The sequence below is a fragment of the Trachypithecus francoisi genome, unplaced genomic scaffold, assembly GCF_009764315.1.
Source record: "Trachypithecus francoisi isolate TF-2019V2 unplaced genomic scaffold, Tfra_2.0 Lachesis_group1, whole genome shotgun sequence".
Taxonomy (NCBI): domain Eukaryota; kingdom Metazoa; phylum Chordata; class Mammalia; order Primates; family Cercopithecidae; genus Trachypithecus; species Trachypithecus francoisi.
In genome coordinates, this window is record NW_022681454.1 from 33,344,975 (window position 1) to 33,417,063 (window position 72,089).

The 72,089-nt window shown below is 34.3% G+C and overlaps 1 long non-coding RNA gene across 1 annotated transcript; it reads right to left on the reverse strand.

The window, feature by feature from the left end:
- Positions 1-41,091: 41,091 nt before the first annotated feature.
- Positions 41,092-46,997, reverse strand: LOC117086324. Its single transcript, XR_004438285.1, has 2 exons — positions 46,773-46,997; positions 41,092-42,212 (listed from the first exon to the last, which is right to left on the reverse strand). It is a non-coding gene; the product is annotated as an uncharacterized LOC117086324 (long non-coding RNA).
- Between the last annotated feature and the right edge of the window lie 25,092 nt (positions 46,998-72,089).

Here is a 72,089-nt window from a genome sequence, read left to right on the forward strand (position 1 = left end):
AGCTCAGATGAATCAGATGTACCAGTGATAGGGTACAGGGCTAAAAATTAGCAGAACTTATTATTTTATATTATTAAGTCTATTCTCAACTCTGCTCTTTGCTGCACTTTTTCTACCAATTTGTAGATGGAGAGAGAAGATAAGTGACTCCAAACTTTTTTAATTTATATTTTAAGTGTTTGGGAAGCAGACACAGAAGCTTCTGTTGCCATAGGAACAGTGTAAATAATGATAATAACAACTGAAGGCAGAAACTTGAGGAATTTTATGGTTACACAATCCTCCCTGAGGCATGAAAATTGGATCTGAAGAAAAGAAACATAAGGCGGATTCACACTTCAGCTATGACAGGAAGTAGCCTCTCCATTTACATAGGGCGTTCCCTGAGTAAATTACTTTGTAACTTTACTTCATCCTCTTCATTTGCATAGGGCATACACCAAGTAACCAAAGGAAACCTCTACAGTGTATTAAAACTCCCCAAAATTCTGTTCAGGGCCCTTGAGCCCCTACCCTTGGGCCCACTCCCACACTGTGGAGTGTATTTTCATTTTCAATAACTTTCTGCTTTTGTTGCTTCATTCTTTCCTTGCTTTGTGTATTTTGTCTGATTCCTTGTTCAAGATGCCAAGAACCTGGTCACCCTCCACTGGTAACATTCCCAATATGGTGTGAGTCAAGCAAAATCTCAGATAAATTCAGAGAGAGACTTTCACAAAACTTTACAAGCCAAATTTATTCTCCAAATTGTAACTCCACTCCAATGTAGCTACACTAAGATGAAACTAAAGGAAATAGTTCTTGGAATAACATTTAAAAATCATCTCATTATCAATGATTTATCTTTGATCCTGCTGACTCTTCACTTGTGTTACATTGGAATTTTATATTCTTTAGCATCTAATTGAAAGAAGGTGTCCACTGGGCTTCCTGGGTTGAGTAGGGGCTCAGAAAGCTGTGAAACTCACTCATTTCCTGCATCAGGACTTACTTTGGTCCTGGATGAATAATATTGAAGATATATATTTAAAATATTCCTAACATCAGAATTTGTGCATGTGTTTCCTTCCCCAAGAAAGCTATAAACAGTGAAAATTTTGCGGTGAGCTTCCCTGTGTCCTCTCTCCCTCTTTGGCTTCCCACGCCCCTGAAACTAAAAGCAATGTTAATTGCCTGTTTGTCTGTGAACAGTGGACCTTACCTATGCTTCCAACTCCAATTCCTTGTAAACATACTTTGTAAAATCCTGTGAGATTCCGTCTCCTTTGCCACCTCAAGGCCATAAAGTAGATAAAACCTAAATTGCAATTCCGGTTTTCCTCAAGATATGAAACATGTTAATTGTCTTTGTTTCTGGCTCTGGTAACATCTCCCCACATCACGTATTTCCCGCCTTGAAGAGTTTAAAAGGTGACTGAAGAATCTAATACTAGCTACCCACTCTGGACCCCTTCCATGCTATGGAATCTTTGTACTGTCACTCTGCTTAATAAAACCTATGGTTTGTTTTTCATCTTGGTCCCTGTCTCTATCACTCACTGTGGGCAGCTGCCACGCCAATTCTTTGGCATGACTAAGGCGAGAGTCTTTGGCATTACATGATGAGAAGCAAATTCACTGTGCATTTTCTAAAAATTTCAGTCCAGTGAAACAGGACACACTTATCCACAAGATACACGAAGCAAATCTACTAAGTGCAAACATCCAGCAAAGGACAATGGATGCCTAGGACTCATTGTGAACTGGTCCTCCAATGGTCAGAAAACTGTCTAGGGTGGATGGTGTCTCAAATGTGTGTGCCCCACTTGTGCTGCCCATGAGAGACTCCAAAAGGCAGTCTGTTCAGGTTTACATGCCTCAGGAAAAAATGTGATTCACTGGGTAAAGCTTTTAAGGACATACTGCTTCCATGGGAGACAGGAACAAAGCCCAGTTGTTTTGGGCTCTTCTTCCCTATCTCAGGATAGGGAGATAGGGGGATAGGGTGAACTGTCCTGGGCAGTTCTTCCCTGTCTCAGGATATTTCACTGTCAGCACATTCTACAATTACTCCCAGAACACTCTCCAAGAAGGAGAGGGGAGAGAAACATAGTGGGCTAAGGCTATCCAGAGATCAACCAACATCTGGATTTACAGAAATCGTGGCACATAGATCCTTTCCTCATGTTCAACCTCCGTAAGGCAGCAGGAGGCTGAGGCATGACAAGAAAAGTCAAACAGAGAAACGTGAAAAGCTATCTTTGTTCATCGGGCAAGGAAATACTGAAGGAAGAGCCAATGTTGTTTATTACAGAAGGAGAAGGAGCTGAAATATTGCTGAATTTTGGAATACCTGTAATTGGAGTCTATATGCCTACCTGATGAGCCATGGGTATACTGTATATTATACCAAGTGCCCTAAAACTTATAATAATAAAAATAACAACTTTTGACCATAATGATATTTTATATTAGGCCCTTGTAGCATTGTATAATAGAACAAACACTGAGATAAAATGGGAGAACAGGTTCTATTACCAAACAAATCTTTTATTATTATTATTATTTATTTATTTATTTTTAAATATATACTTTAAGTTCCAGGATACATGTGCAGAAAGTGGAAGTTTTTCGCATAGGTGTACACATGCTATGGTGGTTTGCTGCACCCAATAGCCCATCACCTACATTAGGTGTTTCTCCGAATGCTATCCTTCTCCTCGCCCCCCCAACGCCCAACAGGCTCCAGAGTGTGATGTTCCCCTCCTTGTGTCCATGTGTTCTCATTGTTCAACTCCCACTTATAAGTGAGAACCTGTGGTTTTTGATTTTCTATTTCTGTGTTAGTTTGCTAAGAATGATGGTTTCCAGCTTCATCCATGTCCCTGCAAAGGACATGAACTCATCCTTTTTCATGACTGCATAGTATTCCATGGTGTATATGTGCCACATTTTCTTTATCCAATCTATCATTTATCAGCATTTGGATTGGTTCCAAGTCTTTGCTGTTGTGAATAGTGCTGCAATAGGCATATATGTACATGTGTCTTTATAGTAGAATGATTTATAATCCTTTGAGTATATAATTAGTAATAGGATTTCTGGGTCAAGTGGTATTTCTGGTTCTAGATCCTTGAGGAATCACCATACTGTCTTCCACAATAGTTGAACTAATTTGCATTTCCACCAACAGTGTAAAAGTGTTCCTATTTCTCCCCATCCTCTCCAGCATCTGTTGTTTCCTGACTTTTTAATGATCACCATTCTAACTGGTGTGAGATGGTATTTCATTGTGATTTCAATTTGCATTTCTCTCATGACCAGTGATGGTGAACTTTTTTTCATATATTTGTTGGCCACATAAGTGTCTTCTTTTGAGAAGTGTCTGTTCATATCTTTCAGCCACTTTTTGATGAGGTTATTTGCTTTTTCCTGTAAATGTTTTTAAGTTCCTTGTAGATTCTGGATATTAGCCATTTGTCAGATGGATAGATTGCAAAAATTTTCTCCCATTCTATAGGTTGATTGTTCACTCTGATGATAGTTACTTTTGTTGTGCAGAAGCTCTCTCATTTAATTAGATCTCATTTGTCAATTTTGGCGTTTGGTGTCATTGCTTTTGGTATAGCCAAGATAATCCTAAGCAAAAAGAACAAAGCTGGAGGTATCATGCTACCTGGCTTCAAACTATACTACAAGGCTACAGTAACTAAAACTGCATGGTACTAGTACCAAAACAGATATATAGACCAATTGAACAGAGCAGAGGCCTCAGATATAATGCCACACATCTACAACCATCTGATCTTTTATATTAGGCCCTTTTATATTAGGCCCTCTTTTATATTGGCAAAAGCAAGTAATGGGGAAAGGATTCCCTATTTAATAAATGGCGTTGGGCAAACTGGCTAGCCACATACAGAAACTGAAACTGGAACCCTTCCTTACATCTTATACAAAAATTAACTCAAGATTAATTAAAGACCTCAATGTAAGACCTAAAACCATAAAAAACCTAGAAGTACACCTAGGAAATACCATTCAGGACATAGGCACGGGCAAAGACTTCATGACTAAAACAGAAGCCTAATCTTAAACAGGCGTATGACCTGGGAAAGTCAGTTAATCTTTATAGGCTATATCCATTCAATAAAATGAAGTCAGGAGAAAAACTGGGCAAATTCTGAGACTTATAGGTTAAATCATATAGCTCATTTTCCTTCCCCCTCACAGTTAGCACTCTATTTCACACTTTCTTTTCTCTACTTGCATACTGGGAAATTGTCAGAGGTTCATCACTGCATTTTCTCTATATTCATTTCCTCCTCATCCTGTGCAATTTGACTTATGCACTCCACTGAAACTGTATTCTTGATAGTGTTACCTGAATGTTTCCCCAGTATCCTCACATGCTCTTTATACTGGGTTTCATAGGTATTTGAAAATTTTAATGATTAATTTTATGACATTGTGTCCTTCCATTTATACATTTGTACCATTATATTGTAAGTGGTTTTGACTGCACCTTCTATTACTTTCCTTTATTACTCCTACATCTCCTAAAAAATGTGTGTGGGATATATTTGTGTGTTAGTAATTATTTGCTGAAATGCCAGTGTTGTTGGACTTTGTGGGTCTTATTCTTTGGACCATTGGGTTTGAGTGGTACATTCAAAATCCTAATAATAATATCAATATTATTTAGTTCATATAATAAATATGTTCTTTTCACTCTAAATATGTTCTGTAGTTTATTCAAAGTTACTAATATTCTGGATATTTGGAAAAAATATAAATTGGTTATTGTGACATCACTAACTGTGATATCAGGATACTGCATATTTTGGCTTTTACTTGAGACTCAAATATTCTGTTTTATTTAATACACAAGGAATCAAAAAAATACTTAGCTGTATCAGTATCAGCAAATAAAAAAGAGACAATTGCCAAAGTACAAAAGAACAGCATAGACTTTTAATGTATTTACATGGTCAGAAATATATATCAATTAATTATCATAAATTAGTGGAATATTATAATTTTAAAGGGTGATAACTGTCCAAGTAATGTCGACTCTTTCATCTTTCACTCAACACATTCCTATGCACATTTAGGAGGACAACAGGATGAGAGTTCGAATTAAGTATATTCACACTGAATTTACATTAAGTAGAAAGAATAATGGAGTTAAATTTAGAAACATAATCATGTTAAATATACATGCCAACCTGTTGGGCAACATGGACAGCAAGAAAAGAAATAGAAAGGCTGACTCACTCTCGTTTTTAGCGTGAACCTTGGATCTTCATTCTCTACACTGAAGGGTTAGTCACAATTGAGTCCTTTGAGAAGAATATGTCAAGAATAAAGTACTTCAGACAGTATTTCTTGGGGGAAAGGTCATTGAAGGTAAAAAAAAAAAAAATAGAAAAAGAAAAAAAAAAGGGGGAGAGGGAGCCAGTAAAAGCCTCCCAAATTCAGGAATAAAGGAATAGCAAAGTGAATTTGGAAGGAGGAGCCTCAGAGTGCACTGCAGCTCTGAGAAAGTCTCACCCAGGCTGATGGGAGATTCAGAGTCAAATTGCTCAGTAGGGGAGTCCACATTTGTAAAGAATAGCCACACTTAGTGCCCCTATTGTGCTCAGTCATTGGCAGCTGCTTGGGCATGTCTGGGCATGAACACTACAACGGATCTGAAGTTGCAGTAGTTGAAGACAACTTTTTTTTTTTCACTTCAGATTTTATTTTAAAACCTACACCTGTAGAAGAGTTGAAAGAATCAGAAAACAAACAATATTAAATTGTACATCAATTATTAGCATCTTTTGACATTTTCTTTATCTCTTCTTGTATATTTTACTCTGAACAACAACAAAGAATCAAAATCTAAGTATCACATGTGTCTGTGTGAAGAGACCACCAAATAGGTTTTGTGTGAGCAATAACGCTGTTTATTTCACCTGGGTACAGGTGGGCTGAGTCCAAAAAAAGAGTCAGCAAAGGGAGATAGGAGTGGGGCCGTTTTATAAGATTTGGGGGGGTAGTGGAAAATGACAGTCAAAGTAGGTTTTTCTCTTGTGGGCAGGGGCAGGGGTCACAAGGTGCTCAGTAAGGAAGTTTCTGAGCCAGGAGAAGGAATTTCTTTTATTATTATTATACTTTAAGTTCTAGGGTACATGTGCACAACGTGCAGGATTTTTACATATGTATACATGTGCCATGTTGGTGGGCTGCACCCATTAACTCGTCATTTACATTAGGTATATCTCCTAATGCTATCCCTCCTCCCTCTCTCCTCCCCACAATAGGACCCAGTGTGTGATGTTCCCTTTCCTGTGTCCAATTGATCTCATTGTTCAATTCCCACCTATAAGTGAGAACATGCTGTATTTGGTTTTCTGTTCTTGCAATAGTTTGCTGAGAATGATGGTTTCCAGCAGCATCCATGTCCCTACAAAGCACACAAACTCATCCTTTTTTATGATTGCATTGTGTTCCATGGTGTATATGTGCCACATTTTCTTAATCCAGTCTGTCACTGATGGACATTTAGGTTGATTCCAAGTCTTTGCTATTGTGCATAGTCCCACAATAAACATGTTTGTGCATGTATCTTTAGAGCAGCATGACTTATAATCCTTTGGATATATACCCAGTAATGGGATGGCTGGGTCAAATGGTATTTCTAGTTCTAGATCCTTGAGGAATCGCCATACTGTTTTCCACAATGGTTGAACTAGTTTACAGTCCCACTAACAGTGTAAAAGTGTTCCTATTTCTCCACATCCTCTCCAACACCTGTTGTTTCCTGATTTTTTAATGATTGCCCTTCTAACTGGTGTGAGATCGTATCTCATTGTGGTTTTGATTTACATTTCTCTGATGGTGAGTGATGATGAGCAGTTTTTCATGTGTCTATTGGCTGTATGAATGTCTTCTTCTGGGAAGTGACTGCTCATATCCTTTGCCCACTTTTTGATGGGATTATTTGTTTTTTTCTTGTAAATTTGATTGAGTTCTTTGTAGGTTCTGGATATTAGTCCTTTGTCAGATGAGTAGATTGCAAAAATTTTCTTCCATTCTGTAGGTTGCCTGTTCATTCTAATGGTAGTTTCCTTTGCTGTGCAGAAGCTCTTTAGTTTAATTAGATCCTGTTTGTCAATTTTGGCTTTCGTTGCCGTTGCTTTGGTGTTTTAGACATGAAGTCCTTGCCCATGCCTATGTCCTCAATGGTATTACCTAGGTTTTCTTCTAGGGTTTTTATAGTTTTAGGTCTAACATTTAAGTCTCTAATCCATCTTGAATTAATTTTCATATAAGGAGTAAGGAAAGGATCCAGTTTCAGCTTTCTACTTATGGCTAGCCAATTTTCCCAGCACCATTTATTAAATAGGAAATCCTTTCCCCATTTCTTGTTTTTGTCAGGTTTGTCAACGATCAGATGGCTGTAGATGTGTGGTATTATTTCTGAGGGCTCTGTTCTGTTCCATTGGCCTATATTTCTGTTTTGGTACCAGTACTAGGAATGGGCAAAAACTGGAAGCATTCCCTTTGAAAACTGGCACAAGACCGGGATGCCCTCTCTCACCACTCCTATTCAACATAGCGTTGGAAGTTCTGGCTAGGGCAATCAGGCAAGAGAAAGAAATAAAGGGTATTCAGTTAGGAAAAGAAGAAATCAAATTGTTCCTGTTTGCAGATGACATGATTGTATATTTAGAAAACCCCATTGTCTCAGCCCAAAATCTCCTTAAGCTGATAAGCAACTTCAGCAAAGTCTCAGGATACAAAATCAATGTGCAAATATCACAAGCATTCTTATACACCATAATCAGAAAAACAGAGAGCCAAATCATGAATGAACTCCCATTCACAATAGCTTCAAAGAGAATAAAATACCTAGGAATCCAACTTACAAGAGATGTAAAGGACCTCTTCAAGGAGAGCTACAAACTGCTGCTCAGTGAAATAAAAGAGGACACAAACAAATGGAAAAACATACCATGCTCATGGATAGGAAGAATCAATAACATGAAAATGACCATACTGCCCAAGGTAATTTATAGATTCAATGCCATCCCCATTAGGCTACCAATGACTTTCTTCACAGAATTGGAAAAAACTGCTTTAAAGTTCATATGAAACCAAAAAAGACTCCGCATTGCCAAGACAATCCTAAGCCAAAAGCACAAAGTTGGAGGCATCACACTACTTGACTTCGAACTATACTCCAAGGAGAGGGAATTTCACAAGGTTAATCGCTCAGTCAAGGTGGGGCAGGAACAAATCACAATGGTGGAATATCATCAGTTGAGACAGGAACTCGACCATTTTCACTTCTTTTGTGATTCTTCACTTGCTTCAGACTATCTGGATGTATACGATGTATACGTGCAGGCTTGGACTCAGAGACCTGGCATTCCTGTCTTCTTCCACTCTAAGAGTTATCAAAAGCTTCTGTGATGGTCCAGGAGGCTTCCGAGGCAACCAGGCAGCATCAGTCTTCAGCCGTTAAGCTGAGAAGATCTGGGAAGGAGTCAGTCAGAGCCTTAGGCAGGAGTTCCATGGGCTCTGGGAGTGATTGTCAGGAGAGTTGGATAGTCTGATTTCCAGCAGGGTCCTGCACAGATGGGACACAGCTTAGGAGAATCCTTGGCTGCTGGCATTCCTTGGCCCAGTGGCCAGATTTCGGCACTTGAAGCAAGATCCTGAGGGAGGAGGTCCTGTAGGAATGATTGACTGCTGCAGCTTAGGCATTTTTAAGTTCTTGTGTGCTGGAGATGTGGCTGGGGTTTCTCTCACAGTGGAGGCAAGGAATTGCAACTCAGAAATACGTTGCTACTTGGCTGCCTCTACTCTATTATTGTACACCCTGAAGGCAAGGTTAATTAAGTCCTGTTGTGGGGTTTGAGTGCCAGAATCTAATTTTTGGAGCTTTATTTAATGTCGGGAGTGGATTGGGTAATGAAATACATACTGAGAATAAGACAGCCTTCTGACCCCTCAGGGTCTAGGGCTGTAAAATGCCTCAGGGTTGCTGCCAAATGAGCCATAAACTGAGCTGGGTTTTTTTATTTGATGAAAAAGAGCCTAAACGCTAACTGACTTGGGAGAGGTCAGATAAAGAAAAAGGGGCATTAACATGGACTCTGCCTTTAGCTCCAGTCACCTCTTTAAGAGGAAATTGTTGGGCAGGTGGGGGAGGGCTAGTCGTGGAACAAAACTATAAGTCAGACCACGTGTAAGGAGGGGAGGTGATGGAAGTGTTATAGGGTAGGGGAGCGGAGGCTGAGTAAGAATTGGAGCCTGAGTCAGCCTGGCGGGGAGCAACCTGAGGAGCAGTCTGGGGAGGAGCGGAGAGGCCAGATGGATCGGTAGAAAAGGAAGATTGATAAGACTTAGCCAGGCTTGGGGTTGGGACTGACAGAACAGGTGGGAGGGAAAGAAGAAAGATTTGGGACAAATTGTATAGGGAACGGAGACTAGGGAGGTACCGATGTGTAAAAAAATGCCTGGACGTCAGGCACCTCAGACCATTTGTCCATTTTTTGAAAAGAATTAGCTAGATCTTGTAGGATGGAAAAATCAAAAGTGCCATTTTCTGGCTATTTAGAACAAGTGTCGAGTTTATATTGGGGTTAAGTGGCATTGCAGAAGAAAATAAGGCTTTGAGGTTTTAGATCAGGTGTGAGTTGAAGAGGTTTTAAATTCTTGAGAACACAGGCTAAGGGAGTAGAAGGAGGAATGGAGGGTAGAAGATTGCCTATAGTGAAGGAAGCAAGCCCAGAGAAAAGAGAGGGTAGAGATATGAAGAGAAGAGGTAGGGGGTGCTTGCACCCCAGGAAAGTGGTGCTTGCCACTAAGGGTGAAGGAACAAAACAGGCATCCCTGCAGGGATCAGACACCTCTGAAAAGTGGGTAAATAATCAAGTAGGTGTCCCCACAGTGATTAAACACCAAGGGAAGACTGTCTTCTGGGGACCGTGACCAGCGCCGGAGTTTTGGATTCACGGATAAAACGCGTCTCCTCTGTCTCTACCAGAAAAGGAAAGGAACCGAAATTAAGAGAAGGGAGAAACTGAAGGATGGCACCAAGATTGAAAGGAGAAAGAGGTTGAGGGATAGTGGGAAAGGTTGGATAAGAGAGTAAAAATAGGCTGCTTACCCGATTTAAAATTTGTGAGATGTTCCTTGGGCTGGTTGGTCTGAGGACCGGAGGTCATAGGTGGATCTTTCTCAAGGAACAAAGAGCAGGAGGACAGCGGATTGATCTCCCAAGGGAGGCCCCCTGATCGGAGTCATGGCACAAAATGTCACACGTGTCCATGTGAAAAGACCACCAAACAGGCTTTGCGTGAGCAACAAGGCTGTTTATTTCACCCAGGTGCAGGTGGACTGAGTCCGGAAAACGAGTCAGTGTAGGGGGATGGGGGTGGGGCTGTTTTACAGGATTTGGGTGAGTAGTGGAAAATTACAGTCAAAGGGGATTTTTCTCTTGCCAGCAGGGTCAGGGGTCACAAGGTGCTCAGTGGGGGAGCTTCTGAGCCGGGAGAAGGAAATTCACAAGTTTAATCGCTCAGTTAAGGTGGGGAAGGAACAAATCACAATGGTGGAATGTCATCAGTTAAGGGAGGAACTGACCATTTTGACTTCTTTTGTGATTCTTCACTTGCTTCAGGCCATCTGGATGTATACCTGCAGGTCGCAGGGGATATGATAGCTTAGCTTGGACTCAGAGGCCTGACACTAAGGATGCACTGGCGACCTTTAAAAGGGAGCAGCAGGTTCTCTCAAAGGGTATTCTGCATGGCGCAACCCCATGACAGCCATGCCAAAAAGTCACAGATAGAATATGTGGCAAACTAGTTCAGATCTGCTCTGCATCATGCCATCTCTATAAATTCGTAAAAGAAAATAATTCTGGAGGGATGTGATGCAAATGATACTAGCTACAAATAGCTGTTGTTACATCACAGTCTGGTTGTATCATTAACAGGGAAATTGTTATATGGACAGGGATAAAGCAGAGAATTCCTGCGAGATCTGCCTGTCATGTGACCAGATCTGGAAAGCACTGTACCCGTCAGACAAATAAACTGCTTGAGTCCTTAGAAAAGCAAGGGACTTTTTTCATTCCTACTTGGGGAGCAATTGAACATCAGAATCAAGAAGAAGGCCAAGTAGAAGAAAGACCTCAGCTATGCACAGGATTTAGAATAGAACCCAGGTTCTTACTGTTGGCCTATATTTGCTTTCACTTTTGCCTATTTTTCTAAGCTTATTATGTTTTTCGTTTCTCAAAGATTGGAAACTCTTCTACCCTAGAGACTTTGCATTAATGTATCCTCTGGTTAGAAGTTTTTTCCAAGGCTTTTTACCATGGCTGGCTCCTTCCCCTCTTACAGGTCTCAGAGACCTGCCTTGAATATCTTCTGTAAAGGGATACCTCTGTTCTCTGCTCTCTTCTCCATTATAGCAACACTTGAGAATCCTTCAGAATGATTTGTATTATATAGTTATACACATACATGTTTTTATACAAGACTTTAAATGCATTAGGGTGGCAACAATATAGTTTTCTATGCATATATACACAAAATCATAGCATAACAATACATATCTGTTGAGAAAGTATTCAATGAACTAATGAAAAGTTATGTATATCTTAATATTTTATATACATCACAAAATACAAAACACTACCCTCTAGAAAGGTGGTAAAATTTGATACTCCTAGAACCAGTTTATGAGAGTCCTTATTTTCTTCTTGTTCCTTAACAATACATTTTATGGCTTAAAAAACTTGTTCATATAAACAAAAATAGAATTCGTTATGGTTTTGATTTGTGTTCTATTGAATTTCAGTCAGGTTAAGTATGATTTCATGTATGTGGAAAATTTGTATTTTTTCTATTGTAAATTATCTGTTCACTATTTAAAAATATATTCAAAATGTGTAATTTAGTTAAAATATATATTATGTCTATAAATAAAATTGTATGATGTCATAGGAAAGGATGATGGGGATCATTCAATGACATGAAACATCCACTGTGTATAGGACTTTGTTATTATGCAGGAAGGAAGATATAAAAGCAACCTATCACCAATGCAACCCTTCTCTAAAAATGTTTTTCTGAAATTTTTAAAATACTTGAATGCATGTGATAGTTTTTTTAAATTTCAATAGTATATGATGGACAACGCTAAGTAGTACTAAATAATTAAACTCAAATGATTTTCTGTGTTGTGGAAAGCAAAATGAAACAAAGAAAAATTATTATGTTATAAAGCAATGATACCAGTAAATGATAACGATTAGTTTGCTTAACGAAATTATGTGAAAAGTGCTTAGAATTTTGGAGGCATTGTTTTCTTTTCTTCAACTTTTAATTGAGCAGCTTTCTTCAGTGATTCTCCTGGTTTCTTCCTCCGGTTACTTGCTAAACGACTTCCTGGAATTTTAATTCACCCATTTTTCTCAAAATTTGTCAATCTTTCTCATTGTTAATTTCAAAATTTGTTAAACCCTTGATATGTTGAGACAAAAAACGGCCATTTAGTAGATTCTGTCTTAAAAGTTTGTATTACTTTGAAACATGCTGTCTTCTTTACAAAGCCACCATCAATATGTCACCTACAGCAGGAGATTTCAAAGTGTGCTCTGTGGACCCCTGTACTTCCTGGAGTTGTTTTCATTATAATGGCCCCAAGTTAATAATTTCTTCACGTGCATACTAAGATTTTTTTTTTTTTTTTGCTTTTTATTTATTTGTTGATTTTGTATTGTGCAGCAATTTACACAATGGAGCAAAAGCAATGCTGTGTAAAACTACTGACATCTTAGCATAAATCATGGCGTAGGTCTAAAACTGTACTGGTAGTCAATGTGTTCTTTACCACCTCACACTCACAAAAACAAAATATCAGTTTTATTTAAGAATATTCTTGATGAATTATTTAAAAGTGTCATTTTATAAAATCTCAATCCTTGTGTACGTATCAATGTTCTGGGTGATGAAATGCGAAGTGTGCACACAGCACTTCAGCTGCACACTGAAGTATGATGGCTGTTCCAAAGAAAACCAATTAGACAATTATTCAAGTTATGAGGTGAACTAGCTGCTTCTTTCATGGAATAGAATTCTTGAAATAATTATTTTTTTTTTTTTTTTTTTTTTTTTGAGGCGGAGTCTCGCTCTGTCGCCCGGACTGGAGTGCAGTGGCCCGATCTCAGCTCACTGCAAGCTCCGCCTCCCGGTTTACGCCATTCTCCTGCCTCAGCCTCCCGAGTAGCTGGGACTACAGGCGCCCGCCACCTCGCCCGGCTAGTTTTTGTATTTTTAGTAGAGACGGGGTTTCACCGTGTTAGCCAGGATGGTCTCGATCTCCTGACCTTGTGATCCGCCCGTCTCGGCCTCCCAAAGTGCTGGGATTACAGGCTTGAGCCACCGCGCCCGGCCCTTGAAATAATTATTAACAAACTATAGCTACACAGGCCTGCATATTGAACGGCCATTTGATTAAAAGTTGAATGAAATGAGTCTGTCATTTCAAGTAAACAACTGAGAATATATTGCCAATCATATATTTCCAACTTTGTATCAGCCAGTATGAGCTTGACATCTTTCTGTACATAAAGCTTTTTCTGATGACAACAGTGGCAGTACTGTTACTAGAAAGGTGTCTGATCCAGACCCGAAGAAAGAGTTCTTGATCTGGTGCAAGAAAGAATTCCGGGCAAGTCCATAACATGAAAGCAAGTTTATTAGAGAAGTAAAGAAACAAAAGAATGGCTACTCCATAAGCAGAGCAGTGGTATAGGCTGCATGACCGAGTGTACTTACGATTATTTCTTGATTATATGCTAAATATATAATCAGAAAGAATTTTAAGGCGAGTAACATGTTTCATCTTCCAGCTCAAGAACCACCGTTCTTATCTACAGTTGTGATCTCAAGGTGACTGCAAACTCAATAACTTTGTCTTCACTATGGCTTGGTATTTTTGTAATTCACATTGCTTCCCTGGATGCAAGGACACTATATTTAACTATAAACAATTTAAAGAAGTGGAATTTCATTATAAAGTATATGCCCTTTCTTGTGTAAATATACAGAAGCAACTCAATAAATTTTATTTAAAACTCAGAGGCTAAAAAGGCAATTCTGAAGGTGTGTACCAAAATGAAGTTCTCTGTATCTAGGACACAGATTTGAAACTGTTATGCTCATAATTTGGTTGAAGTGGTAAAGTAGCATCAACTTAAGAGATGTCAGTTTCAAGATGACAGAGGGTGACTTAGAGGGAAGTGAACAGTAGTTTGGGGAAGAATAGAGACACATTCCTGACCAGAATAACTAAGTTTGAATTTGTGAAATAAGTTACTATTTTCTTGGGAATCTCATAAATATCTTAACAAGAAAAACTGTTCTAAGACTTTCATAATCAATTATTCATTGAGCATCTTCCGTGTGCCAGATGTTGCATAAACTCTCAGTGATACAGCAATGAATAGGACAAAGGCCCTGTCCTTATGTATTTTGTATTGTCATATGTAAATTCCATGGTTAAATCAGATGAGGTTTTTAAAAATCATAAAAGTTACATTTATTAAAAATGTAACTGATCAAAGACTGACAACACAAAGAAAATGGAAAGAAATGGGAAAAGGGAGATTAGAATATAGGGTCAAATTCAGTCCCACAATCAGCATACTGTTTTAAGTATTGACTATAGCATACTAAAGACTCATTGCTATGCTAGGGAATTTATCATCAGGATACTACCATTGTATAGACACCTTCCCTTAAGCTCATAATGCTCTCAAATTGGATTCACACATACAAAAAAGAAACTAAAAATAAAGCTTGAGTAGCATTTAAAAATGTTTTAACTCACTCTGAAAATTCTGGTATTCATAAAAATATAGAATTGTAATAATCATTATTCCTAGAGATAAGTTTACAGCAGGCTTAAATTTTGTGTTGTTCGATGTTCACTTCAATGCATACCTATGGAACACATACTACATGATAAACACTCTGTAAGTCTATAAGAACAAAAACATTGATAAGGCATTTTGTCTATCTGTAGAAAGCTCCTAGTATGATAGGGAGGAAAAAAGTAGATGCAAAATCTCTAATATATCTTAAATATTGTGACAGAGGTCTACAGAGAATGCTGTACTGGAGAGTCTTAATTATTTGCATGATATTTTTATATTATTTTAATTATAAGCAGAAGTAGTAAATATTTAATAGCAGATAAAACACAGGCTTGACCAATCAGAATGGACCCTATGGAAAACTATTAAAAATATGTTGGGGTAAACTTGATTCATGTCAGCCCTTATGATGAGTTATGGGCTATCATACTCCTATTTTTCTAGAAATAATAAGGTCTTGAGTCTAATATTTGTGATCTCAGTAACTATTCTATATATGGTAACTAAGAAAAATGCTAAGTACAAAGAAGCTGATAGGAAAATAGAAGATATATGTAAATTAGTGAGGTTATACTTTAAGTTCTAGGGTACCAAAACATTTAGTGATGTTTACTTCACCGTTAGCAGTAGCTTAAATGTTGTCTCAAGCTGAGGATTCCATTGCATTTAAATTCCCATAACTCTGTACACAGGTGAAGAAAACATAATTGCCAAAACATGCTTTCTCTCACAACTTTTGCCTCTTCTGTATGTTATTAGCTGTCCAGAGATAATGTGTTATTCATTATAATAGTTATCAAATTTAGAATTATACTTTCATCAGTACACAACTGTTTTTAATAGATGTTGTAATCTTATTGTGTTTACAATTTGATTGAAACATTACTCGGAGATTTTCAAGGAGAAAACATAAAATCATTTCAGTCACAAGGTCATCACCTGAAACAGAAACATTTTAAATATCTAATCACTAATATTTCATCAAATTTCTCTCGCATTTTCTCTCTCCTGGAAACATTGCTGGTTTGTTTGCTTGTTTGCTTTTTTTACAAATCTGGGTTTTATGGTTAGTTTTAACTAATAAAGCTTGAATTCATAACCAGATTCCATAGCTATTGACTAACACTGAATATGTTACGTAGACAATATATATACCTCAGTTTTTCCAGCTACAGAATACAGATAGTGGCATCAAAAATTAGAAATGTTATGCTATGGCTCATTGTATGTGCCAAATAAATAGTAGCTGAAAACTGTACAAAAGCATTTTTGAAAAGTGTTTTTGCAGGTATTTGAAGAATGGAGCTAACTAAAATTGTTTGCATTTGTTAACATTTAGTGTTTCTTAGTTTAAATTTATTTCTGCAGCCTAAATAATTGATATAAGGAAGGGAAAAGATCCCTCAAAGATTACCTTTTGAAACCTTCTTATAAATGCAAAAAATAACTCCTTTACCTAGGGAGAGCTTGTGAAGATTAATGAGTTGTTTCTTTGGGTTCAAGTTTTCCACATGCACTGGGTCCACTATGGTGATATAATTAATTTCACAACACCAGGGTTTTGTCATCCAACATTCTCGTACCATGCATCTATGATAAGTATTCTTTAATTAAACCTCAAAATTTGCCATGCTGTTGTTACATAGTGCAGCTGGAACACAGATATACCTCTGTGGACCACAAAGATTTTAATATGCAGCTGGGGAAGCTTAATAATAGAATGCTTACAAGAAAGCCTTCTGGTTGGTGTCCAAAGTTCTTAAAACTTTTAATAAATACTTCTATCTAAAAACAAATTATAGCAGGGGAAGTAAGGAGCTTGCATTTCTGTTCATAGCTTACAGAAGGCAACAAGGTATGCTCCCTGGCCAAGGAGGGGAGAATTTTCTTTCATGATTCTCCTCAGTTCCCAGCTTACTGGCAAGCACCTAGATAATTACTTTCCTATGAATACAGCCGAGGAAAACTCTTCTCTTAAGGACTTGGGTACAAACATGCACGCGAGATAGGGTTGGTTTCATCTGATGGTCATTATTCCAGCTTTATAAACTTAGTAAACATTTATTTGCATCTCATTTGAATGTTTTTGATGGATGTTTTAATCATAGTTCAGTAACAGAATGAAAGTATATATTCATTTAAAGGTTCTCAGGCCGGGTATGATGGCCCAAACCTGTAATCTCAGCACTTTCAGAGGCCAAGGTTGGTGGACCACCTGAGGTCAAGAGTTCGAGACCAGCCTGGCTAACATGGTGAAACCCCGTCTCTATTAAAAATGCAAAATTAGTCAGGTGTGGTGACACATGCCTCTAATCCTAGCTACCCAGGAGACTGAGGCAGGAGAACTGCTTGAACCTCAGAAGTGGAGGCTGCAGTGAGCTGAGATCACACCACTGTACTCCAGCCTGAGCAACAAAAGTGAAACTCCATCTTAAAATAAATAAATAAATAAATATTAAAATAAATTCAGGTTCTCAGTATTAAGCATCATTTGTCTTGTTCTTGAATTCATAATTTTGTCAATTCCCTTCTAGGGACTCACTAAAAATTAGGGTGTAAAAATGCAATCTGCTGCAATGGCTGAAAACACAGACTTCTCTTTCCATTACATATTCATTATGTAATTTTAGATAAGCACTCAAATATCTTGTCCTCAGTTTCCTTATCTTTATAATCGGAATAATAGTCAAATTTATCACATGGAGTTGCTATGAGGATTAAAATAAATAAAAAGTGCTAAGTAAGGTAAGAGGTACATAGTAACCATTCTAGCAATGGTGATGATGAAGAATTAAATAATAACTAGTGATAAGTGTATAAGGAAGACAGAAGAAAGGTGAGCTACAGAAAAATTATTTTAGCAATCAATTATAACGAGAAAATGGTAACATCTGTTACAAATAGGATTTCCATCTCAGAGTCTCTGGAGAAAGACAGAATGAAAGGTAGGTTTTCTGTCCTCACCTACCTCTGTTTCTTTACCTCAGAGAACTGTTGCTACATGTCTTCAATGAATTCTAGACCTTGAGAGGAAACTATGCTGGAAGGGGTAAGTGACAAATATGTAACTCGTTGCTTGTCAGACTGGAGGAGTGAAATATGCTTAATGGCAGAAATACCAGAAGATGAATTTGAGTTGCTTCTGAGAATCCAGGGAGAACGTTAGATTTCTGAGGACCCCAAACTAGGAGGGGTACATGGTGCATCTCTGGAGGCTGAAAACTGAATCTTCTATATAAGACAAAAATACTTAAGTCCAAACTTGATATGTTCACAACAGAACTGCGTCTTCAAGGGTAATGCAGGTTTGAACACGAAGCCTGACATGTGTGGTAACCAGTGTGAAGTGAAGACAAGTTTTTCTCCTTAAAAATTTCTGGACTGCATATTGGTAGAATTCTAGAGAGACCTCTGAAATGCCTGACAGTGAGCCTCAGAAAATCAAAGCAATAAAAAGAAATGAAGTCAACCTTGATCCAAAATGAAGTTAGACTCAGGCTCTCTCTCTCTTTCTTTTTTTTTTTTTTATTTTTATGTATGTATGTATTAATTTATTTATTCATTTATTTTAACAACAGACATTCAGGATACTGAAAAGAAAAGATAAAGGCTTCAGGCAGAGGGCGGCAACAAAAGTGACTCTTGCTCTCTGAGATCTTGCTTCCTGAGACCATAGAGTGAGGCAATTACTTCGAAGATGAAGAAAACACACTAAAATTTGGGTCATGGGAAGAGCTCTGTACACTGACTGAGAATGAGTTTTGGTTTAGTTGACATTAACCCAAAGAGAGTTGTTCTTCAAATTAGTTAATGCAAATTGAATGATTCTCCAGATCCAAAATATGTTTTCTCCTAGACTTAATGTTCTGGGCTAAAAAAAAAAATTGAATAAATAATATTTTTCATAGAATCTTCTTTTGTAAAAAGGAAGGGACTAATTTTTAATATATGCTGCCCTTAGATATTCTTAAGAGACTGTCGTTCACACACCCTTATTGGCTTTCACATGGAAATATTTATCCTGGTAGGAAACTGATTCAGGACAAGATGTATGTATTAGAAAGATGCCTCCTCTATGGCTGGGAAAGGATGTAGTAACACGGGCGGAGAATGTAGGCAATGTTTTTTCAAATTCTATTGTTTACCAATAAAAAACCAGGGCACAGTAGTCTATTGAGATATTAAGCCATGTTGTGTTCCCTTTTGGTAGGAGCCTGGAACACATGAGAGATTCACTTTATAACACATAATCAGCTTCTGATTACTCTTACCCCAGTGCATTAATAACAAGCTGTAATTTTTGAAAATTTCAGTTTAGCAGGGAAATAATTTTGTATTTTTATAGAATGAAAAGGATTATATAAGAGTTTCTATGGTGGAATGTAAATGACAAGAGGAAGACTTTAGGGGATGTTGTAAAAAATGGGATCCTCTTCCTAGATCTCCTTTCAAGTAATGACTTGCTGGGCATCTACTGGGGGTGCAGGCAGTAGATTGCTTTCATTTGTCTGCTTTATCACACTCTTAAGCAGGTACAGAAATATTCCTCCAGCCCCACAGTTATTGAATGGAGAAATAATTGTCCTTTAATCAGATGGTGCTAGCACAATGGGTGTTTATATTTATATATATAGATACATATCACACATACATTATTAAAAATAAAATTATTACACATGGATCATATATCCAAATGCAATATATGAATCTATAAGACAATGAAAACAAAACAGGTAAAAATTTTTATGAACTGGAATTAGGCATGACATTTTTTAAAGTGTCACCAAAATAAATTCATAAAAGGAAAAAGTAACTGAAAAATTGGACTTCATCAGACTCAGACTTGGAGAAAATATTTCAGTCATATATCCAACAAAGGATTTGCATCAAACTATACAAAAAAAAAAAATCTCAAAAGTCAACAGCAAGAAAACAAGTAGCCAAATTTTAAAAATGAGTAAAAGGTGTTTGTTAAGACTTTTGTAAAGAGGATGTATGAATGATACAAAAATCTCAGAAAAAGATCTTCAACAAAAAATGCAAGCTAAATCCATGTACATATTAGAATGGCTACATTTTTTTATGTCGACAATATTTAGTACTGTAATTAATGCAGAGCAAAAGGAAACACCATATATTACTGGTAAGAATATAAAATCCTACAGTCATTCTAATAAACAGTCACAATTTATTTTAAATTCAAACATTCACTGATCATATGACCAAGTAATTCCATTCCTAGGTATTTACCCTAGAGAAATAAAAACTTACATTTACACAAAATCTTTGACATAAATGTAAAACTGAAAACAACTCAAATTTTCTTCAATAGGTGTTATGAACTAAATGTGTCCCCCACTCCAAATTCATATGCTGAAATCTTAACCCCTAATATAATAGTATTAGGAGTTGGGACCTTTATGAGATCTCTTAGTTAATTTTATGCATCTACAACAGAATAACACAGACTGGATAATTTATAAAGAATAGCTTATGTAGCTCATGTTTCCCAGAGACTGGAAGGTCCAAAAACATGGCTTCAGCACCTGGAGAGGATTATCCCGTGGTGGAAGGGTTGAAAGTGAAAGCAAACACAAGAGATAGAAAGAAGCCCTAGGAACCACACTCATTTTAACAACTAACTTTTGCCGATAGTGACATTAATCCACTCATAAGGGCTCCAACCTCATGACATAATTGCCTCTTATTAGGTCACACCTCCCAGCACTATTGCACTGGGGATTAAGTTTGCAATGGATAAATGTTTTGAGGGAAAATTCAAGCCATAGAAGGAGATAAGTCATGAGGGTGGATTGTCACCAGTGATATTTGTGTCCTCATAAAAGAGACAGCCGGAGAGTTCTCTAGCTCTCTTTCTGCCATATGAGGACACAGTGAGAAGACAGCCATCTATGGACCCAGGAAGTGGGCGCTTATCAGACACTGAATCTTTTAGTGCCTTAATTTTGGACTTTCTGGTCCCCAGAACTGTAAGAAATAAATTGTTGTTTAAACCACCCAGTCTATAGCATTCGTTTGGAGCAGCATGAACTGATTAAGACGATAGGTAAATGAATAAAATTACTGTTGAATATGCATACAATGGAATACAAGTCAGTTATAAACATATTAACTGGTACGCACAACAACTTGCAGAAACCTTAAAGTCATTTCCCTGAATGAGAGAAGCCCTGGCCATAGATATCAAAACTTATGATCCTATGTATTGTATATTCTTGAATAAACTTAACCATAGTAATGGGGAAAAAAAAAAAAATCAGAGGTTGCTAAGAGTTACTCACGGGCAGATATGACAAAAAGGGACAGCAAAAGGAAGGTTTTTGTTGTACTATCATAGAGATGGTAGTTATACAAACTCATACATCTGTTAAAATGCATAGAACTGTGCACTAGAAAAAGGTAATTTTACTACATGATGGTGTAAGCTATAATACAAATTACACATATAAGGAATTGCCTCTATTGTCCAAATGATACTTGAAATTGTAAGTGTAATTTTTTTTGAAAAGAGTTAGGTGGTTATTGCTGATTTAAAAAATAAATGTAGGACTTACTCAGTTTATTTTGTCTTACATGACCTTGGCAGCATGTATACATTAAGAAATTCACTTATTTTATCTAAATTGTCAAATTTGAGGGTATCAAGTTGTTTATGGAATTGTTTTATTTTGCTCTTGATGTCTATCGGTTCACTAGCAGTGTCTCTTCTTTCTCCTGATATTAGAAATCTACACCTTTTAAATTTGTTTGAGTTCTTTGTAGATTCTGGATATTAGCCCTTTGTCAGATGAGTAGATTGCAAAAATTTTCTCCCATTCTGTAGGTTGCCTGTTCACTCTGATGGTAGTTTCTTTTGCTGCACAGAAGCTCTTTAGTTTAATCATATCCCATTTGTCAATTTTGGCTTTTGCTGCCGTTGCTTTTGGTGTTTTAGACATGAAGTCCTTGCCCATGCCTATGTCCTGAATGGTACTACCTAGATTTTCTTCTAGGGTTTTTATGGTATTAGGTCTAACATTTAAGTCTCTAATCCATCTTGAATTAATTTTCGTATAAGGAGTAAGGAAAGGATCCAGTTTCAGCTTTCTACTTATGGCTAGCCAATTTTCCCAGCACCATTTATTAAATAGGGAGTCCTTTCCCCATTTCTTGTTTTTGTCAGGTTTGTCAAAGATCAGATGGCTGTAGATGTGTGGCATTATTTCTGAGGACTCTGTTCTGTTCCATTGGTCTATATCTCTGTTTTGGTACCAGTACCATCCTGTTTTGGTTACTGTAGCCTTATAGTATAGTTTGAAGTCAGGTAGCATGATGCCTCCAGCTTTGTTCTTTTGACTTAGGATTGTCTTGGCAATGTGGGCTCTTTTTTGGTTCCATATGAACTTTAAAGCAGTTTTTCCAGTTCTGTGAAGAAACTCATTGGTAGCTTGATGTGGATGGCATTGAATCTATAAATAACCTTGGGCAGTATGGCCATTTTCACAATATTGATTCTCCCTATCCATGAGCATGGTATGTTCTTCCATTTGTTTGTGTCCTCTTTGATTTCACTGAGCAGTGGTTTGTAGTTCTCCTTGAAGAGGTCCTTTACATCCCTTGTAAGTTGGATTCCTAGGTATTTTATTCTCTTTGAAGCTATTGTGAATGGAAGTTCATTCCTGATTTGGCTCTCTGTTTGTCTGTTACTGGTGTATAAGAATGCTTGTGATTTTTGCACATTGATTTTGTATCCTGAGACTTTGCTGAAGTTGCTTATCAGCTTAAGGAGATTTTGGGCTGAGACAATGGGGTTTTCTAAATATACAATCATGTCATCTGCAAACAGGGACAATTTGACTTCTTCTTTTCCTAACTGGATACCCTTTATTTCTTTCTCTTGCCTGATTGCCCTAGCCAGAACTTCCAACACTATGTTGAATAGGAGTGGTGAGAGAGGGCATTCCGGTCTTGTGCCAGTTTTCAAAGGGAATTTTTCCAGTTTTTGTCCATTCAGTATGATATTGGCTGTGGGTTTGTCATAAACAGCTCTTATTATTTTGAGGTACGTTCCATCAATACCGAATTTATTGAGCATTTTTAGCATGAAGAGCTGTTGAATTTTGTCAAAAGCCTTTTCTGCATCTATTGAGATAATCATGTGGTTCTTGTCTTTGGTTCTGTTTATATGCTGGATTACGTTTATTGATTTGCGAATGTTGAACCAGCCTTGCATCCCAGGGATGAAGGCCACTTGATCATGGTGGATAAGCCTTTTGATGTGCTGCTGAATGCGGTTTGCCAGTATTTTATTGAGGATTTTTGCATTGATGTTCATCAGGGATATTGGTCTAAAATTTTCTTTTTTTTTGTTGTGTCTCTGCCAAACAACCCCATCAAAAAGTGGGCAAGGATATGAACAGACATTTCTCAAAAGAAGACATTCATACAGCCAACAGACACATGAAAAAATGCACATCATCACTGGCCATCAGAGAAATGCAAATCAAAACCACAATGAGATACCATCTCACACCAGTTAGAATGGCAATCATTAAAAAGTCAGGAAACAACAGGTGCTGGAGAGGATGTGGAGAAATAGGAACACTTTTACACTGTTGGTGGGATTGTAAACTAGTTCAACCATTATGGAAAACAGTATGGCAATTCCTCAAGGATCTGGAACTAGATGCACCATATGACCCAGGCATCCCACTACTGGGTATATACCCAAAGGATTATAAATCATGCTGCTATAAAGACACATGCACACGTATGTTTATTGTGGCACTATTCACAATAGCAAAGACTTGGAATCAACCCAAATGTCCATCTGTGACAGACTGGATTAAGAAAATGTGGCACATATAAACCATGGAATATAATGCAGCCATAAAAAAGGATGAGTTTGCATCCTTTTTAGGGACATGGATGCAGCTGGAAACCATCATTCTTAGCAAACTATCACAAGAAGAGAAAACCAAACACCGCATGTTCTCACTCATAGGTGGGAACTGAACAATGAGATCACTTGGACTTGGGAAGGGGAACATCACACATCCGGGCCTATCATGGGGAGGGGGGAGGGGGGAGGGATTGCATTTGGAGTTATACCTGATATAAATGACGAATTGATGGGTGCTGACGAGTTGATGGGTGCAGCACACCAACATGGCACAAGTATACGTATGTAACAAACCTGCACGTTATGCACATGTACCCTAGAACTTAAAGTATATATATATATAAAAAAAGAAATCTACATCTTTTGATTATTTCTCTTAGTCAATTTGGCTAAGAATTCATCAATGTTATGAGTATTTTCAAATGTCCAACTTTTAATTTGATTGATTTTTCCCCTTTTTCTATTTGTATAAATTTATAGGGCACAAGTATAATTTTGTTACATGAATATATTGCACAGTGGTGAAATTAGGGCTTTTTGATTTTGTTTATTCTTTTTCTTTTTTACTTTTTAATGATTTCTAATTTCGTATTTACATTTTCTTGCTCCTGCTTGTTTTGGATTTAACCTGTTCTCTTAGTTTTTTAAAGATGAATGCTTATGTTACTTATTTTAAAACTGTCTTCTAATACATACCATTTAGTGCTATAAATGTTCCTCTCAACAGAATGTAAGTGGCATCCCATATATTCGATTGGTTGTATTTTCATTTTTATGATGGTCTAAATATTTTAAAATATCTCTTTACATATTCTTTTTGACTCCAGAGTTGTATAGAATTATGCTGTTTAATTGACAATATTAGGAGTTTTCTAAATATCTTTTTATTGTTGATGTCTAGTTTACTTCCATTATGGCTCAAGACATACTTTGCATGATATCTTTGCAATAAAATTTGTTTTGTGGGCCAGATGTATATTGTTTAATGTTCCATATACACTGCTGTTGATGAGTAGAATGTCCTGTAAATGTCAATTAGTTCAAGTTTTCTGATGATTTTATAAAGGTCTTCTATAACGTTACTGAATGTGTCTGTGTAATTGTTCTGTCATTGCAGAGAAAGCTCTGTTAAAATTTCAAACTATGGATTTACTTATATTACTTTTTGGTTCTATCTTTTTTCTTTCTTTCTTTTATTTTCTTCGTGTGTCTTGACACTGGTTTTAGAAATATCCACATTTAGGATTGTTATGTCTTGTAGAATCAGTCTTTTCAGGTAATGTCCTTTCCTTTTTTCTTTTTATTTATTTTTAAAATTATTATTATTTATTAAGTACAGAAAGGGTCTCACCATGTTCCCCAGAATGGTCTGAAACTCCTTCCTCAGCCTTCCAAGAGCTAGGATTAAGTGATGATCCAATGCACCCACACAGGTAATATCCTCTTCCATGCCAAGAAATAAGATATTATTTCTTGTTCCAAAGTTTACTTTGTCTTATATTAATATAGAAATTTTACCTTTGTTTTTGGTTGATAATTTCATTGCATGGATTTTTGTTCATTGCTCAATAGACAATAATTGATTTTAATTAAATGACTCCCAATATAGAAATATATTTATACTAGTAAATTTGTATTTAGCTCTATGCTGTAGTGAAAAATATTTGATTACTGACTATGCTTTTAAATTTTGGATTCTGTAAATGAAATATTAAGATTAAATTTTGAGTCTAATTGTTAATATAGTATGTAAGTATCCCTAGATCTCAAAAAATGTAACATGCCGAAAATATATTTTCAAATACATTTTGTATTCTAGTAAGCCCTTTATTATCACCAATCCTATCGACACTAATTTGGTTTTCTATGTTTTGCAAAATTTTGCGTGCACTAACACATATATGTGAAGAATGAATTATTTTCTTTAGTGTGAAAATCAAAATTTATCACTTAAAATCTTGTCTCTGTAGCTAATTGTCCACTATTTAAGTTGACTATAGTAGTACAAAGGATAAAAATGAATTGCTAAGGTAATAAATCTTAAAATAAATCAAGAGATTATACAGGTATACTGAAATTGAAAATTTAAGTGAATGACTGGTGGACGGCGGAAGCCAAGTTTTTCACTCTTGGAGTGCTAGTTTACTGATAAGCCAGAGAAGAAGACTGGAATAATCCACCGAGTACTGTGGCTCATGCCTGTAATCCCAGCACTTGGGAGGCTGAGGCGGGCAGATCACCTGAGGTCAGGAGTTCAAGACCAGCCTGACCTACACAGGGAAACCCCATCTCTACTAAAAGTAAAAAATTAGCCGGATATGGTGGTACATGCTTGTAATTCCAGGTACTTGGGAGGCTGAGGCAGGAAAATCACTTGAACCCAGGAGGTGGAGGTTACGGTGAGCCGAGATTGTGCCATTGCACTCCAGCCTGGGCAACAAGACTGAAAGTCCATCTCAAAAAAAAAAAAAAAAAAGAAGACTGAAATTATCCATGTGATAATGGATTACAGTTGGAGACATCAGGATTAACTCCACTTTTGCTTAATATAAATATAAATAACTACATATAAATTAATTTCTAGATATGTAAATATATATAGGTTAGCATAAATGTATATATTTCCTTGGTTCTGTCAGCTTAGAGGTTCTAGAAACAATGATGGGCTAGTATCATCAAGCCCAATCTAATGCTAAGACTCTGCTTTCCTCATTCTCTAAATAAAGAAACCAGAATCTGTAGAGTAATGACTCATTTTAGGACAGGAACAGGAAATATACAAAATAAGGCTGAAACATCTTGTAGTGCCATAAATAAGGAAGTACTCCAAAAAATATTTACGTTGATGGAGGAATGTCAAAGGGACTTAGGAAAGAACTCCCAAAGGCCTGATCTGGAACAATTTGAGTACAAAATAAATAAAGAAGCATTAAACTATAACCCAAAATTTAAAATATTCATAAATCTACAGCAATATAACCAAATAAAGTAAGACATTATTCTTGCAGAAGAATTCCAAATAATTTATCTAGAGACTTTGACCTCAAGGATTTGGAGCCTATTTCTTCATACTCTAAGTGTGATGATGTCTTCCAAAGACTGCAGTATGGAATGGATGAAAATAATGTACTTTCAGTGAAAAAGACTGAAAAACACTGCCTCAGCCAAGTGATCAAGGTCAACATAAACAGTGGTTTATCATGTTAATAGTATGTACCTTTGATATGATAAAACTAACATGGAAATTTTATGTGGTCTTCCTTCCCAAACTTTATGACTCTAGTCTAACTATGAAAAAAAAAAAAGAAAAACCATACCAATTCCAATATCAGAGTATTCTAAGAAATACTGGACAAGTACTCTTTAAAATTCTCAAAATATTCAAAAACAATGGAAGTCTGAGAAATGATCAAGAAACTCTAAGAGTTGTGAAAGACTGTATGGCAACTAATTGCAATGTGATATCTCAGATAAGATGTTAGAACAGAAAAAAGGACAAGGGGTAAAAACAGAAAATCTAAATAAACTATGAAATTTTAGATCATGATGATGTGTCAAGATTGGTTTATTAATTGTAACAAATGTAGGAGACTAATATAAGACAATAATAGGGGAATGTAGATGTGAGGTGTATGGGAACTCTGTACTATCTTCTCATTTTATCTGTAAATCTTAAAAGGATGTAAAAATAGAATTTATTTTAGAATTATTATCTTTCTCTCTATATAAAGAAGTAAGAGAGTTTCAGTAGGTCCTACAGTAAGTAAAGACCAATATTTTAACAGAATGTAATTTAAAGAAGCAATGAGAAATATGAAAATAAAATTTAAAGATACAGTAAAAAATTATGAAAATTATCTTCTTAAAGGCAAACAACTAACAAGATAGTGAAAAATGACCAAAATTCAGGGTTAGACAGAAGCCTGGGGAGATGAGCCTGGTTTGGGAGTAGCTCTTCCCCTGGAGGTGTTTGTTGATTCTGGAGAAAACTAAACATGAAAAGAGCTTTACTTATGACGAGTGAGGAATAAAGGGATGTAACCCAGCTATAGATTGGTACTCCAAAGCTATAAGGTAGGAAAAAGAGAGATTCACAAGTAGATGGGTTCCTACAGGGACTGTAGCTCAGCTTGTAATCATTTCCTCTATTGAAATGGGATTGTTGTACGGAGGAGTTTTTGAATTTCAAAGAACAACAGCAGAATTAAATGTACATAGTTTTGGAAGAAAATTATTTTACCTAGTTCTGTAGTTACCCCCACACTCAGCATACATACGCTCCTCTACATACACACACACACACACACACACACGAAACACAGAACTGAAACACAGAGATATGAAACATTCTTGAAAAACCAATAATAAAACAAAAAGCCCCCTGTGATGGTTAATATTAGGTGTCAACTTGATTTCATTGACAGATGCTTAGATGGCTGGGGTAAAGTATTGTGTTTGAGTATGTCCAAGAGAGTACTGCCAGAGGAGACTGATATTTGAGCCAGTGGACTGGGAGAGGAAGACCTACCCTCAATGTGGGTGGGCACCATTCAATCAGCTGCCAGCATGGCTAGAACAAAACTGGTGAAAGCAGGTGAAATAAGCTGGCTTGCTGAGTCTTCTGGTTACCTTCTTTCTCCCATAAGGGATGGTTCCTTTGTTCCTCCCACCCTTGGACATCAGACTCCAGCTTCTTTGGTCTTTGGACTCTCGGATTTACCCCAGTACTTTGTTGGGGCTCTTGGGTCTTCAGCCACAGAATGAAGGCGGCACTGTCAAATTCCCTGTTTTTGAGGCTTTTGGACTCAGACTGAGTCACGACTGGCTTATTTTTCCCTAGCTTGTAGACGGCCTATTGTGGGACTTCGTCTTGTGATTGTGTGAGCCAATTCTCTCTAATATACTTCCTTTCATATTTACATATATCCTATTAGTTCTGTCCCTCTGGAGAACCCTGAACAAACACCCACAGATATTAAAGCTTTTAAGATATAGATTTTATAATAATAATTGTATTTACCTTGTTCAAATAATATAAAATAAGATTTAGGATTATCTACTCAAAATCAAATATATAAAATACAAAATTGAAATGTTCTAGCTAACTAAATGCAATACAAGTATTTAAGATCTCAATGGTTGTGTTTTAGCTTCAGCTTAGACACAGCTGAAACATGAATTTGAGTACTGGGCTGCAGTATGAGGTTGAGAGACATAGAAGACATAATGAAACAATGTAATGTATGCTAAATTGGGGCCCTAGACCAAAGCTTTCAAATGGTAGACATTCAAAGAATATACATTGAATGAATAAATAAATGAAGTGGAAAGATATGCAGTGGACTGCCATTCAACAAATAATTGCTAAATTTTTATTTTACTTTGCTTAATGTGTGATTCAAAGAAAGTTAATTCAATTATTTGGTTGAAAAGAAATCATAGTTTAGAACAAAACAAAACCAAATATTATCATACTCAAAATCTCTGAGAATAATTCGGAGTACTATAGGATATTAGCTCAATGGCTGAAATAGGTTCATAAAATCTCTGCCTTTACACTTGCTGTAAGAACAATTGATCTGATTATCATACTCTTTATGTATTTTCCTATTTGATGTCAATATCCTATTAACAGCATTTATATGGAGCCTAAAAAACGATAGTGACAACTCCATTAAATATGTGTAAGAAATATTATCTCTATAGGAGACAGTGTTTCAACTTTATTCAAGATAACTTTTAAAGTAACTTTTAAAGTAAATTATATTGCTATTTAATGAGGTCAATGAAAATTATTACATTTATTATAGAAATGTTTATTTCCTCCATAAAGACAACCTCTGAAGAGTCAAAATTATTTGAAACTGAATGCCTGAGTGGTATCCATGACTAATGGTTTTCAACCAGAATTTACTTTCTCATGAAGTATATCGCTTCCCCCCACTTCTACATCAATAGGGCAATGTTTCGCTTCCAAAAAGTACTTAATTTGGAGAGTTAATTTCATGTTGCAGTAAAAATTCCATTAAATAATTTCTTCATTTTACCTACTCCTATTCCTTTTCCAAGGTATTATATATAGAAAAACATGCTCAGCTGGTTTCCTTAAACCCAGTCCCTCAGGCAGAAAGAAAAGATAACTTGGTCTGAATGATTTTTTCCTCTTCCTGCCTTACTCTCTTATAAACTGACTCTACCTGGCTGAAAATAGATGAAAGAGTGTATTAAATTAACTTGTGCTCTTTTATTTCTGGCTGCTTCAGGAAATGAATTATCAAACCTGAAGTAAACTTTTCTTCTTCTTCTTCCTTCTTCCCTGCCCTTCAGGAAAACCTTCTTGCAATATTGTTTCAGATGAAAGTACTATAAAGTCTATCAATGACTTTACACTTCATTATGGGATGAGCATCAAACACCACTTGACTGTACTTGGCTCATTCGTCCAGTAACATGTCCAACTTAACTACCGTTTATTGAGGAATTAACATATATTACCACTTACTGCAATTTTTTGATATATACTTATTCATATGCATGTCTTTTAATTTTATTGCAATGTCATATAAAATATTTCACTGGTCCTTAAAATATTTTATCACCAGAAGAAATGGAGAATCATAGTTCCCAGGTGGTAGAATAAGATTTAGAATATGAAACATAGTGCTAAAAGAGAGCTTAACTGTTAGTGTATGATATGGTTTGGCTGTGTCCTTACCGAAATCTCATCTTGAATTATAGTTCCCATAATTCCCACGTGTCATGGGAGGGATCTGGTTGGAGGTAACTTCATTATGGGAGTGGTTACCTTCATGCTATTCTCATTTTATACCAGGTTTTTCCCTGTTGCTTGGCACTTCTCCTTCCTGTTGCCATGTCAAGAAGGAGGTATTCTGCCATGATTGTACGTTTCCTGAGCCCTTCCAAGCCATGCTGAACTGTGAGTCAATTAAACCTCTTTCCTTTATAAATTACCCAGTCTTAGGTATTTCTTCATAGCAGCATGAGAACAAACTAATACAGTGCAATTACCTCATTTTTGCAGAAGAGTAAAATAGGGCTAAGAAAGTGAAATGATATTATTAATATCAAAAGAACGTAAATTGTAATAAGTTTCTCTATGATTTGTCTCCAATACAAAATTCTTAAAGTCATTAATCACCTCATCCGTTGGTTTCTCTCTGTTCCTGATACCTATTTTTACTGTTTGTTATGTTCACTCATTCTTCTAGCCAACATTTATAAGGGTCGCTTCTGTGTTTAATATTTTTCTAGGCTGTGAGAATATAACAGTTGGATAAAAGGTAAATATTTCTTATTATTTAGAGTTTTTATTCTGGTTGGGGAGATACAACAAAGTAAATACATCTACTGTTGAGAAGAGGCAGATGAACCAAAAAGCTAATGAAGCTTAATTATCAGGGCTACTCACTTACATAGGCCCCTTCCAAGACTCAGAAGGGACACTAACAGTATTTCACATGGTCATATCATTTTGTGTAATTGCAAATTATGCAATATTTATGACAATGGGATAAGATTTTGCCTCATTTTACTTCAACTTCTCCAGCCATCATACTTTTTCTTGTCTTGTCTAGACTTACAGAGGCTGCAGACTTTCTCTGCTTCCAACTAAGGGGAAGCTGATGAAAGAATATATTTGGGAAACATTGCATTACCAATCCAAATTTATTTCAATCAAACAACAAATTTAGGAAGTAAAATACAAGGAAATACAAGTATATTTAAAGATATAGTACAGACACAAATATATTAAAATATAATAAAAATATTTTAAGCAAAATAAATACATAAATATATCTATCTCCTTAGATATATAAAAATATAAAGATAGATATAAACATCAATTGATAACTGAGTAGGTGAAAGATATGGATATGGCTATACATGTGCTGAATAATTTAAAAGAGAAACAATCCAGTAGAAAAATCACTAAGATATTTGAACAAGTATTTTCTAAGACTGTCTAACTAAATGATTAATAAAGTTATGAAATCATGATTATTCTCTTTAGTAATCAGTAAAATGTGAATTAAAACCAAATTTAAGTACCCTTACATACAGATGAAGATTGCTAATATTAAAAAAACACGCACACACACATTTTGGAGGGCATGTGATACAAAAAGAAATTTTATACACTGTTCTTAGGAGTGAAAATTAGTATAACCACTTCAGAAATCATTAAAACTCAATTATACAAATGAATGATACAGCAATTTCATTCATATGGATCTTCCCAATAGAAATCCATTCACTTCTTTATCAATAAACAGTGCAATTATGTTCATTGCAACTATTCTCAGAACAAAAACATTTTCATTGCAACTATTCTCAGAACATAAACAATGCATTGAAAATTTAAATAGATTTTAACATTTCAGTAGAATGCCAAATAGCATTACATGCAGTAATATGTATAAATCTAATCAATGTAATGTTTACCAAAAAGAGCTATATAAAGAAATAGTTAAATTCATATAAAGTACAAAAATAGGCAGATTCAGAGCAAAAATTAAAAAAAAAGCTCATTAAAATCAGGTACCATTTAAATTGGTAGGAAAATGAAGTTGTGATGTTTTCGATACCGGCTATTATATTTGTTTGCTGATTTCATAGATAAAAACATATTTTTGCCTGTAATCCCAGCACTTTGGAAGGCCGAGGCAGGCAGATTATGAGGTCAGGAGATCGAGATCATCCAGCTAACACGGTGAAACTTCGTCTCTACTGAAAATATAAAAAACTTATCCGGGCACAGTGGCGGGCGCCTGTAATCCCAGCTAGTCGGGAGGCTGAGGCAAGAGAATGGCGTGAACCCCCTAGGTGGAGCTTGTAGTGAGCCGAGAGTGCTCCACTGTGTTCCTGCCTGGGCAACAGAGCGAGACTCCGGTCTCAAAAAAGAAAACAAAAAACAAAAAACACAACAAACATTTTTTTTTTTAATTTTTTTTTTTAATTTTTATTTTTTATTTTGCATTTCCAAAATTATCAGCTAATGAGAACACTTTTTTATAGATACTAACCATTTGACTCTCTTGTGAGGATTGCATACTCACATCATTTTGCCAGAAATCATTAAAACTCAATTATACAAATGAATGACACAGCAATTTCATTCATATGGATCTTCCCAATAGAAATCCATTCACCTCTTTACCAATAAACAGTGCAATTATGTTCGTTGCAACTATTCTCAGAACAAAACCATTTTCATTGCAACTATTCTCAGATCATAAACAACGCATTGAAAATTTAAATAGATTTTAAGTTTTATTAGAGTTTACATATATAATTATGAATAACCCTTTTTTCAGGAACTCTTTAGAAATACTTTTCTTTGTTGTATTTATTATATTTCTTTAAAGTTTTGTCTTATTCTATTTCTAATTGCTTATTAATATTGAGTTTATTTTCCTTTTGCCATGAAAGTTTGTAAAACATAGGATTTAATTTCTCAGATGATATGCGGTTTCAAAGCTTTCATCATACCTGGAGTGCTCTCCGAATTACAAGATGATAAAACTAAGCTTTTACATTTTGTTTAGTATGCATAGTTTTTAAATATCTAAATCTTTAATCTACCAGAATTATAAAATGGCCAATGAAATGTGTATGTAAAAACATACACACATATACACACATGTGTATATGTATGCACATCATAAGCATTCACTTAGATATACACATATGAATTAGGTAAAAGATCTTTAGCATCACACATGATATACTGGAATGTGAGTTATCCCACGTCATGTGATCTTGGTTCTAATCTCATTTTATTCACTATTTTGTCCTTAACTTGAAGCAAGACACTTTATTTCTCTGGGTTTGTTACTTTAACTGTAAGATAAATTGATTGAACAAAATTAAATCTAAAGTATCCAATAATGTATTAGATAGGAACTGAAGAGTTCACTTCAGTTCTGACAGTTGTGCATGCTATGCGTGGACCTGATCTCTGCAAGATCCTCCAAATCCATAATGTTCTGCCAGGTAAAATTTATTCTCACATCTGCAATCAGAGGGAAACTAATGTGCACATTATCTGTATTAGGCACATCTATTATTAGTTGCTTAGCTCTTGAGTTCTTTTGTCTAGGTGGAATATCTGACCTCATATTTCCAACCATTGGTGATTTTACCAAGGTACCACAATATACAAATTCATTCAATTTTTCAGGCTGCATGTATTCTAACACTTATAATCCTCTAAAACAGAGGATTAATTTGAGAAATCGGTTTCATTTCTCTGGTAAGTACAAGAAAACTATGTATTTATGGATAGTGTTTTTTGAAAGTTATATTCAAGCTGTCATGGGAAAACAAAATTAGGTGATGTTAAGTAAGAGGATGATGGAAGAGGTAGAATAAGATAAATTGCGGTGAAAAGATAAGAATCCCAGTGAGACAAGAGAATATCTTCTGTTTTTCATAGCTTTTGAGCTTAGATGAAGCATATGTGCTTAATTTATTATACTTCTTTTGGCTTCTAGGAAAATAGTCTTTAACATTATGTTCTACCAAATGTCTTATGTGAGTGCTATGGAATGCACTACATCCTCAAAATTCATATGCTGAAGTCCTAACCCCCAATGTGATGGTATTTGGAGATGGGGACTTTCGAAAATTATCAGGTTCATATAAGGTTATGAGGGTGGACCACTCATGAAGAGCTTAGGACTCTTCAAAGAAGAGATACCAGGGAGCTTGTACTCTCTCTCTCTCTCTCTGTGCCTTTCTCTCTCTTCCTACCATGTGAGGATGAGTGGGAAGACCTGTAAACCAGGAAGAGAACTCTCACAAGAAACAAATTCTGCTGGCACTTTAATTTTTGATTCCCTAGCCTCCAGAACTGTGAAAAATAAATTTCCATCATTCAAGCCACCCAGTCTATGGCATTTTGGTTATGGCAGCCAGAGTTGACTAAAATGGCTATTACTTTACTCCCATTATCAAAATCTGTATTAGTCAGGAGTCTGAAGAAAAATAGAATCAATGAGATATGTGTACATGTATATCTATATCTGTATCTATATCTAATGCTAATATTTATCTACACCATATTGATATCTCAGTATTTGCAGTCTGCAAACTGGAGACCAAGGAGAGTCAATAATATGGTTCTAGTATGCATACAAAGACCTGAGAACCAGTATAAGTTCTAATCTGAGTCTGGGTCTAAAGGCAGAAAAAGATGAATGGATGTCTCAGATCAAAGAATCAGGCAGAGGCCGGGCGCGGTGGCTCAAGCCTGTAATCCCAGCACTTTGGGAGGCCGAGACGGGCGGATCACGAGGTCAGGAGATCGAGACCATCCTGGCTAACACAGTGAAACCCCGTCTCTACTAAAAAATACAAAAAACTAGCCGGGCGTGGTGGTGGGCGCCTGTAGTCCCAGCTGCTCGGGAGGCTGAGGCAGGAGAATGGCGTGAACCCGGGAGGCGGAGCTTGCAGTGAGCTGAGATCCGGCCACTGCACTCCAGCCTGGGGCCACAGAGCGAGACTCCGTCTCAAAAAAAAAAAAAAAAAAAAAAAAAAAAAAAAAAAAAGAATCAGGCAGAGAGAGTGAATATTCCCTTACTCAGATTTTTTGTTTTATTCAGGCCCTCAATGGATTGAATGAGGCACATCCACATTGGGGAGGAAAAGTTGCTTTATTCAATTTATTAATTTAAATGTTAATCTTATCCAGATACACCTTCACAGAGACACCTAGAATATACTTAATGAAATATGTGGGCACCCTGTAGCCCAGTCAAGTTGACACATAAAGTTAACCATCACAATGAGCTAGGTGGATATAGGTTTTGCCATTTTCAAAACAAATCAGCTGTGGGCAAATGTTTCTTCCAATTCTCAGTCTCTAAAACAATTTGACTAAAGAATTATTCTAATTTCCTTTTTCTCAATCACTCAAACAGTGAAATAATCTAAAAGCCAAAATGTTCATAATATATTTGTCCTGCATCCTCTCACTGCCCACTTTATACTGATCCATAATTATATCTCTAAGTATTTGACATGTTATACTAGTTTGCTTTCTTCTTCATAGCGATTTTCTTTTTAAAGTGCTATACAATACTGGTACAACAACAACAAAAAACTACGTACTTTAGAAAATGCTTACTTTAGAACGTGGTGAATTGAAATGATTACAATCACTTTCTTTCTAATGCTAACAGCTTGATCATGACAGCCCAGTTCTAGACATTTGCCTCACTGAATTGACCAACCCAAAACTATTTTGTCATAAACTTTCAGTTTTTCCAACCAATTGCTCAATTTTTAAGACCCTCTCTGGCCCTAAAACTTAACACATATTCTTCACTAATTTCCCCCATTTGAGACATAGCAGACTCTCAAGATAGTTCTTGCTTCCTTCAGTAGGTCTAATAAAGTTAGCTTTGCTTTCTGAAAAGATTTTTTATGTTTGTCAATAATCTCCAGGCAGGTATAGAATACCAGAAAGGAAAAGACTTGAAAAAAATAAAATAAATAAAGGAAAGGAAGATAATTAGATCTATCTTAAAAGCATGACCTTATAAGCAGAAGAAACTATTGCATTTCTGTAGAAAAGCCAGACAATGAGATAAAATTAGAATATTTTATGTACCCTATAAGGCAAGAGGGAATACTTTGGTGAGGACAAAGCAGTACAAGCATGTCTGTCACCCCCTTTGTTTTGTAGCATCACTTCCTCAACCTGTACAAAATTAAAATTTCATAAGAATCCTATTGATAGGTTATGTGCCAGTCTTTAAATAAGGTATTTTTAATTTTCACCATTTTTTAAAATTGCAAAACACCTATTTCACCACCTACTTTTTTTCTATGAATATTCTAATGTGAATATTAATGTTCCTATATATTTGGTTTATATTTATTTAAAGCTAACATTTTTTCTAGTGAATGTATATTTATTAATCATTCAACTTAAGGCTACAGAAAATAAAACCATAGTAATACAATTTTTAATATAGAAAAAATACTGGTTTATCAAAAGCATGAGAATCTAGAAAATACACAAGTGTTTTTTCTTAACCCTTAACTCACCATCTTTGACTTAAATATAAAAAAAATGAGAAAAAGAATTAGGTGGTCCCACTACTAAATCAGGAAAACTAAATTAAACAGTTACTCTAAATAAGGTGAATAAAACAGACACTTTTTTAGAAGAAAGACCTAGGTCAGAAGAACAAAAGAGAATCATAAGACTACATGTAGACTACATGTAGCTTAAAAATATTGGCTATGCAAATTGTAATGAACAGAATTCAAGGTTTTGAACTCCAACTTTCTTCTTTTTCTTTTCCTTCTTCTTCTTGTTCTTCTCCTCCTCCTCGTCCTCCTCCTCCTCCTCCTCCTCCTCCTCCTCCTCCTTCTTCTTCTTCTTCTTCTTCCAATTTAAGTTCTGAGATACATGTGCAGGACATGCAGATTTGTTACATAGTATACATGTGTCATGGTAGTTTGCTGCACCCATCAACCCATCATCTACATTAGGTATTTCTCCTAATGCTATTCCTCTCCTAGCCCCAAATCCCTCAGAAGGCTCCGGTGTGTGGTGCTCCCCTCCCTATGCCCATGTGTTCTCATTGCTGAACTCCAACTTCTATTTTTGCTCTAGGATTCAAGGAATTTGTTCTAATTCAAACAGGTCTTAAGTTCAAATTTGTAAACCAAGATGGAGACATCCAGTTCAGGGATCAGTGCAAAAAAAAAAAAAAAAAAAATCCAAATGAGATGTTCTTAAGAGCAAAGGAGCAGGCAATAGAGAGGTCCATCCACACATGGCAAAAAAATTGTTTCACAGCATGTAGAATTTACTAAATTATTTTCAGTCTCACTTGAATTTAAAATATATAAAAATAAATACCTGCAATACATTGAACAGCTACACTATGTTGAGTAGTACATGCAAAAGTCTTATAAACATTACCTTCATAGGTAAAATTGTGGCAAATTATTTCCTACATCTGTATTTTACAGGTAAGAAAAGTGAAAATAGAAATAGCAAGTTTTTTGTTCCAGTTCACATACAATGTAGGTGACAGAATTCAAAACCACATCTATCTGATTTCACAGCAATAAACTTTCACTGAGTTAGATGTTCATAAACTTTTCCAAAAAACTATTACAACTTTTTTTGTTGTTTTTCAGTTTTGAAATACCCATATTAAGAATTTTATTTCAGTTGTTGGCAAGATTTTGACATTAACATGCAAATAAAGTCAAGATGATTTATGGTGTTTTGTTTTCTTTCTCCCAAAACCTGAACAGGATTCATCCTTTATTTTAGGAGAAATTTCTATTGTAGAGTATATCGTACCACTGGACATGACTCTCTTTTGTGATGTCCTCTAATTATCACTTGAAATTACAGCCTTCGAAGGCACAGAATCTATTAGACCTCTTCTGTCTGAATATTCTTCCCAATAACCCATTCTACATTCACCACTGCACAGCCATATGGAGCTGCTCAGTCTTTTATTGAGACTCTTGATTGAAAAGCCTCATGGGACCATGAACAGCCAAGGAAAGAAAAAAGGATTAGTAGTAATAATACTAAGATTGGACCAGAAAGACTGATTCAGCAGATATATGAGCCATAATTTCACATTCTACCATCCCAGCAGCAAGGGAACTAATTACATGGCAGACACTCTGGACTTCAGGTACATTTTTCATTTCACTTCAGTTGAAGTCAAGTATTCCAAAGAGTTTGCTACATAAAACAATGTGTTTGCTGCCAAGATGCACTAAAATATGTATGACAAAATTGCAATATCAGGCTATCCATGTTACAACAATTCCCAAAGCTATGAAATTGCAAATTCCTTTCCCATTAATGAGGGAACTCTATTTCAATCAGTGAGTTGAAATATCCTTGTTTATTGTGATGCCTTATAGCATACCATATGCAGTGATTGTGCTTTCCAATAAAACTTACTTGATGAACTTTGGGGTATACAAAAATGTCAAGTTGATGTTGTATGGTGCAATTTTTGCATTATGTATATTTTAAAGGGAATGCTTTGGTTCTGAAATATAAAAATTATCAATGACTGTAAAAGTAACAGTTTCTCATTCTTTAAATCCTTATGCTAATAAAATGTGAGTGTAATTTTTTTATTTAAGATTTTCAAATTTTTTGAATTTTCAGTAAACTGAAAGTGTTCATTGAATATGCAATATGTGTGTGTATATATATTATGTTGAGTAGTACAAGAAAATCTTACAGATATTACCTTAGTAGTTAAAATGGCTGCAAATTTTTTTCTACATCTATATTTTACAGGTATGAAAATTGAAAATATAAGTAGTAATACACACACATCTGAAATACCATTATGAGCAGGTGATATTTTTTAAATGACTGTCACTAACTTCAAGTGATGTTAATAATGTATTGGAAGAGAGTTTACAAAATGATTTTAAAAAGCAAATAAATGAATCCTATATAGAAATAGTTATTAGAATGCACACAAAACTCTATGCAAGTAAAGAAATGGATCTGGGGGGTCTCTTCAACTTGATTCCTGTTCATTAGTTTCATCTCGTCATGAACATCAGTCCTCACCTAGGTAAGTTTTAATTCCATGTCAGTGATCTACTCATCATCAAATCTTAATGATATCCCTAGTCCCATGACACATCTATTTTCACATGCCTTTTGATCCACTTCCCTTTGCTTCACAAGCAACTATGCCAAATAATAGCCACTTTTATGAATATTCTTAAATAATGACTGCTTTTTTTTTAAAAAAAAGCACATTTTATAGCATCTGCTAAATGCTAGGATTATAGTTATATAAAAGTCAGACATGATTTCTGCCTTTTCAGAGGCTACATTCTAGCTGGTATTGCCACTAGGTTAAAACTTACACATCTCAAATAAATATCTAGAACTTAATAGCCTATTGTGGGCTGGGCACAGTGGCTCATACCTGTAATATCAGCACTTTGGGAGACTGAGGCAGGTGGATCATTCGAGGTCAGCAGTTCGAGGCCAGTCTGATTAACATGGTGAAACCCTGTCACTACTAAACATAGAAAAATTAACTGTGCATGGTGGCATGCTCCTGGAATCCCAGTTATTTGGGAGGCTGAGGCAAGAGAATCTAATCAACCCGGTAGGCTGAAGCTGCAGTGAGCTGAGATCGTGCTCCAGCCCCACAACTGAGGGAGATTCTGTCTCAAACTAAGAAAAAAAAAAAAATGAAGAGAGCAGCTAATGGTTCACCAAACACTTCTTATCTTTATTTTGCACAAATATCAAATCTATTCTTCACAACCTTTATTTTTTGTTAAATATGGCTGTGTTATTGAGTGACCACTTTACTGGGTTCTAGATAATAAAATGCATGGAAATGATGTGTACCACATCTAGCAAGGTCCATTGGTATTACCCATGCATGGTTCTCTCTCACTTGCCCTTCCGTTGAAAACCACCATATCTTTAATGGTAGAGAGTTCATAGGAAAGTAACCAGAGACCCTGAAGCACTGATAAGAAGAGATCAACCTATTGACCAGAACCCTCCTTTCTCTTCTTATGTAAGTGATAAATGCACTTCTACTGACTGCAGTCACAGAGATTACAGGGCTTAGATTTGATTGCTATGACGTTACTGTAACTAATGCAGAACTCGATGAGATGAAGGTATAAAAATAACTCCTAAAATATGTGATATTGGCTTCATAATAGGATAGATGAAAACAAGGAAACACACCAGAGGCCGAAGAGATGCAAAACCATCATATGTAGTGATACAGTATTCATTAAAAGTATTATCTGCTATGACTTGCAAGGCAGTTCACATTGCCTATAGCTCCAAGAGAAGTAATTGAAGTGGTAATATATGTTGGCTTTTACTTTCACGTTTAGACATATTTTACAAGAAATTCATGAACATTGACCAGACAATTTGTAAACATAAAAGAGAGAATAGAGATAATTTATAAATTTCAGGATACAAACAGTTGGAAGAGGAAAGGACTATATATCACCTAATGACTTAAAACTTTGTGCTGGGGCAATGACTGGATTGGATTTTGGGCAGACACCACTGCAACTAGGGTGTGTTTCTAATATACAAGAAGATGATAGTTGGTGGTCAGAAGGAAAAAATATTTTCTAAGATATAAAGGAGCCTTTAGATAGAAGATATATGAAAATTTGACTACTGATTTGAAGATAGAAACACCCTTTTTGAATTTAAATGAAACTAAATGAGCTTTTATTATCATTTTAAATATTTTATTTGTTACAGAAATTAACATTAACTAAAACTTTTATCCTTCCCTCTCACACTGCTGTGGTTGAATGTGCTTCCAAATTTCATGTTAAAACATAATCCTCAAGGCAACAGTATTAAGAGACAGGGATTTTAAGAGGTGATTATGTCATCAGAGCAGAACCCCCATTAATGACATGAGAGGCCTTACATAAGGGCTGGAGGGGAACTAGCTAGGCCCTTTTTTGCTTTTCTGCCTTTGGACATTTTAGGACACAGCAACAAAGCACCATCTTAGAAGCAGACAGCAGCCCTCACCAGACAACAAATGCTATAGCCTTCATCCTAAACTGCCCAGCCTCCAGAACTAGGAGAAATAAATTTCTGTTCTTCATAAGTTGCCCTGTCCCACATATTTTGTTATAGCAGTCCAAACTAGACTAAGATGCATACTATTGCTATAATCTCCCAAATACGCATGTGTATATGTTTGCATGCATTTATGGTGTGTAAAAAATATTTATCTTTATCTGTCTGTTGATCTATCTAATCAACTATACCTACTAACAAATTTAATGTATTAAAATCTACATTTTCCATAGAGTAAGTCTTAATTATTATTAAGATAAAGTGTCCCATTGTCTGTTTTTATTTGCTTGTTTTTTAAGATCAAATCAGGTTTATTTTTAGCACTTCTCCTAGTAGCTCAGGAAAAAACTGGAGTTTTGAATGAATTGATTGCTCAAAGAGGAGAATAAGTACCCATTTTCATATACTTCCTAAGTATTTCTAAGGTATATCTTCCAGGTATCTTCCTCTCTTTTCTTCTATCACTCTATAGTGGGAAAGAATTAAGAAAAGGTAAGTATACATTATTGTAACAGCCTACAGTGAGGTTGTTGTACCTCCTTGACACATCAAAATTCTGCTGTCTTATCTCATTGTCTACAGGTTCAATACAGAAAAGTCCAGTTATTGAAGAGCTTTCTAGCAAACAGCCTTCTAAGGCACTTGTGCTCCTTTGTGAATTGGCTTCATCTTTCTGATTTGCAGGCAGCACCTATGTGTTGCATTTCTTTTAAATGTATATTCTCCTTTGTCTTATGCTGTAGAAGGTCCTAGTAAGACTGTGAAAGAGAAGAAGAATTAATAATTATAGAAGTACTAGTCATGAAGTAACCTATATTGAGAACTTACTAAGTTCCAAGAACTAAGTTCTTCGTATGTTCAATAATCTTTAATCATTTTACTATTCCTATGAATACTATTTTCCCCATTTTATGATGTGAATACCAAGGGACAGAAAGAACTCTCAGAAGCTGATCAAGAAAAATGAAGAGAACTCTTTAAAACTCCAATGTCAAGGGTACAATGGAAGACAGCATCTAATATGTGTTAGAAGTTAATAAAGAAATAGAAGGAGTAAGTTCAAGAGAGCTATTGTACAACATGATTTTTAAAAAGAAATAAAAGGGTATTATTTGTAAAAAACAAAACAAAACAAAAAAACTTATATGCCAATACATTTTAAAGTATTTACATAAAATGGACAAATTCCACTTACCAAATATGACATAAATAATAGCATGCAGTTTCAACATATGTGGAACTAATAGAGCAATTCAGTCATTAATTAAAAGCATTTTATGGAGAAAAATCCCAGCCCAAATGGCTTTATTAATACATGCTATCAAACAATCAAATAGAAAAACATATAATATTCCATAAATACTTTCAGAAGTAAGAAAAATAAGGCACACCAAACATCTCATTTTGGGAGACTACTATAATATTTGTTGGAAAATCTAAAAAGAAAAAAAAATCAAATTTTAATATCATTAATGAAAGTAGATGCAAAAACTCTTTAGAAAGTTTCAAATCAAAGGCCCGGCACGGTGGCTCACGTCTGTAATTCCAGCACTTCGGGAGGCGGGGGAGGGCAGATCACAAGGTCAGGACATCGAGACCATCTTGGCTAACACAGTGAAACCGCATCTCTACTAAAAATACAAAAATTAGCAAAAATTAGCCAGGCATGGCGGCATGCGCCTGTAGTCCCAGCTACTAGGGAGGCTGAGGCAGGAGAATGGCATAAACCCCGGTGGCGGAGCTTGCAGTGGGATGAGATGATGCTACTGCACTCCAGCCTGGAGGACAGAGAGAGACTCTGTCTCAAAAAAAAAAAAAAAAAGTTTCAAATCAAATCTAGAATTATGTTAAAATGATAAATAAGATAGGGCATATTAAAGAGCAGTAACTAGTAAAACACAGTATATGTGCAAATAAATACGATAAAAATATCCAAAAGATAATTTGCAAATTAAGTTTAAAATCTGATATTCAAGCAATATCCACATTAACAAAATTAAAGAGATATATCATATGATTATCTCAATAAATGCAAAAAAGCATTTATAAAATTAACAGGTATTATTAATTGAATACATATATTAGAAACAAAAGAGAGCACTGTTGTTGCTGTCATAAAGCATGTCTTTTAAAAATCTACATTAAACATAATGAAAGGTTGAAAGTCCTTTCTTTGAAATTGGGAAAATGACAAAAAAGGACTAATTCAACACATCTATTCAATAAGCTTGAGGGTACTACCAATGCTGTAACGTAAGAAAACAATAAGAGCTATAGAAACTTAAAGGACAAACAAGCCCGTTATTATTTTAGAAAATAGTTTGTCTTTATAGAAAACCCAAAAAATATTATAGTCAATATACTAGCATTAAAAAATGACATTCTAAGTGTTCATGGAGATAAGATTAGCACAGGAAAATCACATGTACCAATATATAGAAAATTGATAGGTATATATAGAAAATATATATCTATATATGTATATGGGCAACAAAAATATCAAAAACAAATACTTTTTACAATAGCATTACAATTATCAAAAATTACTAATAAAACTAATAAAAGATAAGCAAATCTGCTACACAAAATAAAATCTTAAAAATATTTTAAATGAATTAAACTGAGGAATAAGCCACAATCATGAAGCTGAATGTCTCAAAATTTATAAACTTTGTTTCTCATAAAATTGATCTCATTATTCAATGCAATCTTTTTCAAAAATATAGCTGACATTTTTCTTATGCATATTGACAAATTCTAAAATCCTTATGGAAACTAAAGTGTCATGAATAGTTATGAGAAGTCAGGAAACAATAGATGTTGGAGAGGATGTGGAGAAATAGGAACACTTTTACACTGTTGGTGGGATTGTAAACTAGTTCAACCATTATGGAAAACAGTATGGCAATTCCTCAAGGATCTAGAACTAGATGTACCATATGACCCAGCCATCCCACTACTGGGTATATACCCAAAGGATTATAATTACTCTACTACAAAGACACATGCACACGTATGTTTATTGCGGCACTATTCACAATAGCAAAGACTTGGAATCAACCCAAATGTCCATCTGTGACAGACTGGATTAAGAAAATGTGGCACATATACACCATGGAATACTATGCAGCCATCAAAAAGGATGAGTTTGCGGCCTTTGTAGGGACATGGATGCAGCTGGAAACCATCATTCTTAGCAAACTATCACAAGAAGAGAAAACCAAACACCGCATGTTCTCACTCATAGGTGGGAACTGAACAATGAGATCACTTGGACTCGGGAAGGGGAACATCACACACTGGGGCCTATCATGGGGAGGGGGGAGGAGGGAGGGATTGCATTGGGGAGTTATACATGATATAAACGTTATGCACATGTACCCTAGAACTTAAAGTATAATAAAAAAAAAAAAAAAAAGAAACTCTAGAAGGGGAAAGGAAGGAAGATACGGAAGAATTAGAGGGGGAAAGACAGCGGGCAAGAGGACTTGTTATTGATATCACTTATATTTCTGAATTTTTATTCTAAAATCTCAGTACTACTCATTTATAAGTTAAAATATTATTAAAATCACCAACTTATTTCAATCACAAAATGCCGCCACTTAAATCACATAAAAAACTACAAAAAGTACTTAATGTTCTACTACTATTGCTACTACTACTAGCTAACATTTATTGATGACTTGCTATATGCTAAGCAATCTGCCAAGTACTTTTATGGATTCTCTTATTTAATCCTTAAAATAAATTTATATGGCAACTATCATAACTGTTCTTTCTTTTCTTAGGTGAAAATGTATTAAAATGCATAAAGTACTAACAGATGCTAGAGCCAAAATATGAAGCATTTCTATCTTGTTAACGCTGAGATTTCAATCACTGATGCATCAGATATCATTTTAGTAATAATGACCAAAGTGAGATTATTGGTTTTAGCTTATAGATTCAACACGGTGAAACAGAACTACAATTGCATTGGTAATCAAGAAAGAAACTAGACTGGACTGAAAAGTCCCAGGTTTACAAATTCATTTTAAGTGATGGTGAAATCCATTTTTCTATTGTTCAAAAAGGTAGAATTACAGTGTTAGGAATCTGTCCGTTTTTAATCACCCAAGGATTTTCAGTGTATTTTGCCCTGCTGCTCAGTGAGAAACATGTGGTATTTAATGATTAAGGTACAATAGAATTTCCTTTTATCTTCTCAACCATATGTCCTGGCATACATAGTGCATGTGAATAGAACTCAACATGCTCATCCAATATCTTTCTTGGCAAATATAATTTTACTGCACACTAAACTTACATTATTCTCCTTGTAGAGTAAGAGACAATATATTAGAGTACTCTGTCCAAGAAATGAAAATGACAGATAAAAGATTTAAATATGAGCTACCGTACCAATAAAGGCTAACAAAATGCTTGAAAGAGATGTCTAAGTAATAACATTTATTTTGATGTAATGTTAATTTAGAGCTGAGGACAAGGGCCTCTGTTCATTCCAGGAAATGGATTTAGTAAGAGGAGTTCAATTAAATGCTGCTTCTCAGAAATAGGGGTCAATAATTATTGGGCCCTAAAGGCTAGTTTTCTATCCTGCCATTACACTGGGGTTTTCTGACATTCTTAGGAAAAAGCATTTTCCTTATTTTGAATTCTATTACACTTTCTTTTTATCACACTGTACATGTTTCTAAAATCTTTCTTATATAAAAGTAAATCTATTTTTAAAGGGCAAATAGCAATATTCAGGAAGATTATTTATTTGAAGAAGACATTGGGATTTTTCTAAAGATAGAATTTCTGTATCGGCAAAAGCTCATGATTTGAAAGCAGATGACATTTATATAACAACAAAATAGAAATTCATTTGCTTTGCTCTTGAGACTGGAAATGCAGGATGTATTAGAGGAATAAAAGATGCAAGAATTGTCCTTTGGGAAATCCTACAATTTTATATAAGGGCAAAAGTAAGAACCAGATTTGGGTTTTAGTACTGGTTTGCAACTAATTAGGCTTTCATTCTTAACTAAGTCCTTCATCTATCATGGGCTTCAAATTAAATGGTTTGATAACTTCACTCAGTCAGTGAAAATGTATGTGATCATGTTGGCCAAATTATGTCTCCTCTGTCCAAATTTCTCCATGAGTTTCCCATCACTTCTAGAGTAAAAGCCAAAGGTTTGAAAATGAAAACATCGTCTAATCTCAATTCTTCCAAACTTTGCGCAAGCCTCAGTGGCCTCACCGCTAATGCTAGACTAAGGCCAGTCACATTGCCCAGTGTGGCCACTGGCTGCACACATTGGCTGTACCTTGTGTGTCTGGAATGCTGTCTTCCCTGGAGAAGAGTTTTTGCTTGACTTAACTTTAGTCAGGATCCTAAAGTTTCTTCTAGGTCCATCTGTGCACTTCCTTATAAAATCCAGTTTTAGCAAAGACTATTGCTAAGTTCGTTTAGTGAGAAATCCCCACCCTTGATGTCTGATCACTCTCAATATCTGATAAGGGACCTCATCCTTTACCATCCCCTAGGTGATGTCTGATCACCCTGGCCTGTCTTCAGTGAGAATTCTGTTAGGTCATCTTCACTAGAATCCTCTGCAATTATGATGTTTCCACTTATTAACATGCCATGCACTGATCCTTATCCTGCTCCTTGGCTACAAGTTTTCACTTGCCCATTCTATATTTGGAGTTGAGCTCAATCTTTCTCCTTTAATGCAAACTCCCATTGCAGTGGTTTAAAAACACACAGGTCTCATTAAACTTAGCAAGCATCAGCAGATTATCACAGGAAAGAATATATATGCGTATATACTTTTTACTATATTTTACTATATTGCATATATAATTTTATTACATATGTTGTATCTATTTTTTCAATAATAAAAAGGCATCATAAGAAAAGATAACTTAGGACAGTCCCTGGAAGAGGTAGCATTGTAGAATGCTCATTAGAGGTGTGAGGTAGAAATCTATTGTTATATTTTCTGCTAACCTATAAAACTGCATCTAAATACACATATAGTTATTCCAATATATGTGGTTATTGGAAGTAATTATGTATCAATAGACTCATATTATCTTAATTTTTTCCATTAGTATTTCTGATTGAACCATACGGACAAGGAGTAAAAGCCAAAGTTTTAGATTCTAGCAGGAGATAATTCTTTGGTTTAAAGATGTGGCTGAGAATTACAGGTATTATGAAAGCCTGGTGACTCCACTGCCCTCTCTTTATCTTATACAGATAAAAAGGCTGAGACACACTTGGAATAAGAAGTAAAATACTGGTTGCTCAAAGCAGTTAATAAATAATAAATAAACATGATAATTACAGAACATTGTATGTTCTGTGAAGGAAATAAAGCAAGGTAATTGAAAAGTAAAGTGACGAGGACACTTTGGGTATTCACTAAAATCTCTTTTAGCTAAGATCGCTGTGTACCTCTGCTTTTTTTATAGAAAGAGGAAAAACTCAGATCAAAGGATGAGTCACAGGATAGAAGTCAGAGAGGTTAAAAAGAGTCAGAATTTATTACCACTTATAGCTTTATTATAATTCATTGTCATTGTAAGGTTTTCTGCCAAAAAAAAAAAGTTTTTTTCTTTCTGCTTTAGAAGAATCACTTATGTGGCTGGGAATACACTGAAGAGACATCAATACAGTAATACTACTTAGGAGGCTATTGGAATAATTTGAGTGAGAACCAATATAAGCTTGGACCAGACGATAGGAGAGTAGGTCGTGAGGAGTGGTTGCATTATGGGTATATTTTGAAAATAAAGCCAGAAGAAATTATTAATGAATTAGCTATTCAATGTGAGAGAAAAATAGGAGTCAAAAATGACCCTATGGTTTTTACATCTTAGTGCCTAAAATAATAAAGGAGTTACTAACTAAAATTAAAAAAAAAAAAGTGGGATAGACCTAGAAGAATAAAGGAGTTACTAACTGAAATAAAAAATACAGAATAGGACAGGTTTCTGAACAGAAGATCAGGAGCTCAATTTTGTACATATTAAGTTTAAAATGACTATGAGATATCCACATGTGAAGGTTGATTAAAATAGAGTAGTCTGAAATTAACAAAAAACGTTAAGGAGTAAAGATGTATAGATGTTTTTAATTCTTTGATACTAGATGATATTACTACTAAAGTGGTATACCAAATGGAAAAATACGTCCTCAGTAACAGTGGAGACCTATGTAGAAAAATGTCCATAGTCTCACTGGCTGTGCACTTGCTTCTGGTTAGGTTCCCAGTTGTCAAAAGAAATAATCTGCTATAACTCAAAGGTCATAATGGAAAAAGTCATAGGTTGAATTCTGGCTCTATATACAGTTAGCTGTGTGAATTAGGGAAAGTAAATTAAACTCTGAGCTGTGTCTCTATTGATAACAATAGGACACAGATAATATCTCCCTGATTTCTGATAATATCTTCCATTCCGGTAGTAAATAATTCTTGTGAAAAGTTAATTATTTCTGAAATTAATAAAAATATACAAAATAAAATTTCTGTTTTGCCCTTAGCCATGTGTAAACTAATTATCTTCCTCCTATGACTATTAACACTCTTCTCTAAAGGGCTATTTTTTTCCTTAATAAAAATCAAAACTATTAAAGCATAATGAAAAAATGTTGTGATATGTTCTGATTGCTATTTTTTCTTGATTACGTTATTAGAAGAATTTTATTATTGCCTTACTTCAATAATTTGAAATTCTTAAACATGCTCGGAGTTAAAAAAGATTGAAGTAATTCAAGATAGTACTGATCACAAAACAGATGGTTTCCATATATTCCAATAATGTCAAAGGCTATCAATAAGATGTGGTGTATAAATATATACTTGATATACATATACAAAATAAATAAATATATATAGATGTATAGAGAGAAACAGAGAGAGAGACACACAGCACTATATAATAAGTATGTGTTACTGCCAAGAAAATGTGTGTTTGTTTCTGAGTATAAATATATAGAGATTTGGTGTTTATATTTATACTTCAATTTCTTCTGTTTGGAAAGTGACTATTAAAAACAAAGGCAAAAATAAAACCTAGGAGTTTTTGAGGCATTATTACCGTCAGTCAGTTCTTACAGAAAGTATACTTGATGATATGAGTAAAGAGTGAATTAGTCAAGTTTTTATGTAATTAACCTTCCAAGTGGTCAAACTACTAAATTCCTCTACACTGTATCTTTCTCTAAATATACAAAACATCTAAAAGTCCAACAATCAATGAACTATGCAAAATTTTTACATATATTCTCTCAAGTATGTGATTATTCTTATTTTCTAAATGTGTATAAATAAAAATTACATTTGAAGTAGTATTGTTGAATATTACATATATATAGACATACATTATATATGCGTGTGTGTGGTTCAGGAATTTAGTGTTAAATTATCTTACAAATTCATATTCAACTAATTTATAATATTGAACTATTACTAAAATTAAAATATTGTAATCCTTTAATCTAGGCTTGGTATTTTTAATTATTTAATATTAGGTTGGTACAAAAGTAATTGCAGCTAACTAGCCAACAAATTCAATTAAACGCAATTACTTTTGCACCAATCAAATTCTAATATTAACCTAATACTTAAAAATATTTTGAAACTTTCACATAATTCAAATTCATGTGTATGTGAATTCAGTAGTGTCTGGTTGTCTTGCGAAAGAATGTTATCTGAATATAGTGCTTGAGTTTGATATCTCTGGGTTCAGATTATTGACTATCAAGGGACTGAGGATGTATAGGTTAAATTTATAATAATGCTTAAAAGCCAGGAAACAATACAGATGAAGTCAGGAAATACTAAATTAATTAAGGTTCTAGATTTTGTGAGAAGTTGGATTGGTTGAAAAAACAAGACTATATGTCTCAGAAGCTTGCCAGAAGTTAGAATGTTTTATGCAATTGGTACAATATTACTTAAAGGTTTAAAATGTTTTTTGTAAACAAACGACATTTTTCTGAAAAGCAATTTTTTATTTTACTTGGAGGCTTACATATGTATTTTTCACCTAAGAAGTGAACCACTTCCAAAGAAAATAAACATAAGTAAAATTTAAGTGTATAATTGTTTGAAAATCCAAAATAGTTCAATAGTAAGAAATTGGACTACATGTGTAATGATTTATTCATAGAACACACTAGCATAAAATCATTAATATATTTTCAAGGAGCATTTAATAAAGAAAAGTTTATTTAAAAATGCACAGTTAAAAAGTAGAAGGGAGATTACTATCATTTATTTTATCTTCATCACTTTGATTAAATTACAAAAAGAAAAACTATATGCAATCAACCATGTGTTGATAACAATGTGCATTTTGTAAGTGATATTTTGAATAATTTGCTTTTCTGAAATTTTCCAGACCTTGCACAGTTAATGTTTTTTGTCATAAGAAACAAATAATTTATCGAAAAAAGATATTATTGTCTATCTTAATATTTTGTTATTTATACAAGCAAGATACCAAGTAGGTCTCATGTGCTTTTATTGTCTCAAAACTTGGTTTATACTCAGTAAAATCAATCTGTATTTATTGATGAACTAAACCATATTGTGTAAGACCTCTTCTATACACTATTCTGATAAAAAGCTGTAAAAAGAAGAAAGAAAAGCAAACTTTCATAAAACATTTGTTTCTTTGAAGTAATTTAGACTTAGCATTTTTCCTTGAAAAGCTTCATGAATAATTGAGACTAATGTTCATGAAAAGCTCTGGCTGAAATCTAAAACTACAAAAATGTATACTGTTACAATGGGCTTATTAAAGCAATTTAAATTTGATATGAAATGGATTCTAGACTATGAAACAGAACTGACTACTGAGTCAAAAGAACTGATTTTGAAGAATGATGATATGGGCTTATAAATGTCATCATGAAAGTGCTGATGTAAGGGAAAGCCTAATGTGCTCATTAGAAATTTTAAAAGAAGATAAGATTTGAAAAATAGAGATTGTAGAGATTGTAACTCATTTAGAATTTGTCTAGCAGGCTTACTGGCTCACTGCCTCCCCGCACTGCCCCACCCCCCACAAACACACCTACTGATAGAAGAACTGGGTTCCCAGTTGCATCTCTGTTTTTAGTAGCTGTGAGATTTTGAACACATTACTTGAGGTCTCCTAGTTTCAGGGTCCTAATTCATTAAATGGATTAATAGTAGTATCTAGTTCCATCTTATGTGTTTTAGTGTGCATTTAATGTGCCAATTCTTCTATAGTTCTTAGTATTATGGCCGGAAATAGTCATTTTTATTACTATGATTATTTACTTACTATCTATAGTTTCCTTGTACAGGAAAACCAAGTAAATGTATTATTCAAGGCTCCTAAAAACAGACCACGAACCACAAGTGAGACAGTTTTCAAGCTCAATGGAACAGGAACAAACTGATCAATAGGTTTCTCTTCATTAAATAGGAGGGCTTTAATTCGTGTTAAAATATGTGTTGAACGTCTATTCATACTTGAAGTTCCAATTAAGATGAACTGAAGTCATACAGGCATAGGATCTTTATAAACTGTAAAGTTCAGTGCAAATATTAGGGATAATTACTAATATCACCAGGATTTCTTTTTAAGCATAGCAATTGACATTCAAGTTAGCAAACACCTTTTGCAGCATACTAAAGCACTTTAAGAGTTAGTTTTTTCCTTAGAAAAATATATATCTTATTTCCTAGGAATAATTCACAAACTTGAACAATTTAGCAGAATTTGTTTATCAATTATTTTTAAAGAGTTTCATTTTACGAAAGTCCTTTTTAATGCTATAATATTGTAATGCATCCTTATTTTAAATGGTATAACTTCTATACTTAATTAATATTTTAATTTGATTAAAACTGCATTTTTCCCTAAACATACCTTTTCATGGACATATATCTATATGTAGTGAGGAATCAGTTTCCACTTAGGATTCATCATCATAGAATATATTGGGCAAAAAAAATGTGAGTGTATTTGCCAACTCAAAGCATTATGAACATTGGTGCAGTAATATATATTAACTCTCCAGGGAAGGTTTTCTGACAGTAGTGCTTATATGACACATACTATCTCTTGACCCATGAAATGTATTGCACATCATAAATTTATTACTTGAATTGTCCTAATGGGAGAAGGTTGTCATTCACTCACTGAGATAAATTAAGAGTGTAATAAATAATTTCATTGGCCACATCATTGATATTTTATTATTTATGCAAATAAGAGCAGAGCTTTATACCAGTTTTACACTCAAATATTATTTTATATTTATGTGGTTTTAGTAGAGCACTTAAAAAGACCAAAGAAGCACTATATTTTTGTCATATTTTACTCTTAATATTGTGATGGGTAACTGAGATTGAATAACCTAAATAACTTGTGACTGGCCAGCCCTTGAAAATGAAACAAATCTATTTTATTCTATTCTGTCTTTTTCTACCATATTATGAATTTCTTCATACATGATTATGCTTTCTCAGACTCAGGTTAATAAAGATACAAAATGACCATAGGATCATATTGGACAGTTTACAAAGTACTTCCACCTCTATTTGAAGTGGGCTCTGACTTTTCTGGCTGGACTTCATTATGAATTGACTCAGAATGCAAGTTGTCAGGGCAGAGAGCAAACAGTTCACACTATTTTGCTCAGACTATATTGAAAGTTACCAAGGAAAAATGAACTGAGTATATGAAGCAGTTTGAATCATCTAAATCTCAACACCTGTTTATCAAAGGAATCCGGCAGGCTGTACTGAAAAATCTAAGCATAAGTTTTTGAGTAAATTAAATTTGGATTTGGCCGTTTTCAGTTCAACCCGTTTTATTTTTTTTTACTGTCATAAGCTTGAATTCTTCAAGAAAGGTAGATATACCTTACTCCATGAGATGATTTAAAGAAACGAGATAATGTGTGAAATTTTCAGCAAGTGTCTCTTTGAACCATGTACATATGCTTCTCATTTCCCTAATACGATTTACTGTAATGCAAACTTCTTTAAGCCTTCTCCCACAGATTATGAGCTATTTAATTACATGGGAATTATAGTCTTCTTCTCTGTGTTTCTAGTGCACAGCATTAAATTATTCATTCACTCATTCATTAACTTCCTCATTCAACAAATACTTTAGGTCTGGTACAGTGGCTCACACCTGTAATCCCAAAACTTTAGGAGGCTAGTGTGGGAGAATCACTTCAGAGCAAGAGTTTAAAACCAGCCTGGGCAACACAGCAAGACCCTATCTTTATAAAAAATCATAAACAAATAAAAAAATACTTTAACATCTATTATATGTGTGATATAGCAAATTGCATAGTGTTCAAATTATCTAAATCTAGATTCAAATCCTACCTTTATAAAGTACTAACTTTGAGACATTTGCATTATCACATTATCTACAAAAGATTTAGTTTTGAAAATATAAAACTTTATACAGTTATAAAAATTAAATAGTACACCAAATTCAGGATATACAAGCAAAATATAGGAGACATTAAGGGCTAAATAGTGTGGGCTAGTTTCTAGCAATAAAAGCCTATTGAGAACTAAAATTATTAACTTGAGACAATAGGTCTATCGGTCATCTTTAGTTCAATTATGTCGTAGTAATAAAAAGTCAAAGAATTTCCTAGGATTATTTCCACAAAAGTTTAACTCATTAATATTATATGTCCGTGTGGCAAAGGTATGGCTTTGCTCCGTGCATTCTTTATTCCAGGATTTAGGCAAAGGGGCAGACCCCATCTGACATTCCAGCTGGCATTCCAGTTACTATGCTTCAGTGAGCAAACAAGGATAAAAATCAACAGTGGCTCTTAAATCTCCTGCTATCTATCACTTCTATTTATACTACATTTTTTCAGATTAAGTTAAAATGTGTCTGATTTCCGTGAGGTAGCTAAATGGGAAGAAAAACATAAACTACAACAATTGGTAAGTGATATGTGTAAAAAAAAAAAATCAAATTCTAGGGTGGAAAAGTAATCAAGGAAGCCTGTGCATGGGATAACATTTGATCAGCTGCATGGGAGAACCAAAGGATATATGTGGAACGGAGAGAGTATCTGGGGATAAAATTGATAGAGCCAGTAAGATGATAGAAATTTCTACTGTAGTATACTTACTTATTGTAGCAGGCGTCACCAACCAGCGCTGTCCAAGCTGCTTAATTTTGGCAATTCATTTGATAACTGAAATTCAGTGAAGACATACAGGAGCCTTTAGACATATGAAAATCACATCCTGATTGTAGCCTTACACACAATGGTCACTCTACTTTAAATACATTTCTAGAATTTGTCTCTATCACTGAATCCCTACTTCATATCTCTGAGCAGAAAATGCCTTTGATGGCTCAATGTATTTTCAAACTTCATTTTTTATTACCTCTTCTTCTCATACAAGTAAATCCCTACATATTTCTCAAGTGGTTGATCCTACAGCCTGAATTATTTTTTTTGTATCAGAAAGAAACATTTTCTTTGGCAAAGCAACATCTTGGGGGTAGCAGGGGTTGGCTTTTAGACTCATACTCAAGTACGAGTGCTGGGATCTCTCCGGACCTACAAAATATCTTGAAATCTAATGTCATAAAGATAAAAAAGCTATTGGATTAAATACTTTTGAGCAAGGGAAGAGCTCAAGACAAATAGTGGTTTAGAAAGATAGAACTAACAATGATATATAAAAGAAAGAAGGTGGGAATCTGGAAAGAGTGATCTTATTATTGAATACCTACCAAGGTTGCAACTGATTGCTTCACTTAGTTGTGACAACGACAATTATGGTGAAAAGTTCTAAAGAGACTTTAATCTGTCAAGGCCAATTGCTGTCAAAACCACTATTTTTAACTATTATAAGATTAATGGAAAAGTGGAGATTTTAGAATTAAATCAAGGTTATATAATCATAATAGCCGGTGTTATTCTTAAGTGGTGTTACTGTTATGTAAATTCCTCTTGAATATATAAACTCTGACCTATATATTAAATAGACAAATGAACAAATAAGTTATGAGTAAGTCATAAAGAACTTTAAGAAAATGTTGTATAACTCACAATATGTAAAAGGTGATAAACAACAATATTAAGTCACTTGCTTTCAAGGAATTTAGTAATATTGATGGTTTGATTCATAATTCATGTGTCATATTTTACATAAACTTCAAAACATGATAAGGTGCTTATAAAGAGCAAAATGATTATATAATTAGTGATGTTATACCCAAAATGTGAGATAAAGAAAGCTTTTAGTTATCTAAAAATTTTGCTATATTGAATCTTTTGTCATTCTTGTCAAAAGAATTACCTAAATTCCCCATTTCCCACAAAAAGTCATGCCACAGATTAAAAAAAAAAAAAAATCAGGTGCTTTTAAGAATTAACACTGCATCGTTTGAAACACAAAAATAAAGACAATTATTTTTACCTTTTCATAACATACTAAAGAAAAAATAATCATTTCCCTTTGCTAAAAATGTCGGCAATGAAACCAGGCATATAATAGTATAAATAAGGAAAAAAAAAAGTTCAATGACATGAATTTGTAATCCAGCCAAAAATTATACAGAATTGTAGCTGAACACACTTATTTTGGAAAGAGTTACGGAAAGATGAATCTTAATAATATCAATCAGCATGCATTTTAAAAATACAAATCCAACTGCAAGTAAAAATCATAACTTTTTTAAAAAACTGGAACTATTTCAATAGATACAAATTTGTTCATGAAAATTTAAACAGGATATTGTTTCAATAGAAAACTGATTTCCAAAGAAGCAGTAATAAGTATTCTCATAAAATTATGAACAGCTAGCATCATCCCTGCTATAACCTTTCCAGAATCTGAATGTGTTGATTAACTGCATGAGATACGACACTTGAATTAGCCTTCTAAGCACTAAGATCTATACTTATGGTGAATCTAGTGCTACAGTCCAACATGCCAAGTTTTCAATTTGATTTCTATGTGAACTTTTCTCTTTCACTCCTATGAATGTTTCACTGGCAACTTTATTAGTTTAAATGTTAAAAAAAAGTTATAATCCTGAAAGGCTTATGTTTTTCAAATATCACTTTATAGTTGATTAATATATGCCTTTATTGCTGATATCAGTAAGTTTGAAGAATTGTACTGAAATAAACTATTGTCATGAAGGTCACAGATTAAGGTCATTTTATTGTAGAAAATACTTTTATCAAGGGACTGGCCATTTGTTCTAAATTATCTTAAGAAAAAGAAAGATTTTAAAGGTTTAAGTTCCTAGTCACTTATGCAAGCATGCCAAGTTATCATCTATTTCTGCTTCCATTAAAGAAACCAATAAGTTGTGTATTTGCTATTACTATTTCCATCAAAGAGGAATCTGGAGTCAGAATGCCAGTATTTAAATCTCACCTTTGCTCTTTAGCAAAAAAATGTCTTTCAGGACAATTGATTCAAACACTGTTAGTTTTTTTGCTTTTTCATTTTTTTTATACATGTAAAGCCTTTATTACACTCTGAATCTAAGATAAATGAGATAACACATGTAAAACTTTTACACAATGTGTGCCATATGCCTACCATTCAGTCAATGGCAATTACTATAAATTAATATAGTAGCTACCCTGATAATGTAAGTGGACCAACCAGGATTTATACTGGGGCCTGTCCCATTCTAACCCCTTTTATCTCCCCACTGTACAACACTGCCTCCTGATAATAAGTATCTCATTAATGAAACTGTCCTCTACAAAAGGTTTGCTGAAGATGGTACTATTACATTTGAAAATAAAACTTAACTAGGACACTAAACTGAAAAGCTGTCTTCTTAGTAATAGAATTTGTTACAAAAGGCCTCATCTAGTCTGTTTCCTTTGTAGCCAAGCCAGGTGAATTTGCTGGAGAAAAGAAACGCTGATGAGACTGTGTACTGACCCATTCTGTCTCCCTGCAGACAGTCCCAGCTGGCATAGTGTGAACTTGTTGTCCAGATGAGACCGTATTTTGTTTTTTTTTTTTTTACTTTTGATTGTATCTCTCCTAGGAAATACAAATATAAATGTTGCTGTTGTGTTATCTGCAGAGGAAAAAGAAATTGGTGTCTGATGTTTGAAAGAAACAAATCCCAAATGAAATCATTTTTACATTAAAATAGAAGCAATGGATTATAACTGCAAATGTAAACCAGGTGTCTTTCATCGTTTTTTATTCTAATCTCATTACAGACACATGAAACGTTGAAGTCTGTCTTATTTGGATTAAAAAAAAAACTTTTACATTTATTTGTATAAGCACATAGTTCCAAGGAATGTCTTAAAAAGTAGAAGCGTGATGGAATGGCAGAGACAGAGACACAGAAAGTGAAGCTCTATATCTTGCTGATACTTAAAATATGTCAAAAATGGCTGAATTTCAGATACTGGGGTTTCTATTTTGCTTACAAACAAAAGAAAAAGAATAGTGCATATTCATAGAACTGTTTTGAAGGAAACAGCAAGAAAGTAGGTAAAAGAAAGAGACAAAGATATGGTGTTTCAGCATAATTCTAACTGAAATAAAAAAGAAAAAGACAAGGTAGGGGAGACGCATGCCACAAAATATCTTTAGGTACAGGAAAAAGCTCTCTGTTTATTGTTACACCCTGTGCCCTAAATCGGCATATTCACTCCTATATACAGCTGGATCTTTTGAGGAAAAACAAGTTAACTCAGATAAAGTTAACTTGTTGAAGTCGTTACCTCAGCATTTTTATTGATTTTACACTTGTTTAATTCATTTATGTTTAGATGGTATAAAGTCAAAGGAAATGCCACCAATATTAGCATATTTGGAGGGACAATGTGTAGAATTGAAGTACACAGATCTATCTTTGAGATAATAAAATTAACAAAAGATTTGGACAAAAATAGTGAAGAAGAAAATAGTGATTAATATCACCAATAGATGAGAGTCTCATGGATAAGGTACACAATTGAAAAAAAAAAAAAAACTCTAAGAGTTATTCATTTATTGTCTTTTGCTTATTTATTTAAAAAAAAACACCCATACTGACCATGTATCATATCTCTGGATTTGTAGACAGATTTGGTTGAGAATACCTACCTTGTATTTTGTGACTGTCGTATACTTGAATCTGTGAGTATGTGGCTTTAAGGTACTTGCGTAATACAGCAAAAACCTGCAAGAAAGTACAAATAGGCCCCTGTTTTACTAATAATGTTGCCTATGGTAAAGGGCTGCCATCAATACCTACTCTAAAATGAGCTGTTTTTTAATGATGACGATGATGTTGATAATGTTGATATTGGTGATGTTGAGAAGGAGGAAGAGAATGTTGCTATATCGTTCTCCCCCACCAGGTCACTTATGTAGCTGTACAGGATGAGGTTGCTAACCTCAATAAGCTCATTATTCGTAATTCAGTGGGACACACACGCACACACACACATCAATAAGTACAAAAAGCCCAACACCACAGATTTACATGCAACTTTCTAGAGGCAAATAGAAGTTAAAATACCTGACTCTCTCAAACATTTTGTCTCACATATATAGTTATATTAAAACTATGAAGAAAAGACAGAAAGATAAATACTTCTACATATTTGGTAAATTTGGTACATTTTTTATGACTCCTTAAGAATTCTCTTTTCTTCCATTTACTATTGGTTTCCTTCAGTTATTCCTCATATGGGAAACTATTAAGTTATCTTATAAAACTTGTCAATTTCCTCTGAATATATTAGAATTTGCTTATATTACTTTCAAGGTGTAGTTTGATAAGAGAGTGCAATATTTAAGTGATGTTAAACAGAACAGAAGAAATAACCATAAACCATATTTTTCCACATACTACTCTTCCATTATTATACCCAAAGAAAGGAACACAAGTAAAATCTGGTAGACAATTAAACCTTACAAAAAGTTTAGAATTTTTTGGTCTCAGTTCATATGATGTGAAAATGAATGTAAGAGAAGTATATCTGGGACGTGAATAATTCTCATGCAAAATAATTGGAATGAGAAAATCAAAACTTGAAATTATTAAGGTGAAAACTGACATAGTGCTTTAAAAGAGAAATCTAAAAATTCCCCTAATAAACCATGAAAGAATGAATTATTTGCACTGTTGACAAACACAGAACACTTCAAACAATGAGTTTATGGTAGCTCAGGAGCCTGTGACTACAAATATAAACTTCAAGAATACATCGTATTTCAATTCATACGTAATAGAATTAGTATAATACAGCTGACCTTTGAACAATATGAATTTGAACTATGTGGGTCCCCACTTATACATGAATTTTCTTCAGCCTCTGGCACCCCTGAGGCAGCAAGACCAACAGTCTCCTCTTCCTCTTTCTCTTCAGCCTACTCAACATGAAGGAGATGAAGTTGAAGACCTAGATGATGATCTACTTTCACTTGATGGATAGCAAATATATTTTTTCTTTCTTATAATTTTCTTAATATATTTTATTTTCTCTAGCTTGCTGTATCATAAGGATACAGTGTATAATGCATATAGAAAATATGTGCTAATATATTGTTTGTCATCTGTAATGCTTCTGCTCAGCAGTAGGCTATTAATAGTTAAGTTGTGTGACCTAACTACACAGCTCCCCTAAACCCTGTGTTGTTTAAGGATCATCTGGATATGAGTGTGTATATTGTAGGGATTTTTGTCCTAGCCCAAATAAACATGACACCCTTTTGAATATCTCATTTCTAGAACCAAGGTGTTTTTATCACAGTGTAGGGATAGGTTTCCTTTGGTTCCTCCTATGGATACCTTCTTAAGCCCTCAGGGTGGATGTTCCGCTACCAATTACTAACTTAAGAACATTACTGTACTGAATATAGTCATCCTTTACAGGTCTCTCGTGCTTTACTTATTTATTTTTATTTTTGACAGTCTCACTCTGTCTCCCAGGCTGGAGTGCAGTGGCATGATCATACCTAACTAGTTTCCACCTCCTGGGTTCAAGCAATTCTCGTGCCTCAGCATCCCAAGTAGCTGGAATTACAGGTGTGCGCCACCACACCTGGATAACTGTTTGTATTGTTAGTAGAGACACCATGTTGGCCAGACTGGTCTCTAACTCCTGAAATTCAGTGATCCACCCGCCTCGGCCTTCTAAAGTGCTGGGATTATAGGCATGAGCCATCACACGCGGCTGTTGCTGGTTTACTTCTATTCTCACCTCAAGTGAGTAACCCTGCATCTCTCCCACTCCCACCCGCATACAATATTCTGTCAGGGTCTTTGCCTCAATTATCCTTGAGAAACTGAAAAAAGAAAAAGGCTTGGAATGAAAAATTAAATGGAATGGTCTAGCTTTATGTTCAGAGATAATGACAGAAAATAATAAAAATATATAAAATATTTTAGAAGTACTAATGTGTTTGTACAAGTCCAACCATTTTAGCAATGTTACTAAGCAAGATACCCGGCTTAACTTTTCAATGCATCTCTAGTTTCTTAGAACACCAGTAAAATGACTAGATCAATGCTCTAGCAACCGTCAGCTGCAGTGCTCCCAGCTGATCAGTCTTTCAATTCTCCAAGAAATCATACATTTTCAATTTTAATACTATGCTTGAATATGCAATATAGATTCACAAATCTTATTAGTTCCATCTGCATTTAATTATTCACTTTCTTATCATGTAAATAAAGTTCACCTATGGTGACCAAAAAGTGTGGAGGTACTCACAGGTTATACAGACAATAAGATTTGACACATTGCTTTCTGAGTCCTCCAAATTATTTTGTTAAATTATTGAAATTATATAAAAAAATTAAAAGATAATAACAAATTCAAATATTTGTATTGGAAGAGAATATGGGTGCAATAGTTATTCAATTACCTAGTTTCCCAACCTAATATCAGGGAATATGAACTACATTTTTTAAAACTCCATTTCACATTTAGGTCAGTAGAAATGAAATGAATGTGTTTTTTGTGCCTATGTATTAAATGCAGAAAAAGATTTTGGGGAACATAATGGATCTACAGCTTATAACAATATGTTTCTGTTCCAAATTCTAATGAACAATGGATACATTCTAGAAAGGTAGGAAAGAGGGAGATTAGTAATTACGGTTTTGAGTGTATGCTATAAACCATGCATCCATCTACTGAGCAAAGTTCTTACCATAAGAATTTTATAAACTTTTAGGAGCCTATGTCTATTAGTATGTTCTCACGCTGCTAATAAAGACAAATCAGAGACTGAGTAATCTGTAAAGCAAAGAGGTTTAACTGACTTATAGTTCCACAGTTCTGGGGAGGCCTCACAGTCATGGAAGAAAGTGAAGGGGAAGCAAGATATGTCTTACGTGGCAACAGGCAATAGAGGCCATGTGCAGGGGAACTGACCCCTATAACACCATCAACACCATCAGATCTCGTGAAAGTTATTCGCTATTATGAGAACAGCACGGGAAAGACCTCTTGATTCAACTACCTCCCACCGGGTCCCTCCCACGACACGTGGGAATTATGGGAACTACAATAATTTAATATGAAATTTTGGTGGGGGCACAGAAAAAGCATATCACTGTTCAATAAAAATTGTATTTAATATCATATGTGCCTTTACTGGATGCCTCTAGGTCACTGTTGTTTTCACATTCTTGTGAAATTTCCTTTTCCAATAATGTCAAAATATTCAATTTTTACTTAGAATAGGGATGAAAGTTTCTTCCCCTCTATTATTGCTGAACTAATACATGTCAAGAATGAATAAATTAGCACTGATAATTTCAATAAAAATATTAGCTATAAAATTATAAAGCAAGGATAAAATTGCAATATAACGTTTTGATTCCAATGAAGCATGTGCAAAGACCATTTTTAAAATCGGGTGAATTTAAATTCAATTTTTTACCAAGCTTCCCTTATTCACAAGAGTTTGATTACTGAAAAGAAATTACTTGTGGTAAGGAAGAAAAAATATTCGTCAGATACATAGCATGTTCTAAAATCTCTATTGTGTTTTTCCTGTATTATCTCAGTATTTAAATGAAATTGAATTCTTTAAGGAGTGCAAAATTACTAGAATATTTAGTTTAGAGGACAGAGTGCAAAAACTCAAAAGTGCAATGAAACTAGTAAATGGAGAAGCTGATATTCAACTTAAGAGCCATCTGGCTCACAAATTTGTACTTTTTGTGCTATTTCAAAATGCTTCTTCAAAATAACAAAAAGCAACATTAATTTAGCAATAGCCAGTGTGACAGGTGTCTGTCATATTTTTTTCTAATGTTCACAAAATCCTGGAAGGCAAAATCTCTGATCTTTGTTTAAAAAATCTAATCAAAATTTTCCATAATTATAGAGAGAAGCAGATTTAGAGTATTCTATAATTTAACAGAAGAAAATTGTACATTTACTCTTTTGGCTGATTTCAATAGCAAGTATAAAAAATTCAGAATAGAAAAGTCTCAGAAAATATATGGTTATGTCCAAGAGTGTTTATCCATCTAAAGTATCAGAAGGAAGTCAGTTAAACTAGCAAATACAGCAGAGATACCAACAACATTGTCCAACACCAAGGCTCAAGCTAGCTGTCCCCCAAAGCTCAGCCAGCAGGTAAATGTCAGAGCAAGAAAGGACCAAAAGATCACATACAAACTTCATTTGTAACTCTTCCTACAGTCCTCCATATATCATATATCTCCTTTTGGATACCATTTATCTTGCCTAAGAACAGGTCCACAATCTATGAATTACAAGGAGAGAGATGTGGGGGGTGGGGGAGAGAGAGAACAATGTAATTTCTGGGCAAGAGTAAGCAGCACATATAGACAGCATGAAGACTATCCTTATCCATCAATCTATCATTCTCAGACACGATAGACTACAATAGACAGATTCAGGTATCTCCTGATCCTGATACTGAAAAATAGAACAAAAGACAAACACTCACTGTAACTTTGAGAGGCAAACTAAATAGATAAGGTTTAAAAAGGTCAAAGGTCTCATATAGCAAAAGGAAAATGGAGAAGATAGGTTAGAAAAAAAAAAAACTGTGGGAAAAATTTTTGTTAGTGTTTTCATACATATTTATGATAGAAACCCAATATCATTGTAAAACCTTTCCATTTTAAATAGATTTTTTTCAACTTCAGACATTTGATGTCCACTTATTGATATCATCCTTCCCACATTCATTATAATGGCTGTTAACTATAATGTTAATTATAATGACTGTGTGTGCATGTGTGTGCATGTTGTGTGTATGTAAGCACACACACATATATATACCTATATACACACTTTTATATACACATATATACATACATTTATACACACACATATATGCACATTTATTCTATTCTATCTTTTATTAGATAGTTGTGTAATTTTTATCTCTGACTCAATTTCTCCTATTTTCTCAATTTGACAATATCTTTTAAAATTTCAAAGTTTTTTAGTCTTGATAAAATCCAATTTATCAATATTTTTCTTTTATGGCTCATGCTTTTGTTGTCATGTCACAGGAATATTTGAATAATCCAAGGTCTCAATGCTGTTTTCCATGTTTCTTTCAATAAATTATATAATTTAGATTTTTACTTGAGCAAATGATACATTTGAGTTAATATGAGGTCTCAGTTGAGGTCTTCATTCTGTATTAAAATGTCCAAAATTTTTTAGCATCATTTGTTGAAAAGTCTATCCATCTTTCAATATTGTTGACATTCAGCTCATCATATATGTGTAGGTGGCTTTATTTTTCTGTTCCATTAATCTATGTGTCTATCTTTAACCCTGTATCACAATGTCTTGTTTGCTATAGCTTTGAAGTAAGTATTGAAATCAGTGTGCATTTTTGTTTTAGTTTTGTTTTGTTTGAGACACAGTCTCACTCTGTTGCTCAGGCTGGAGGGCAATGGCATGATTATTGCTCACTGAAACCTTGAACTCCTGGGCTCAAGATATTTTCCTTCCTGAGACTACTGAGTAGCCGGGACTACAGGTAAACAACACCATGCTCAGCTAATATTTTTATTTTTAATAGCAATGAGGTCTCGTTATATTGCTCAGGCTGGTCTCGATCTCCGGGTCTCAGGTTATCCTCCCACCTTGTCCTCACAAAATTCTGGGATTTCAGGTGTGGGACACTGTGGTTGGCCCACTGTGAATTTTGAAAGTTTACTCTAAAAATTCAAGCAGAAGAATCATAAAGAAAACTCTGTCTTGGCACATTATAATCCTATTGCTAAGAAAAAAAAAAAAGGGAGAGAGATAGAGACATTATGCACACAGGAACAAATATATGTACAAATGACAGCATGCTATTTATCAGAAATTATTCAATCCAGAAGCCAGTAGAACCAAATATTTAACATACTGGAAAAAACAGACATGCATACAAAATTTGTAACCTAGAATTCTATATCCAGTGAAAACATATTTTTTAAAATAATGACTTTTTTTCAGATAAACAAAAACCTAGAGAGTTTATCATCAACATAGTGCAGAGAATTTGGAAGCATTTTTGCAGGTAGAAGGAAAGTGATACTAGATAGAGCTACAAACTAGTAAGTCTCTCTCTCTCTCTCTCTCTCTCTCTATATATATATATATATATGCAGTATATCAAAAACTGATAAAATTAAAATAACTAGAAAAATTCACAATCATATTAGGAAACTGTAATACTCCTTTCAGTAGTTAATGAAACTAGAAAAACAACATTTTAAATATAATAAAATATTATCAATGAGATTAAATACATTAACATTTATGGAAAACTTTTCACAACAAAAAGTATTATTTTCAAGTGTACATATAACATTCACCAAGATAAAAAAAAGAAAAAAACATAACGAATTAAAATGTCTCAATACATTTTAAAATATGTTTATACTAAGTATGTCCTTGGATCCAAATATAATAAAATAGATATTGAAAAAAATCTGAAAATATTTTTAAATATTTGAACATTAACCAGTATACTTATAAATGAACCTTGACTAGAAAATAAAAAATGAAATCACAAAGGAAATTATAATGTATTGTAAACTAAAAGTAAAACAAAAATTTTGAGGATACAGACAAAGCAGTGCTTAATATAAACTTACAACTTAAAAAATAAGAATTGAAGAGAAAATTAGGTCTAAGGTAAACAAAAAGTAAGTTTATAATAAAGATAGAAGAGAAAAATCAATAAAATAGAAAATGGAAAAAGGAAGAAAATAAGTGAAACTGAAAGCTAATTCTTTGTAAGTATCAATAAAATTAATAAACCTCTAGCCTAACTGATCAAGGAAACAAAAGAAAATAAAGTTACCAATATCAGAAATAAAAGAGAAAACCTTACAACAAGCTGTTTTAGACAATTAATGACCATGATTATTATAATGAATATACATATGTCAATAAATTAACTTAGTTGAAATGAAAAAAAATCTTGAAAACACTAACACTTGTTCAAGAAGAAATGAATAATTGGAATAACCCTATTTTCCATTATTATGATTATGATTATTAAGATTTAGCAGATGAAATTCTTCCCTAGTAATTAAAATCTGAGCCAAGGTGATTTAATTGGTGATTTTTACCAAACATTTTTTAAAAGATAGCTAATCAACGCAATTCTACATAAATCACAACGCTAATTCTACACAAATTCTTTCAGAAGATAAACTGAGGAAACACTATGCAACTTATTTAGTGAGGCCAGCATTATTCTCATACCCAAAATCAGAAAAAATACCTATATAAAAGAAAACAGACCTGTATTCTTCAGAATGATTAATAACATATACTTAACAATATTTTAACAAATTAAATATTGCAGTATAGTAGGGAAAAAAAACAACATAATGAATTAAGATTCATCCTAAGAATACAGAGTAGTCTAACTCAAAATGAATCAATATATTTCAGCATATTTACTAACTAAATAAGAAAATAAATGATTATCCCAATAGAAAAATATCAGCCTTATTTCACGATAAAACAAGAACTCAAAAAACTGGGAATGGAATAAAAGCCGAAGACACAAAGTCAATTATCCCCATGTGATTTTACGATCACTGGAATATTATTGTCCCTTAGGGCAATGCAATATTGAACCCCAGTAAAAAACACAAAAAAATTCATTAGAATGCGTCAAATTTAAAATACTGACAACACCAAATATTTTTGACACTTCAGAGTCTTTTGAACTCTTGTGGTAATTCAAAATACAGCATTTCTTAAAGAAACAGTTTGACAGTTCTTCATAAAGTTAAATGTATATTTATTATGTGACCCACCAAACTGATTTTAAGGTATTTTTCCAAATAATCACAAATATATGCCCATAATAAATGGTCATATCCATATATTCATTATGTACTTATTCACTAGAAAGAAATAGAAAATAATTCAAATATACATCAACTAACAAATAGATAGATTAATTGTGGTATACCATGAATTAGAATACTACTCACCAATAAGAAACAAACTAACTCAAGGTAAAGGCACCATCAATAAATCTCAAAGGCATGCTAAAAAGAAACCAGACACAAAAGGATATATACTATATGGATCCATTTATATGAAAAACTAGAAGCTGTGTTAATGGTAGCCTGGGCACAAGGATGGGAGAAAGGTACTGACCCAAAAGAGCAAAAATCCATTTTTTGGGGTGAAAATGTTCTATATGATTGCACCACTCTAGTATATTTTAAAACACATTAAAATACATACTTACAATGTATACATTTTATTTCATGTACAGTATTCCTTAATGAAGCTCTTAAAATGTCTACCATTCAGCTATGTTTTTGTCAGACATTGTTCTTCAACTAGCTAACAGACATTGACCACCTTTTCTGATTTCCAGTAGAACACCAATGGTGTTCATTCCCTAATAGTGATTTGCTTCCCAAGAGACTGGGACTCTCTCCAGTCTCAAACAGTTAAATCTTAATAGAGGTATTACAATCATGTTAATCTTCTCTGCTTGCAAAGTAATTGTTACAAATATGTACAAGTGTCATAATTCTGGCCAATTGACAATATCGTCTTAGAAAGTTTCTCTTACTCTCTAACTGTCCTTCAAAATGGACAATTTTCAAATATTTATGTATTGCTTGTCAAACATGTGTGTCTTTACTCTGTCATAGATTGCAAAATTAACTTACAGATTAAAGGAACAGGAACTGTAAACAGATACAAAAATCTAAATAAGTATTTCTCAAAATATGTTGATTGAAACCAAGGAAAAAATATTTGCATATGGTTCAGGTGCAGACATGAACATACATATGCATGTGAAACAAGAATGGTACAAAACAATGCTTCCACTTACCAGTAAGTTAGATATTTTCTATTTTACTATACCCTATTCTACTGTATTAGTTTATATTTTAATGCTGGGGAGAACCCAGTAAATTTATTTCATGCAGCTAATATGATTCATAATTTGAAAAACAGAGGCATTTTAGTCTTATTCAGTAACACTCAAGCAGCCAATCAAATACAGTGCTTGTGATTTTTATAGTGCTTGTGATTTTTAAACCCATTTTTTTTCAGGTCAGTATCATGAAGACATTAATTAAATACTTTATACTTTAAAATTTATTAAATTTTCCCAATAATCAACATATTGACAGAGTAACATTACAAGTACCTTAACATCAATACCAATATGCATTAAAGACAAAATAGTCTCAACCTTTTAGAGATTTAAACACCTGGAGATACATAATACTTTTACTGCAGTATTTTGGTGCAATGAAAATATTCGTATTTTACACCCTTAACACTAACCTCTTGTTATAAAATAATGTGGAAAAACAGTCTTACAATTGTCTATAATCGTTTAAATACATTTTTACTAAATTCAATATTCATCTATTAGCTTCAAAAAATCTGTAATTTTTCTATGTAGTTAATAAGCAAATGCCATTAAATCATTAAAGGGTTTTACATGCTGAACTTAATAGAACATTGATTTTAACCTAACAAACTACTTTAAAAATTACTGCTATTTTGATGGAAAATATGTAGAAATTTATTCATGACATATCTCCTAAGTATAGAAATATTCAGAAATTGGATAATTAAAAAAACATTATAACTATTTAAAACCATATGGTTGCATATGGATACTCATTCAGTGCTAACACTGAATTGAGAATAAAAAGTCCAAAGAACATCAAATACATCAAAGCTTGGATTAATTTATGAATATGATGATGTGATTCCCAGATGTAATGTTTTTAGCATTTTTAGTTCTATTTTTAATCTAGATGAGTCTTATTTGGAATCAGAATCAGGTTTTCAAAATACTTAGTATCAATTCCCATGTCCCGAGAATGCCAGTAAATTGCTTAGACAATCCAGCTAATTAAATTTAATTTGATTATGAGACTGACTTTACATAATTATAAAAAATAAAAGAAGAAAGAAAAAAGATGAAAATAAAATACAAGCTATCAAAAGTTGAGAAAAAAAATTAGTAATCTCACTGTCTTTTCTACAAAAAGTACCTCTGCATCATTGCACATTTGTAGCAGCATGGTTTTCTAGGCCATGGAAAGATCATTGCATATTCCTCTATCACCTTCAAAACATGGAATAGTTAGAAGTCTGGTTGTTAAGATGAACACTGATAACATTTTTGTAAAATGTCCTGAGAGGGGCATCAGTGAAGTGTCAAAAATGAGAAAGCCTAGAGTTTCAAGAGGTTACAGGTAGTTTGACTTCACATGAACATAATATGCAAGAAAGGGAATTGAAACCCCTACTATTTTCACCATCTATCTCAACAGGGCATTTATAGTTTCTAGAATATATCTAATCAGTATTGCTGAGCTTTTTGTTTGTGTTTGTAGCAGAAATTATCCCTATACCACACTACTTAGCAAACATCCACATGGAGATTTCAAGTAGGCAGATACTACTCAAAATTGGGACTCAGACATACAACTGCAGGTTATTAAACCATAAATGGTATTTAAATTCAAAGGGTTTATTGAAATATTTTGGATTACTAAAGATAGAAAAGAATATATAATTAAACCTAGTACTCTGCAACGCTAAAGTCAGTGAGAGGACAAGTCTTCTAATGGGATTTGGAAGGAGGTGCCAGTGAAAGAGGAAAATACATAATTCTTAAGGACCAGTTATGGAATTGAATCAAGAAAAAGCCACATGATCAAATGTGTTAACTGCTGATAATTCGAGTAAGATGAGAGCTGAAAATAAATAATGGATTTGGCAAGAGGAGACCTTGCTAAGACTGGTTTCAGCAGACCAATAGGCATGAAAGTATACTTGCCGTGTGCTAAAAACAGAATTGGAAATGTGGAAGTGGAGAAAGCAAATTTAGACAGCTGCTCCGAGTGTTTTGTAACGGGGAGTAAAGATATAGGAATAAAGTTGTAGTTTAAACTTTTGGCATAGTTTGACAGTGCTTAGTATCTATCAAAAGAGAAAAGATAAGGATGCTTATTACATGTATTTACAAGAGTTGACAAAATTAAGTAAATAGTAAATTACATATTTCAAAAATCTGCTTTATTTAGTTGATAGTCTGTGATGGTTTCTTCAGAGCTGTTATATACTATTATGTAAATACCTAATCACTAACATGCTGTGCATTACTTACTCTATCCTACGTGAAGACTCCATTGGAGTCATTATGGATTATTGTGTAAAAGTCTAATTGCAGGCTTTTGAAGATAGATATTATTTACTTGATAGTTTGTAATGAATTTTTCAAAGTAAATATTTCGTACAACTATGCACGCCTCTTAGCATTCAGGACCAGCCTATGAAAAGAACATATAATTCCGTGTATGTGCGTATGTAATATGCATACCCCAAAATCAACATTATCATAAAATATTTTACTGAGTTTTAATGATGCTATACTTCATCATTTGTAAACAGAAGTCCTATTGGAGTCACACAGACATGAGAATAAGTGTGATTCTCCTACCTACTAGGTAATTTTAGCTTTTCATTTTCTCTCCCTCTATTGCCTACTTAAAACGGAAAATATCCATCATGAAAATGCTTGTTTACTTGCTCTTTTCTTGCATGTACTTTTCATTGCCTTAGGGGTAGAAGAGACTATGAGTGGGTTAGCGTGTTGCTATAAATCTGCTTGAGTTGCAAGGAAGAGCTTTCTGGATTGGGTCTCTCTGCATCATTACAGCATTATTATATTTGGTATATGTTTTAAGTTGTTAAACTATAATTTTTCTCTAGAGTACAACCTTCCAGACCAAGATTTGTTTCTGGATGTGTGCATTACTTAATGCAATAAGTATTTGAATGATTATAGGGTAGAAATTGAGAAATCAATATAAAATAAAATGGTCAGATTAAATCTTATTGACAAGATAAAATTTGAGAAAAGCCTCCAAATATGTTAGCATCATAAATAACTATGTATAGAGGTATTCCAGATGGAAAAACTCACAGTCAGCACAAAGTCACTAAGGCAGAAGTATGCCCTATATTCAACAAAGGTCAAGACAGCAGTGGGAATGAACTAGAATAAGCAAGTGGACATGTAGTAGGAGATAAGCTCAAAGAATTAAGGGTATGGAGGAGAAATATTATTTGATTCCATGTTGAATATTCTGACTTTTGCTGTGAGGGAAGGGGAAAGACCACAAAATTTAGGACAGAGGTTTGCTCTGGCTTCCAATAATCAACTTGTAGGGATAAAATAATTGAAGTAGAACAGTCAGTTTTTCAAACATTATCGGAGCAATAATGATGAACAAAGGTGATAAAGGATTGAGAAGAGACAGTCTGGCAAATTGGATGTGATATGAGAAAAATAAATAAAGATAATTTAAAGTTTTTGGCCTGAGTAAAGGATTGGGTGCATTTGTTATCAACTGAGACCCAGAAAGGCTACTAGAAAATCAATTTGGGGTATGTGGGAAAGGAAGATAAGGAGTTCAGATTTGTACTTATTGAGTTTGAGATAACTGCTTAATCTTTATGTAGAAATTTGTATATATGAAGCTGAAATTTAGAGGAGGGATTTGAGGTACAGACATAAATAGTGAGTTTCAGGCACAGAGATGGCATTTGAAGCCAGTGCACTCCATATAATCACCAAATGAGGAAGAGTATATAGAGAATGGTATTGAGGACTGAGTCCTGGAATATTTTAATATTAAGTTTTAAGAAGAATAGAAAAAATGGTATCAATAATAATTTATGAATGACTTAGTAATGAAAACAAGAAGATTTTTTTCTCCCTCAACCTGATTAAAGAAAATATACCAAAACTAACTATCAAATTCTGCAGAGAGATTATAGTCAATGAGGACTGAATTGCGGACCATTGGATTTAGCGATGTGTAAGCCAACAGCAACCTTAATGAAATGAGCATGAAAATCTGATTGGTGTGAATTAAAGAGTGAATAGGAGGAGATAAGTTGAAGACAGAAAGAACAAACAAGTTTTTTGAGGAGATTTTGTTGTTGCTGCCACTAAGAGGGGTATAGAAATTGGGTGGTAACAAATGGAGAAACTAGTCTACATAAAGTTTTTTGCTTTTTTTTTTTTCCAAATTCATAGTGATAAAAGCATGCTTGTGCAATATAATATTTTTCTGTTGCTCTGTAACAAATTACT